General features: G+C 42.5%; 4 protein-coding genes across 7 annotated transcripts; 2 read left to right on the forward strand and 2 right to left on the reverse strand.

Annotated features, from left to right (window-relative positions):
• The first annotated feature begins 682 nt into the window (after window positions 1-682).
• On the forward strand, window positions 683-26,686 carry LOC139217164 (myosin-11-like). Of its 4 annotated transcripts, XM_070848461.1 has the most exons (43): window positions 739-997; window positions 1,272-1,442; window positions 4,375-4,531; window positions 5,435-5,462; window positions 6,245-6,344; window positions 7,716-7,742; window positions 8,187-8,213; window positions 8,332-8,424; window positions 8,516-8,579; window positions 8,687-8,785; window positions 9,822-9,965; window positions 10,292-10,387; window positions 10,487-10,605; window positions 10,800-10,952; window positions 11,042-11,215; window positions 11,309-11,482; window positions 11,973-12,087; window positions 12,193-12,386; window positions 12,476-12,597; window positions 13,509-13,578; window positions 13,860-14,020; window positions 14,145-14,253; window positions 14,729-14,860; window positions 14,992-15,198; window positions 15,654-15,791; window positions 15,876-15,999; window positions 16,562-16,733; window positions 17,578-17,790; window positions 18,452-18,596; window positions 19,193-19,399; window positions 19,635-19,739; window positions 20,268-20,420; window positions 20,543-20,791; window positions 21,668-21,880; window positions 21,977-22,189; window positions 23,055-23,216; window positions 23,395-23,523; window positions 23,881-23,969; window positions 24,427-24,550; window positions 24,678-24,886; window positions 25,400-25,508; window positions 25,595-25,767; window positions 26,453-26,686. In XM_070848461.1, the coding sequence occupies exons 1-43, from the start codon at window positions 839-841 to the stop codon at window positions 26,661-26,663; spliced, it is 6,033 nt and encodes a 2,010-aa protein (XP_070704562.1). In that variant the 5' UTR covers window positions 739-838; the 3' UTR covers window positions 26,664-26,686. The 4 variants fall into 4 exon arrangements, with proteins under 4 accessions (XP_070704561.1, XP_070704562.1, XP_070704559.1 ...); XM_070848458.1 differs by lacking the exon at window positions 7,716-7,742 and having other exon boundaries at window positions 8,184-8,213; XM_070848460.1 differs by lacking the exon at window positions 7,716-7,742 and having other exon boundaries at window positions 683-997; window positions 8,184-8,213; window positions 11,973-12,386.
• Window positions 26,687-32,905: 6,219 nt separating this feature from the next.
• nde1 (nudE neurodevelopment protein 1) lies at window positions 32,906-40,612 on the reverse strand. Its single transcript, XM_070848462.1, has 9 exons — window positions 40,452-40,612; window positions 39,569-39,687; window positions 38,592-38,745; window positions 36,469-36,617; window positions 35,377-35,513; window positions 34,880-35,146; window positions 33,915-34,000; window positions 33,343-33,488; window positions 32,906-32,992 (listed from the first exon to the last, which is right to left on the reverse strand). Exons 2-9 carry the CDS (start codon window positions 39,652-39,654, stop codon window positions 32,944-32,946), a joined length of 1,074 nt encoding a protein of 357 aa, XP_070704563.1. The 5' UTR covers window positions 39,655-39,687; window positions 40,452-40,612; the 3' UTR covers window positions 32,906-32,943.
• Window positions 40,613-46,068: 5,456 nt separating this feature from the next.
• Window positions 46,069-49,491, reverse strand: mpv17l (MPV17 mitochondrial membrane protein like). The gene is made up of 4 exons (XM_070848665.1): window positions 49,185-49,491; window positions 48,604-48,674; window positions 47,415-47,444; window positions 46,069-46,284 (listed from the first exon to the last, which is right to left on the reverse strand). Exons 1-4 carry the CDS (start codon window positions 49,489-49,491, stop codon window positions 46,069-46,071), a joined length of 624 nt encoding a protein of 207 aa, XP_070704766.1.
• Window positions 49,492-52,028: 2,537 nt separating this feature from the next.
• On the forward strand, window positions 52,029-66,141 carry crlf3 (cytokine receptor-like factor 3). The gene is made up of 9 exons (XM_070848181.1): window positions 52,029-52,109; window positions 57,658-57,778; window positions 62,231-62,438; window positions 62,717-62,804; window positions 63,245-63,422; window positions 63,512-63,740; window positions 64,390-64,528; window positions 64,684-64,796; window positions 65,162-66,141. Exons 2-9 carry the CDS (start codon window positions 57,662-57,664, stop codon window positions 65,425-65,427), a joined length of 1,338 nt encoding a protein of 445 aa, XP_070704282.1. The 5' UTR covers window positions 52,029-52,109; window positions 57,658-57,661; the 3' UTR covers window positions 65,428-66,141.
• Window positions 66,142-66,883: the final 742 nt, after the last annotated feature.

The raw sequence follows: 66,883 nt of genomic DNA on the forward strand, positions 1-66,883 counted from the left end.
AGGTGATTTTATTGGTAAAGCACTAAATTCTATGGTTGGTTCTGCATCGTAAACTCTGTAGTCTTCGTAAGATTAGCCTACTTAGCGTTATAATTCACGTTAAACTGGACGTTTGCAGCAGTGGGAAAATTGGACCAGGTTAATAGGACTTATTTTAGAATACGGATATTGACATCTCTGTCCTGATTTATCTCTGTGTTTCCTTCTTGCTGGGACTTTACCGGGTTTCTTTCTGTGGATTGATGTGATTGGACGTGCTGTAGATCTGCGTCCATAGCAACAGAAATAACAGACCGTGGACTGAAATGTTTGGATTGATAGACTGATATGTCTCATGTCTGGACAATAAATGTGCATAAAGACTGGAAACAGGGGGAACTGAAGGTAACTAAATTCAGCTGGACAGTGCCTCTAAAAGTCACTGATTAACATGTTGCATCCTGTTTGTTTAATGTGTTAAAAAATGACAAATTATGGTTCTAGGAGGGGTTTTGTGCTGCACTATTTCTTGGTGGGGGCGGTGCTTTGCTGGAGTCGTGTTTCCACTCTTACCTTGTTGCTGCCGCAGCCTGATTGATGGAGGACTCACTGTTTTGTCCATGAACGCAGGTTTTTGTAGTTCACACTTTAGTATTTGCTTTCTGTCGTCTGTTGTGCCAGCAGGCCAGAGCTCAAACCGAGGTCAGAGGTCAACCCGACAACCACCAACCCACCACAGGCTGACCCTGTCGCCAGCGACGATCCACACGTCAGCTCGACCTCCTGTGAACTACCAGCGATCAACGCCACCACCTGTGCGCATCAGATCGATTCAACCCCTAACGGTTATATTTCAAACATGGCTGACCCTGACGACAACAAGTTCCTCTTCCTGGAAAATGACTTTCGCAACAGCGGAGTGGCACAAGCCGATTGGGCGGCCAAGAAGATGGTGTGGGTGCCATCAGAGAGAGAGGGCTTTGAGCAGGCCAGCGTAAAGGAGGAGAAGGGGAATGAGGTAATATGCACGCTGATGATGTCATCATTATCAGACAACCTGCACTGATGTAGTCACATGATTTTTTTTACTACTACTTGTAACTCTTTGTACTTTAACTCCTTAATTTGCCTCTCAACTGACCACACAGTTTTTTTTAATCAATAGCCTCTACCACATCACTACATTTTTATTCAGTTTGTGGGCGAAGCTGTGGAAAGTTTATTGTCTTCAAAGACAATAAACACCACAGAGGGGCAATAAGCTTCATTTATAAGTGGGGTTTTGGCTGCAGGTGCTGGTGGAGCTCTCCAACGGTCAGAAGGTGAAGATGAACAAAGACGACATCCAGAAGATGAACCCGCCCAAGTTCAGCAAGGTGGAGGACATGGCCGCCCTCACCTTCCTCAACGAAGCCTCCGTCCTCCACAATCTGCGAGAGAGATACTTCTCCAGCCTGATCTATGTGAGGAACACACATGCACGCACATGTTTGAGAGGACCCTGGTACAACAGCATATTAGGGAGAAACATAATTATGGTCATATTCTCAGATAAAAGTTGGGAATTTAAGATGATTGAGATGAAATGAAAAAAGGCCAAATCCATAAAAACAAATTCTGGGCTGAAATCATGAGTGTTTCCTTATTACTAAGTCTGGCTGCAAAGTATAACTTGATGTGGTCCTGCAGTGCTGGTATAATCCCATGACGTTGATCCAACCTTGCAAAGTAAAGCTATGTGGTCCCTTGACCAAAGAAAACACTATTTTACCAAGTTTGTTTTTTAAATTTGCGACTTAAATCTCAGGAAACCTCTTTGTAAATATATGACTTTATGATCTCAGACAGTATTCAAGTTTGTTTTCATGTCAAATTGAGAGTTATTTCTTGTAAATGTACCCAGAGAATGTCCATGTTTTCTTCTCATAGACATTATGTACATCAGTGTTCAGTTTACAGCAAAATATTCATCTTAGGTTTTCTCAGAAATTGATGTAGGTGATGTAGTGAAGCCTATGAAAACAGGACGGAGTAAAACTGAGTACATGTATTAAAGATAACAAGATGAATATTAGAAAACATTAAGCTTCTGTCCTTTTATGATTGAAACAGAAAACATGATTCAGAGGAACAGAAAGATCAAATACAGTCCCTGGATTTAAAATGACCTATTGACCTTTGTGTTGCTCCCTCTAAGTTTTACATATTAAATATGATTCACATGTGAAATATTGAAGGTTAAATGGAAATCACACCACCGCTGTGTGATGAACTCATTGTTTTCCATCTAAAAATAGAAATTAAACCGTGACTTAGAGCATGAACAGCTTCTAAACCACAACATTTCAAGCTGGCTGTGGGAAAGAAAAGACCAGCAGCACTGATATTGCTAGATGGGAACCTAAATATAAAGAGAGCTATGTACTAAAAAGGGGCCACTTGAGCGGAGGTCAGCAGCTGACATTCAGAATTTTATTTCTCCTTATAAACTCCTTGAAGTTCAGGTGGAAGAGTCCTTGTTTAAGGACTGTGTGCATAAACTCTACATAGACTCAGGATGTACTGGAGGGATCAACAGCTTATGTTGTTATTTTTTTAGTCAGTCTCACAAAGTCTAATAAGGTCTGGGATGTAAAATTAAAACATCCAATACGGACCGCCATAAAGATCCCTGAAAGTGCAGCCCCTCCACTCCATATATGAGCAGATAGTATCTGAGCAGCTCATAGGCTGAGCTCTGAATATGAGTTCATGAGTCCCACAATGTAAATATGATTATGATTTAGCCGAGCGACATTCAAAGGTTTCCCCAAAACGGCATAGATGTCAGTGTTCCCCATGTTTTGGTCATGTCACTTCACTTTTTAAATCTCTTTTAGCAATAGGTGGAGAAACAGTAACCCCTAAGCCTCTATATGCTGTTTCAGTAACAGTGAGGGGCTTCCTCCCTCCTGCTTATATTCAGGAGGTGATGCAAGTGGATCATAGGAGGAATGTAAGAAAACCTGGTCATTACTCACCCCCCATGTTGAAAATGTATCTCTAGCATGAATGCTTTTGTTGTTCTCATCACTGCTGACAGATACATGCAACTCTGACAGGGGGGGGGGGTGCACTTTATGTTAAGGTCACTCAAACACACAGATATTCAGATTTCTGTATTCTTGTGATGGAAAATACAAAGAAAGTTGTTGAATATGAAGAATTATTGCAACCTGAATCTAAATTTGAAATACAAGTTGGAGGGCTCACGAAATTCAAATTTTAAGCATTAACAGGATATTTTTGTGTACGTTATTACATTTTGACTGGTTTTATGATGGTCAGTGTCAAGGCTTGTCTATATATGTGTATATATGGCGTTACATCTATGTTGTTTTTAAAGTATGATGCAGACTGAAGAGAGATGAACTCACAATTGATTTGGTCGCAACATGCAGCAGAAATCACTGGTTCTGGGATTAGTGTAGATTAGATTAGTTGCTGGGATCTAGGGCCAGTATCAATTAATCCAAGTGAACTACTTTATTACTGAACAGGATGATTAACCTGCAAAGACATTTTACACGTTCACAAATGGAGGAGCTCCTACTCCAAAAGGTCCACACAATAACAATTAACTAAACAAGTCACACTTCCTTTCACTAAATAATATAAAAGTCTGTAGATTATCTAATGAAACTACACAACCAACAGTTACACACCTGTTACCCACTAGTCCTGGGACTCCTGAAAAATCAAGGAATTTAAAGAACAGCATTCCAGGAGAAATCAATGCACCACTTTGTAGGAGTCCTCACATTGTTCACTTAAGTAAAAGTAGAAATACCACGGCCTTAAAATACTAATCATATACATTAGTAATTCAAAATGTTACTGTAGTACAGTATGGTAGTAATTATTATCAGCTAAATGTTCTCATTATGCAGAATGCCTCCTTTCACAGTGTTAGATTACTATGACACATTACAGGATTCTGTTTTTAGCACAAATGAGCATTTTAATGTTGTAGTTTGTCAATGTGGAGTTGGTTTTGGATCATTTGGATACTGTTAGTATCCAAAGGTTAGTAGCATAGTAATGCACCTTTTTAAGCTTATTTTCATGCCTTTGCCTGTCAGACAAAGGCAAAAAGGGGGGAGGGAGGAGGGGACGACATGCAGCAAACAGTTCAGTCAGGCAGGAATCGATCCAGGTGGTAGCTGCTCAGGGTACTCAGGTCGCTCACTGCCACACTGTCTCTCTGTATTACATAAAATGGAAATACTTCATTACATTGCATGACTGAAAATGTGTTCAACAACATTAACACACGGGACGGGGATGAACCCTGTGACGTTACCTGTAAAATGATTTTGATGGTTGCCCCTCTGTTTCCTCTCTTTCTCCCCGCAGACGTACTCGGGTCTGTTCTGCGTTGTGGTGAACCCCTACAAGATGCTGCCCATCTACTCTGAAAAGATCATTGAGATGTATAAGGGCAAGAAACGCCACGAGGTGCCGCCGCACATCTACTCCATCACAGACAACGCCTACAGGAACATGCTGCAAGGTAAGACGTGTGTTTATCAGTGATCAGTAGACTGGTGGACAAGCCTGGTGCCAATATACTGAATGATTTCATACTTAAAGGGTCAGTTCACCTAAAATAAAAACACACACATTTCCACACTTTGTAACAGTGGCATCTATAATACGGTCCATTTCCTTGTCACTAACACAAACCTTGAAAGGTCAGGTCACCAAACTTAGAAGTGTACTTCCCTTTACTGTACTACTAATCCCTTTAAACGTGTCCATTTTACTGCAATACTGAAATTATTTGGCTTTTAAATAGTTTTTCATTCATATTTGTTTCATTCTTTTAACCACACATTTTCTCTCATGATGTTTATCTTGTGCCTCTACAGTATTTTACTACTACTGCTACTGAAACTGTCACATTTAGAAATGCCTCGTTTAAGGCCAGTTGGTTTCGTTTGAAGAACAGAGGTACATTTAGCACTTTTTGATTCTGTCACAATAGTAAATGAAACAGCAAACTCACACACATAAACCTACCAAATGAAAGTTACTGAGTAAAAGTTGAATGGTGGCAGGGAGCAGCCCCGACTGAAGCCTCAGAGCGTGCCGTCTGCTCTCTGGATGGTCCACCGGTGACCTCAGACCAACTCCGTACTTTCCATTCAGCCCCAGAATGGCCATACATGGAGCAGGGAGACGAGATTACAGCGATGGAGCCCTGCATCCACCTGCTATTTTTAGATGATACAAGTGATGGAGGCTAATCTCCCTCTGAACGAGATTTCAGAGCCGCTTGCTCTCGTGTCCGAGTGAAGCGGCGCCTCCTCAGGGTTCATGTTTGGTCTGTTCAGCTTGGCTTCAACTAACGAGCTCAGCTCAGTCAACATCTCACATTGTTTCCCTTTTAACATCTCCCTCTGCCTCTCCACAGACCGAGAGGATCAGTCTATTCTCTGCACGTGAGTCAAAACATACAACTCATTTTCCATCACACTGTACCATGCATGTGTATGCACACACACACACACACACACACACACACACACACACACACACACACACACACACACACACACACACACACACACACACACACACACACACACACACTGACTCACATTCATTCCCAGTTTAACCCACTTAACCTTAACCCTTAACTTGAATGATGTGTTTTGGGTCCTTGATTTTGTTCCCACAATCTGAGTGGCTGTGTGTATATATATAGATTTATGTTCACATTTATTAAACGCTGCAACTAACAATTCAAATAATTATTAATTAATCAGTTAACTGATTAATCATTTGGTTTCAGAAAACTGATGCCATTTATATTTTCCTAAAGCTCAAGCTGACTAAAACTTATTGTTTTTATCTGTGGAAGAAAATGACTAACATGGGTTTGCTGAATAAACAAATGTTTATTTATGTTTATTTAAGCCAGAGAAGAAAAGAAACCCCATCATTCACAATAACAAGATGGACCTGGTGAAATGTTGGCTTAAATAGATGCCTTTAGCATTTAATCAGCTGTCAGAATTGTTGCCCATTATTCTGTTGTTTAATCACCTAGTTGTTTCAGCCCTTATGTGCTGTTCATGAACGGAATATTGTTGCAGAATATCAGCTTCCGACTTCCATCCTGTCTCCATTATTAACCCTGTCTTTTCTTTCTATTCCATATCTATTATAATCTCTCTCTCTCTTCCTCCTCTCATGTGTCACCTCTTTCCTCACCTCCCAGGGGTGAGTCTGGAGCGGGGAAGACAGAAAACACCAAGAAGGTGATTCAGTACCTGGCCGTCGCCGCATCCTCACACAAGGGCAAGAAGGACGTGAATCCTGTGAGTAGAAACGTGTTCATCAGGATCTTTTAAGCAATGTTTTAACATTGCTCTTGTAAACTGGATCTACAAAGCAGCCAAATAATGATTTGCTAAACAACTTTAACATTTAAGAGGGCAACTCCAGTGTTTTTAATCCTGGGACCAATTTGTACATATTTTTGGTTTGAGCTAAAATCCCTGTTTTAGTGAATGTAGTCTGGTGTGTGTGCTGTTTGTGGTTAAACCAAAAGGATCTTCCAGGTCTCTCTCTGTAGGGATCCTTTCCATGATGCTGTCACACACTTAGAATAACACTCTGAGCCTGTCAGTGGATCAAACAAGCTCTTTTAGTGGACCTACTGTGATCAGGTGCAGTTGCTCCAAAGGAGCTGGCTGAGGCAATCTACTGGACCAGTTCCATAACTCTTTTTACCCAGCAGTCATTTTGAACTTTATATAAAAATAGAGTTCAAGATTTAAAAATACAGCAGTTACTGAAAATAATGGATTTAAAAAAGGCCACGCTGAGTGGTATAATACCATATATATGATATATGATCATATGTATTTGATTTGATGATTTAACATGTAGGCATCATTTTAATGTCTGGCTGTTATGACTGTTATAATTTGTACAATAACTAGTAACTTAACAGCTGTTGAATAATAGGGATAAAAACAAATGAAAGAACCTCATCCTGAGGGAAATTGTAGGGCAACAGTTAAAGCACAAAATCTGTGGTAAAATATGTTAAATCAAAGAGTAAAATATTATCAATTAGGTGCAAAAACCAAGTGTCAGAAATGTAGCATGTAAAAGATATAAATATAAATCCAAATATGCAAAAAAATCTAAATATAATTGTATTTATACAGGTTATATTACAAGAAGCATCTATATTTTTGCAGTAATATCTGTCGTCCCTTGAGCAACTCGGGAGTATAAGGGGAAAAAACTGATGGGCCAAGAGAGCTTTTCAGATTTCTGTCACTGGTTTTTCAGCGATGAAAACGATGAAAATCATTTCATGATGCCATTACATCACTTGCTCTCAGTGAAAACACACCAGAAGACTGATTACAGACAGTATGAAAGAAGAGAAAACTAACTAAAATACCATACATGTGCTGTATAGTGTATCTGTGCAGTGGAATGTGTTGGTCTTTAGCTAACAAATATATTACATGTGTGTCAGGGTCAGTGTTAAAACACTATACGTCCTCTGGTCGGCTCCATAATGAATGAATTAGAAACTGTTGAAGATATTACTGTACAACTAATCCAAACGTGTGATGACAGCCAAACGTTTTTGATATGTAACTTCACTGTATGTGAATAGAGTGTTTAGTTCTGTCACCAAATGATAATTCACATATTCTACATGGCAGGATTCAGTTGCTGCAGCCGTGGTCAAGGTGAGGACAGCTTATTATTGTCTGTGCATCTGCTGCTTCTGGGGCTGATCTGATTTTTCTCACAACTCTAACTGAAGACTAAAAAAAAGAAAGTGAAATAGCAGCGACATTAGCAGCACTGTGCCGTTAATGGAGAGGTACTGTACTTAAAGGAGATCATCGTGCCAGGTCTTCTTATCTTTCCGTCAAATCCTCCATAATGCTGATTTAACGTTACAGCTGCTGTTCGCTCAGCTGCGCGTAATCCCGCAAAGAACTATCTGTGGTTTGTTTAACTAAGATTTAATCGACGCTTGACCTCTGGCCTGCTGCTTTGCTCATTTTAAGCTGTCATGCAGGTTGCCAATTTTGGTGAGATGCTAAATGTAGCACCTTTTCAAATGAAGACAAAAAAAGTTGAGGATTGATTTAATCCCTAACGGTTTGTGTTCCTGTTTCTTCCAGCAGCAGCAGGCAGGATCTCTGGCCTACGTGAGTATAAAACCTCCTACAGACACTGTTACACAATAAACAGCTGAAGTTGAAGTGTTTGATGAAACAGGATAACAGATTTTATTGCGCAGAATTATAATATTATTATGGGCTGTAGGGGGAGCTGGAGAAGCAGCTGCTGCAGGCCAATCCCATCCTGGAGGCATTTGGAAACGCCAAAACCATCAAGAACGACAACTCGTCACGATTTGTACGTTTTCAATCAGTTTGCAGGTCAACGCCTACAATCATTTTGCCTTTAGTCACCTCAGTGGTTAATGCAGCTGTTCCTCTATCCACAGGGCAAGTTCATCAAGCTCAACTTTGACGTGACCGGCTACATTGTTGGGGCCAACATTGATACCTGTATCCATTTTCAATTGGAATATATGACATGCCAAGTGCCGTGTTGTGTGAAATATTAACTGAAAACAAACACTGTTATGTGCTTAACCCTCTCCTGACCCGATCAGACCTGCTGGAGAAGTCTCGCTGTATCCGTCAGGCCAACACTGAAAGAGCCTTTCACATCTTCTATTACATGGTGGCAGGAGCCAAAGACAAGCTGAAGGGTGAGCGACATAAACACTCCTCTCACTGTAAGATGTAGTGGGCTTAAAGAGTCAATAGGACTAGAAGTCTTGTTGGCTGTCTAACCCACAGTCAGGTAAGATAAAACTTAAGTTCCCTCTGTGGTTCCCACTCTAAATGTAACAATCCCTGATTTTCCATGACTTTCAATGACTAAAAAGTTGAGTTTCCATGACCCTATAAATGAAACATAATGGATCTCAGGCTCTTGTCCTCGGGAGCCACAGTACTGCAGGTGTTTATTCCAACCCTGTACTCACACCACCTGATATCTCTAATGAGTCACCTCAGGTGAGTGTGTATGCTGGAACAAAGAGCTGCACCGTGGCCCCTGAGGATCTTCCCCCATATTCAGTATGATAGTTGCACATTTAGCTTTCTGTCATCTACTCGTGACACCCAGTCCTTGTGATTATCGTTTCTTAACCGAAGCTATGAAGTTTACACTTCTCTTGCGTGGCATGTTTGTGTCTTTGTTTTTCATCGTCCAGAAGACAGCTAATGTTAGAGCCCCCCCGCGCAGACCCTGAAGGATAAATGGTATAGATAATGGATGGATGGATTCATTCCCTGGCTTTCCCTGAACATCCAGTGCAACTCTTGAGTGCTTGGCAACAAAACTGAAGACAGAGGAAAACTGCCGTTCTATAAAATATAAGCCTTCAAAAAACTCTAAAGGTGCAGATATAGTCCAAAAAAGACCCGGAGGCAGTTCTGTGTATTCTACGTTGGATGTCTGCATCTTTGTCTCGTTACATCTCTTTTTCATAAAAGATGCATGGTGCAAAGACATCTTTGTAGTTTGAAGGTGTATTTTGTCACTTTTTATGAAGCTACACTAACAGTCTTCCCCTGCTATCAGTCTTTGTGCTAAGCGAGGCTGAACACATCAGGGATAACACATCAAGATAAAAGGTGGAGCTCATATTGATGCTGTCTGCTCGGGGTTTGATGGATAACAAATACATTTTACTTTAAGTGTAACCAAAACTTCACTGTGTGTGTGTGTGTGTGTAGAGGAGCTTCTGCTGGAGGACTTCAGCAACTATCGTTTCCTGCTGGCGGGTCACGTGGAGATCCCTGGGCAGGAGGATGACGAGATGTTTGTTGAGACTCTGGAGGCCATGGAGATCATGGGCTTCACCGAGGAGGAGCGAATAGGTCCAGAACCCATCAGAACCAACTCCACTGTCACATTCAGAGGCTTTATGTTAACCCACTTTTTTCCACCTCAAAGAAAAGTGTACTTATACTCAAAATAGTACCACGGAAGTTAAGGACTATGAAAGAACAACGTAGAATAATTATGATTTTATGATTAATTGTAAAAACCAAACTTAATTTATCTCAGGAAGAGACAAAGAGGGGAGAGAGGGGAAGGAAAACTGCTAGAGAAGCTTCAACTGTTTGTATCTTAGGATAGGATCTCTTAACATTGCTGGCAATGTGTGCCCCACCCTGTCTGACTCTCCTCTTCCTCGCTGCAGGGATGTTGAAGGTGGTGTCCACTGTGCTGCAGCTGGGCAACATCAAGTTTGAGAAGGAGAGGAACAACGAGCAGGCGACCATGCCCGACAACACCGGTGAGCATTTTCAAATGCCAACCCTGGCGCTGTACGTTACGCTGTAAATGTCATGTAATGTCTCTGACCTCTCCGTCCCCTGTTACCCATCAACCCCAGCTGCCCAGAAGGTGTGTCACCTGCAGGGCATCAATGTCACCGACTTTACCCGAGCCATCCTCACCCCCCGCATTAAAGTGGGCAGGGAGGTGGTGCAGAAGGCGCAGACCAAGCAGCAGGTGAGAGCAAACCAAACCTCGCTATCAGAAAATAAAGGCTCTTCTAGTAAAGAGAAATACTCAAGAAAAGTATCTCAGATTCAGAATTCAAGTGCAGCAGTTCAGTAAATGTACTGTTGTTACTTTCTTCTTCCCCAAATGAATCATAAACAGCACTTTCTCCTGCCGTTCTCCATCTCTCACCCCTTTTCCAGGCTGATTTTGCGGTGGAGGCCCTGGCTAAGGCCATGTACGAGCGCCTGTTTCGTTGGATCCTGGCCAGAGTCAACAAGACGCTGGACAAGAGTAAGAGGCAGTCGTCCTCCTTCCTGGGCATCCTGGACATCGCTGGCTTTGAGATTTTCGAGGTGAATTCTTACTGAAAACAATCATGTACGAGTTTGCTTTATCGTATTCATGTCGCCTCTCTAATCACCACAACGTCTCTCTGCCTCAGGACAACTCCTTCGAGCAGCTCTGCATCAACTACACCAACGAGCGTCTGCAGCAGCTCTTCAACCACACCATGTTCGTTCTGGAGCAGGAGGAGTACAAGAGAGAGGGCATCGAGTGGAACTTCATCGACTTCGGCCTCGACCTGCAGCCCTGCATAGAGCTCATCGAGAGGCCGGTCAGGACGCACATGTGCAGCCACACCGGACAGGACAGAAAATGCAAAGATATTCTCCTAAACTGAGCCTGTGTGTCTCTTGCTGTCCTGCAGAACAATCCTCCAGGCATCCTGGCCCTGCTGGACGAGGAGTGCTGGTTCCCCAAAGCCACCGATGTTTCCTTCGTGGACAAGCTGCTCAACACCCACACTGGTCATGTCAAGTTCTCCAAACCCAAACAACACAAGGATAAACTGATGTTCAGTGTTCTGCACTATGCCGGCAAGGTTAGGGCCACTGAAGGCTTCAGGAATAAGATTATTGTGTATTTGTCTATACAACAGTTATAATGCTGATGATATTCTATGTTTTCTTATTATCAACAAATCCAACAAAAAGACTCATAGCACCTTTTAAAGAGTACAGTGTGTGAATCAAAAGCCTGATATATCTACTTCCACGTGAGTGTGCCTCACTATTACACTGGGTGATATGTTCCCTCATCACCATGAACACACACGGTCTAGTTTATTTTGACTCAGTCCCTCACACACCATCCTTCCACCCCAAACACTTAGCAGAGCACCAAATGTGGCTTAATCCACAGCGGAAAATATTCTTATCTATCTATCTATCTATCTATCTATCTATCTATCTATCTATCTATCTATCTATCTATCTATCTATCTATCTATCTATCTATCTATCTATCTATCTATCTATCTATCTATCTATCTATCTATCTATCTATCTATCTATCTATCTATTCATCCCCAGGTCGACTATAATGCAGCTAATTGGCTGACCAAGAACATGGACCCTCTGAATGACAATGTGACCGCTCTGCTCAACAACTCCTCCAGCACCTTCATCCAGGATCTGTGGAAAGACGGTCAGTCCTCCATGATGTCCTCCTCCTGGAGGTTTCACCGCAGATCTCGGGTCATGGGGATCAAATGTGGTGTTAAAGTTTCTCGTGTTCTTTCCTCCGTGTCAGTGGATCGAGTGGTGGGTCTGGAGACCATGACCAAGATGTCAGAGAGCTCAGCACCCACCTCCACTAAATCCAAGAAGGGCATGTTCCGCACAGTGGGTCAGCTGTACAAGGAGTCTCTGGGCAAGCTGATGACCACGCTGCACAACACCCAGCCCAACTTTGTCCGCTGCATCATCCCCAACCACGAGAAGAGGGTAAGTCCTTGCCTTGCATTTATTCAAGGCCTAAAGAGGCTGAGCCTGTACATGCATTCAGTGGTTGTTGGTCTGCTGCTGTGCTGCAGGCTGGGAAGATGGACTCCAACCTGGTGCTGGAGCAGCTCAGGTGTAATGGCGTGCTGGAGGGCATCCGGATCTGCAGACAGGGATTCCCCAACCGCATCGTGTTCCAGGAGTTCAGGCAGAGGTCAGAAATTTCAGAAATTTATACTCATCATTATTGTTATTCTACAGAGGTGTCAATGACAATCAATAATGGTAACTGTATTAATACTAATACATCCTGCAGCAAGAAGTCAGTGGATAAACAGTGCATGTACATGTACATGCACTGTTTAGTATATTTACACATTACATTTGAGGTGCTTGTATTTCTGCACCTTCTACTTCTGCACTACATCTCACAGGGAAAGATTCTACTTTCTACAATTATCTGAAGACTTTAGTCAACTTGCAGATTCAGATAATTAAAGCAAAATATAATCAACTAATGAAATATGATGTATTATTATTAGAGGTTCAGATAAAACTTTATTGACAAAGTTGACAAGCCACACAGCAGTATGCATCAATGATTATGATCTGATAATATAATGGATATTATTCTAAAATGGCCATTCTGCATAATAATCACTTTTCCTTTTGGCACTTCAAGTAAGTTTTGGTGCGAATACTTTTGTACTTGTAAGCTGTAGCGGAGTGATTCCTCACTGAGATATTATTACTTTTATTTAGTAAGTTGTCTGAGTACTTATTGCTCCTTCTTCACCACTGTTGTCACTGGTGTGAATTTTAAAGTGCAATTCTAGTGATATGAACAGTGTTTTAGCCATTGATTTAAATGCAGTGTTGCAGTTCCTCACTGTGACCACTGGAGCACCCAAAGCATCAGCTAAAATCATCTCATGCTTTGTTTTATCCAAATGACAACAAAGTTCATTTAAATTGTTTAAGTTTGAAATTAAAGCATCTGAATTGCGTTTTTACCTTAAATTAATCACATTCACACCTCTTTGCAATGACACCAACAGAGTAAACGGAGTATACTTGTGTGACAGATCATTTGATGCTACAGTAGAGTGTTTTTCTTGTCTTTAGATATGAAATTCTGGCTGCTAACGCCATCCCAAAGGGCTTCATGGACGGGAAGCAGGCATGCTGTCTGATGGTGAGCTGGATGGAACTGAACATTTTCAACAGTTTATTTTATTTTCAGAAGGGTTTGTGATCCCAGAGATGGTCAGACATGACCTGCATCAGTGTCAAAGACCTGCATACATACAGTGTTTTAAACTGGGCCCCAGTTGTACATATTTTGGTGTGTAAGGTTCATAACTGAAGGTCCACAGTAAAAGCTTCCTAAACTTTGTTTTGTTTGTTTTCTGTATTAAAAAACTGAAGTTTCTATTTTACTCCACTCTGTCCCTCTTGTCTCCTCCTCTCCTCCAGGTAAAGCACCTGGATCTGGATACTAACCTGTATCGTATCGGTCAGAGTAAGATGTTCTTCAGGACGGGAGTTCTGGCACAGCTGGAGGAGGAGAGAGACCTCAAACTGACCGTCATCATCATCGCCTTCCAGGCACAAGCAAGAGGCTTCCTGGCCCGCAAGTAAGAGAATCAGTTGAACGCTGATGTCTGAACAAAGTAATAGTATCCTAATATCTATTACTGCTTTGTGGGGCTCCACTGCACAACATTCAGTCACCTCTTCTGTGTGTGTGTGTGTTTTCAGGGCTTTCAGTAAACGTCAGCAGCAGCTGAGCGCCATGAAGGTCATCCAGAGGAACTGTGCCTGTTACCTGAAACTCAAGAACTGGCAGTGGTGGAGGCTCTTCACCAAGGTTTTAGAATTATTGGTCACATATTGTACAGAAGGTTACATTCTGTACAAATGACATAATTACTGCACACTTGGCATCACTGTTTGGGCTCAAAACATTTTACTTTTTTAAATTTCATTCCAAATAAGTACAGGAGCAGATAACAGTGTTAGTTCTTTGGGACATGTGCTAATATTAGTGCTGTAACACTGCTGGATACTAAATGGAACATGCTAATAGTTGTTAACATGCATGTTAACTTGCTAACTGTTTAAGTGCATTAGTTAGTGTAACTTTAGCAGGCTTATATTTGTAAAGCTCTCCAGTGTAGACAAACTAAGGTTGAGCCAAATCTGACAAACTGATTCATGACATCCACAGAAAATGAAGCCTTTCAGGTTAAAACATGAACTTTTTAAAGGTTATTTCACAAACCTTGTACTATATATTCCAAAGACACGCAGACTGAGTTGTGGATGTGTCTGTTGGGGTCCAGGTGAAGCCACTGCTGCAGGTCACCAGACAGGAGGAAGAAATGGGTCAGAAAGAGGAGGAACTAAAGGCAGCGAAAGAGGTGGCAGCCAAGTCCGAGGCCGAGCTGAAGGACATCTCCCAGAAACACACCCAGGTGAAATAGATACTGAGAGTTTCTAAGCTGTTGAACTCCCTTCTCTTATTCTTTATTGTCATCTGTTTCTGACGTCTCTGCTCTTGAAAGGTGCCGTGTAAATAAAGTTACTTCCTTACGCTGTTTTGCAGCTGTTGGAGGAGCGACTCCAGCTGGAGACGAAGCTTCAGGCAGAAACAGATCTGTACATGGAGGCTGAGGAGATGCGGGTGCGACTGGAGGCCAAGAAGCAGGAGCTGGAGGAGGTGCTACACGAGATGGAGGCCCGGCTGGAGGAGGAGGAGGATCGCAGCAACACCCTGCAGCAGGAGAGGAAGGACATGGAGCAGCAGCTGCAGGTGGACTGCTCATCATTATTATTAGCAGTAGTATGAGTATTGGTTAAAGAAAACAGAGTTCAATATTTTTACAACGAAACAATCATTGTTTATGTTAGAAAACTGAGAGGGAAAAAAAGAATTCCTTAAAATGTCTAATTTTCTTCAGTACAACAAGAAAATTGGAAAAAAAACAATCACCTCCACATCATTTTCTTGACAACTGTTATCTTGTAAAATTAAGCAGCAATAGTAATAATGAATAATAGGAATACATTCATGCTTCTGTGGTTAAATGAGCCTTATGTTCACACTGTTACACTTCTTCTTCTACACTTTGTTACATGCTTCTCTTGTACCTGAGCTGTACTGTAAGTGTGCTTTTCGCTGCCGTTTCCTTCCTTTGAACATTCTCGGCTTCTTGAAATCTGCACTCTTTAATTCTGCATTTCACCACATGAGATGTTTTCCCGCAGCTTATGGAGGCTCATATAGTGGAGGAGGAAGACGCTCGGCAGAAGCTGCAGCTGGAGAAAGTGGCTGTGGAAGGAAAAGTCAAGAAACTGGAGGAGGACGTTCTGCTCATGGAGGACCAGAACAACAAGCTGCTGAAGGTAGACAGACGCAGTTCTGTGGTGTGGTCAGTTTATATCACACAGCATACGCTGCACTGACTCTGTGCTCTTGTGTCCTTGCAGGAGCGAAAGCTGATGGAGGAGCGGATGGCTGATCTGAGCTCTAACCTGGCAGAGGAGGAGGAGAAGTCCAAAAATCTGACCAAACTCAAGAACAAACACGAGTCCATGATCTCTGACCTGGAGGGTCAGTCAGCACAACCACCATGCTCCGTCTGCTTGTATCTGTACTATATGTTTTACTCACCTCCACTCACTTCTGTTTACATACACAGAGGAATGCAGCTAAAATTCACCAACCAGAAGCTCCTCAGACAGCACAAGAAATTCGCCTGTTAGACAGAATGGCTGAGAAGTAACATGCCTGCAACTATCTTGAGATTAGATAAGCTAATTATTTAGTTATCATGAGATGACAAAGCTCATTTCCTAATAACAGGTTCATTTATCTCATTAAGGAGATTCAGGCAGGTACTGCTGACACAAAGACAAAACGAAATGGACACATTATCGTGATCTCAAAATAACAGGATTACTGCAAGAACGGCCATTCTCATCTTCTGTAGTTTGTAAATTCAATTTATCTTTGAGGATACCAGTTAGTACATGTTTCCAAAACGTTCTTCCTAAGTGCTTTACTTTTGATTTATTTGGTTGTAAACCTTCCAGGTTCAATATTAAATGATCTTAATAAAAAATACCCTTTTATGGAGAGGACTCCTCGGTGTCTTCTGCCCCTGTGTGTGCAGTGCGTATGAAGAAGGAGGAGAAGGGTCGTCAGGACATGGAGAAGGCCAAGAGGAAGGTGGAGGCGGAGCTTGCTGACCTCCAGGAGCAGCACGCCGACCTGCTGGCCCAACTAGCCGAGCTCAGAGCCCAGCTAGCCGCCAAGGAAGAGGAGCTCCAGGCTACACAGGCCCAGTGAGAGGGAGAACACAAGCAGAGCATGTTCAAAAGCCGACAATACAATACGTTAATTAATCAGAATAAACACCAAAGTGGCGATTTAGTACAGGTAAAAGTAAAGGGGAGCATAAATGGGCTTGGTAAAGTTCATGGCTCTGAATGAATCTCTAACTTTGGTTTGAAGGGTTGCATTACTGAAAAGACCACCAAAACCAGTTAAGTGTAGCCTCTGGGGACCATGAATATCTACAGCAAATTTCATGGAAATCTGGTCTCTAGTTACTGTACCATGTGCACAAAGCTGATCATTTATCTTTATTTAACCTTTGTCCCTAGTTGGGCTTTTACATGAACAATGTCAGTGTCACAAAACCATAATACACAATACAGTAGAATACACATACTGTGTACACCTCACACCAGTAGTAATTTACAGCACAGTTAGCTGGGATGGGCAGAGCTCTGGTTTGCTTTTAGCCAGCACTTAAAGATTTTGTATCTGAAATTGATTTGATTTCAGTTGGAAAAGTGACATTTGACGGCCCTTTATGGAGAAGGAAGATTTAGACCTGATATCACATATATTGGCCCTTTAAAGTCAAGCTTGACGATCTTCTTCTCAAGACAAATGTGTAAATGCTAGTAGGAAGGTACAGGAAAACTTAAAAATGTGTAGAAAATCTCCCTTGAGGTCACTAAACCTCAACAGAAAAACTATTATTCTTTTATGAGAAAATTACCAAGCATTGTATCCTTGGTGGTCGCTAACCTGCGACTACTAACTAATTCTCAAAGACATTCCCATGTAAAGTATTATTGTACATCAGTGTATTAGAAGCGCTTGTGTTCATGTTCACAGGCTGGACGAGGAGAGTAATCAGCGTGTGGCGGCGGTGAAGCGGGTTCGGGAGTTGGAGGTTCTGCTGTCAGAGCTGCAGGAGGACTTGGAGGCAGAGAGGGCGGCCAGGGGGAAGGTGGAGGGCGCTCGACGGGACCTCGGAGAGGAGCTGAATGCTCTACGCACCGAGCTGGAGGACAGCCTGGATACCACTGCAGCGCAGCAAGAGCTACGGTCTGTGCCATCGTTTGTATTGCACCTATGTGATTGACTGATTCACACATTCTAATTGGTGTTTAATCAATTTTGCACATTAGTGATTACAGAAATGAGTCAAAGAAAGTTTTAACAAGTTTTTTTCTTTTCCTCAAAAGAAAAACAGGGCCTGCATGTATAAAACATTTAAGAAATGTTTCTGATTTACAAAGCCGTTCTTGGCAGAATTCCCTCGTACTTATCGTCTCTTTTAAACTTGAAATATGAGCATTAGCACGTCTGTTCTCAGGACATTTTAGAATTTGCTCAAGGGTCCAAACTGAACTGGAAAAGAAAGCGTTGAGGTTTACTGTACCTACCACATGGAACAATCTCCAGTCTGATCTAAAACTTCAAAACATTGTAGCCCTGATCCATTTTCAAGTTGTGTGTTAAACTCATGTCATCTGTGTGAAAATATCTTTTTATTAATGTTACTCAAGTCTATGTCTATCTAGGTCCTCCGTGTAAAACAGATTCAAAATTTCTCTTTCTCAATCAAGCTGTAAATGAAAATAGTCATCTGCATAAAAGTGGATGTTTGTAAGTCAGTCACAGGCTGACAGCCAAACCTCCAGGCCATGATACCTGTTGTGACGTGTTGTCGAGGTGTCACGTATGCCCTCTTTGTGAACGGCAGGGCCAAACGTGAGCAGGAGGTGGCCATGCTGAAGAAAGCCATCGAGGAGGAGGGACGGGGCCACGAGGCCCAAGTCCAGGACATGAGACAGAAATATAGCCAGGCTGTGGAGGAGCTGACGGAGCAGCTGGAGCAGGGCAAGAGGGTAGAGTTCACCCAAACTGAATTACATTACAACATCTTTCCTCAGTTATTCCCAGTGCAGGGTTATACATCTTCTATTAAAGGATAACTCCCATGGTAGGTACACACGTTTGGAAATGGTCCAATAGATTAATTGAGTAGTTTTTTTTAAATGTTTTTGAATGTGACATTTTTAAATGTCTGTCCATCATTAGAAAACTCTTAAGAATAATATTTGAAATAAACAGAAAAAACTAAAATCTTCAAATCTTCACACTGGACAGTCGGAACCAGCAAATGTTTGGCATTTTTAATGGAAAATATACTTGCTGGCAATTAATTGTTGATTAATTAATTGCTAATGGTTTCAGCACTAATGGGGACTATTTCTACAGCAGTAAGTTTAAGGCACCTGGTTTAGTTTTACTTTATGGAAAAGGTCAAAATAAAAGCAGTAACAAAAAAAGTAAATATTTAAATAATGATGAAAAAATAATGAATGTGGAAGTTAACAGGCTTCAAGCTTTAACCTCTTAGGTCTGCTCTGTTTCAACCAGCTCACTTCTACATCATTAAAAGACAGTAAGAGTCACTTAAGCAACACATCTGTCCGTCCAGGTGAGGGCTAACCTGGAGAAAGCCAAGCAGACCCTGGAGAAGGAGTCTGCGGATCTGAGCGCCGACCTGCGATCCCTCGCCAGCGCCAAACAGGATGTGGAGCATAAGAAGAAGAAGGTGGAGGGTCAGCTGAATGACCTGCACTCACGCTTCAATGAGAGCGAGCGGCAGAGAACCGAGCTGGGGGAGCGAGTCTCCAAGATGAATGTGAGTCATGAAAACGCTAATGAACTAACACTGAAGTACTAAATATATAGAATACTGCTTGTTTCCAGAAATATATTGTGTGGTTCCAACTGAAAACCTTCATAATTAATCTTCATATTTAACTACTGCTAGAATCATCTACACTTTGAGATGAGAGAGCGAAGGACTAAACTACATATTTGGGACCTCAACGTGTTCACCTTTCTTCCATCTCTCTCTGTTTTCTTTCTGCCAGGTGGAGCTGGACAGTGTGATGAGTGTGTTGAACGAGGCGGAGGGAAAGAACATCAAGCTGAGTAAAGACGTCTCCAGTCTGACCTCCCAGCTGCAGGATGCACAGGTGAGGGACGTCACACATGTCCACCAGTTTATAGATTTGTAGTCCTATTAATTATATACAAAGTGAGTCCAGATTGGTGTCGGCACAGAGATACATCTACTCTAGCACAATGCTAACATCAGCATGCTAACATGCTCACAGTGACAGTGTTTTGATGTTTACCATGTTCCTGATCTCAGCTTAGCATATAAGCACCAAACTCCAAGTACGGTGACTTACTTAAATTTTGACTGCTTGGTTAGAGGACAAGGGGTAAATTTCAATTTCAGTGATCCTCTGGGGATTATGAATATGCGTTCTAAATTCCACAGCAATCTATCAAATAGTTATGAAGAAACATCTCCTGGTACAAAACTTGCATCCAAAATATTGCCGACTTCATTGGTGTACCTCTGATTTTTACTCTAGCTCCACAAAGTCAGTGGGGTTCATCTTCAGGAGACCGTGAATGCTGTGCAAAATTTCACTTATTCTTGAGATATTTCAGTCTGGACAAAAGTCTCTTCTCTCCTCCTCCTCGTCCTCCAGGAGCTGCTGTCAGAGGAGACACGCCAGAAGCTAAATCTGTCCGGACGCCTGCGTCAGATGGAGGATGACAGGAACAGCCTGATGGAGCAGCTGGAGGAGGAGACTGAGGCCAAACGGGCCGTGGAGAGGCAGGTCTCCAGCCTCAACATGCAGGTCAGTAACTCAGAGTGAGAGGAGGTCAATTAATGAGACAAATCAGGTGGTTTTTATCTTGATTGAGACTATAGAACCATTGCAAGCTCCTCTAAGCTCTCACTCTTTCACTCTTCTGTCAGCTGTCCGACTACAAGAAGAAGCTGGATGAGACGGTGGGGACGGTGGAGCTGCTGGAGGAGGGGAAGAAGCGTCTGCAGCGTGAGCTGGAGGCGGCCAACAACGAGTACGAGGAGAAGGCCTCGGCCTACGACAAGCTGGAGAAGAGCCGGAGCCGGATGCAGCAGGAGCTGGAGGACGTCCTCATGGACCTGGACAGCCAGCGGCAGCTCGTCTCCAACCTGGAGAAGAAGCAGAAGAAGTTTGATCAGGTCTGACAAGGACTTTAGAAGAGTTTTTTCTTTTCATGCCACTCTTTACTTTTATTTGTCCAGTCTGACGGCTTTAGTTACTTTAAAATAGTTGCACACAAAACATACAAAGAGCTGATCAAATATTATTTGTTAGAAACTAAGCAAATAGTTTTTTCTATGCAAACACATTTAATGGTTCTAACATCACAAAAGTAGGTTTGGTTTTCCTTGTGACAGAACAAACACTGAATGAGTCACAGGCGACATTTAATTCTACTGCTTTCACTATGCACAACTGTTTTTACTGTGTGGTTTTAGTACTTTTACTTTAATTACAAGATCTAAGTACCTCTACGACTGTTTTTAACAGCCAGTGTGAAAAGGAGGAAAGATTACAGCAAGCAAAAAACTTTCACATGGTCACCTATCAATATTAAAATATTTCATATTATATTAAATCTATCAGACTTTATTCTTTATATAGCACCTTTCACACAAATCAACTGCAATTCAAATTGATTTAGAGACTAATAGATAGATAGAAATACTTTATTGATCCCCGGGGGGAAATTCTGGTGTTACAGCAGTAAAGGAGTAAAAGTGACCACTACCATGAATACAGACAAATAAATAAGCAGATAAAAAGATAAAAATGTGCAGATTAAAACCAAAGTGCGATTAAATAAAACTGTGGTGCAAGTTGAAGAACAGAAGTACATATTAGTATAATGCACACCAAAACAACTAAACAAGAAAAAAACTTGATTGAATAAGACAATAATAAAAGATGGGCAGGTAAGATAATAAAACATAAATGATGAAAGATAATACAAGCAATATGTTTTGTGTGTAACACGTGCATCCCTTGACCTCCTCTGTCCTCGTGCCGGTCAGATGCTGGCAGAGGAGCGCGCCGTGTCCTCTAAGTTTGCGGAGGAGCGGGATCGGGCGGAGGCGGAGGCGAGGGAGAAGGAGACGCGGGTGTTAGCTCTGGCCAGAGCGCTGGACGAGAACCAGGATGCTCTGGAGGAGGCGGAGAAGACCATGAAGGCCCTCCGAGTTGAGATGGAGGACCTCATCAGCTCCAAAGACGACGTGGGAAAGAGCGTAAGAGCAAACGTGTAAACATGAAGGACTCACTCTCCTTCAGTACAGAAGATGACAGCATGTCTGATCTCATCCTCTCCTGTCCATCCCCATCAGGTCCATGACCTGGAGAAGGCCAAGCGTAGCCTGGAGGCCATCGTGGAGGAGATGAGGACGCAGATGGAGGAGCTGGAGGATGAGCTGCAGGTCGCAGAGGACGCCAAGCTGCGTCTGGAGGTCAACAGTCAGGCCCTGAAAGCTCAGCATGAGAGGGAGCTGCACGCCCGAGATGAGATGGGCGAGGAGAAGAGGAAGCAGCTCCTCAAACAGGTGGAGTACAACTTCCTCTAGGATGTGGTTATGCTGCAGGAGCTGAAGTCTGGTGTCTCTTTCCCCATGACGACATCACCTCCTGTTCATTGTTTGGTCCTAAGTGCCTCCATCCTGCTCTCACCTCGGCTTTTTATTCTAGTGTCCCCTTTCAGCATTATTTTTACTTACCCATGTCCCCATATCCATGTAGTAATAATAAAAAGTATATTCATGATATCATAAAGACACTATATATACTTCTACTGTGCAGAAAATGGAGAGAGAAAAATGATATTTGATGATGATATTTACCCCAAACAATCACATGATTAACAGCATCAGTAAATGTTTGCATCTGTATGCTGTAGGTCTGTATGTTGTATGTTGTCTAGTCTTAAAGACCAACTATGGAAATCATACCATGACAAATTAGCGTGTGATGCTTTCAGCCTCTGAAGAGCAAAATATGACACTTGAAATCTAAACCTTTTGTGTAGAAAATCAATAACAGGGTTTATTTCTGATCCTTGGTTTCTTTGACTTGAAGAGCGATGGGACATGACAGACAAATCTATGTTATAAAGGTACATGTAAGCAAAGTGAATGAAGCGGTTAAGTAATATTGGAAATTGATATGGTAGATTTCTCTCTACTGTACTGTGATGATAAAATTACATTTATGAGAATGAGGTTTTGAATGAGTTTGAACTTTTCTGACTTAATTAGCATCCAAACTGGATCAAACTTTGTCCATTTTAGTATATTTGTGTTTTGGAGTGTTTATAAAATTGAACACAGGGCTAAATCAAGCTAAAGTAAAGTGTAACAAGACAGTATGTGTTTTCAAAATGGCTGACGGTCCTTCCTGCTGTCGCTCCATCAGGTGCGAGAGCTGGAGTCGGAGCTGGAAGAGGAAAAGAAGCAGCGAGGTCAAGCGTCGGGCAGCAAGAAGAAGCTGGAGGGGGAGCTGAAGGACATGGAGGACCACCTGGAGGCCACCAGCAGGGGGCGTGACGAAGCGGTCAAGCAGCTCCGCAAGATCCAGGTCATATTTTTATTTTATTGAATCCCAACATACAGCATCTTACAGATGATAAAAATCAAGACTGAGACTGTGGGATCCCAAGATTCAGCATCCTAGAACATGACAACATTTTGGTTGCTCAGCGTTACCGATGACAATGAGAGTGCTCCTCCTCTGACCTCCTCTGCTCTCCTCACAGGCCCAGGTGAAGGAGCTCCAGAGGGAGCTGGAAGACTCGCGTGCCGCCCAGAAGGAGGTCCTCGTCTCAGCCAGGGAGTCTGAGCGCAGGTCCAAGGCCATGGAGGCCGAGCTGCTCCAGCTGCATGAGGTGAGGCCTGTCAACACTTAACACTTATAAAAGCTTGTTGTTTCCCATCAAAGCTGATGGGAAACCACCAACAAATGTAGTTTTGAGCCATGAAAGATCACATTTTTGTTGGGGACTATTTTCAGCTACAGTGGTGTGTTCATGGTGATTAAATAACAACAACAGTGAGGCTCATTGGTGAGTCTGAACAGTTTTGGAGCTTGGAGAGGAACACAGTACTTGTTACTAGATAAAGTCACTGGGATTTATTAACTATCGGCAAAACACTTCTCCTGTAACGAGCCTTAAGTTGTCTCTCACACTCTGCTCTGATAACATCATGTTCATTTATGTCTCTCTGTCCGTCTGTCCGTCCAGATGTTGGCAGCAGCTGAGAGAGCTCGTAAGCAGGCAGAGACAGAAAGAGACGAGCTGTCTGAAGAACTGGCCAGTAACTCCTCTGGGAAGTGGGTGTCTTGTGTTATTAACATACATACATAAGGTGACGGGCATCAGGGGGACAAATAATACGTAAACAAGAGAAGTTCAGTCATTATAGATGAGACTTCCTGATGAATGTCCACAGGGTGTCCTTTCACTGTAATGACTCAAAAAATGTAAATAAATTCATTTTTATTAGTTTGTTATGTCGGCCTTGTTACAACAGTCAGGATTGTAGAAAGCATGAGGATTAACAGTTTTACAGTTTTAGAAGTTATCCAATGTATAGACTTTGAAGACCATTTAAATGAGCTTCTTTCCCATTTTAATGAAATAGAATAGAATAGAAATAGAAATACATATTCCTGTGAGTGGGAAAGCAGAATTTGAATGTCAACTCTTACTCCCCTTTTCTCATAATTAAGCTCCAACCATTGCTTCCCCTCCTTTACCTTGTCCCTTTATCCTCCTCCCTCCTTTCAGATCGCTGCTGTCTGATGAGAAGCGCCGCCTGGACGCTAAGATCAGCCAGCTGGAGGAGGAGCTGGAGGAGGAGCAGGCCAACGTGGAGAGCCTCAATGAGCGGCTGAGGAAGAGCCAGCAGCTGGTGGGTTCGAGGTGGACCGGAGGGGGCTAGGACTAGTCTGGACTCAGCTAGGCTCCAAGTGCCGTCTATAGCATGAGAAACGATCAAGCTTCATTGGTCCCCCTTAATGTTCCTTCCACCTGTGCAGGTGGACCAGCTGGGGGCGGAGCTGGCAGCAGAGAGATCTTCCTCTCAGAGCAGAGAGGGATCCAGGCAGCAGCTGGAGAGACAAAACCGCGATCTGAAGGCCAAACTGCAGGAGATCGAGGGGCAGGGCCGCTCCAAACTCAAGTCCTCCATCGCCGCCCTCGAGGTCAAACTGAGAGAGGTCGAAGAGCAGCTGGAGATTGAGAGCAGGTAATGGTGCATGGTGGGAAACGGAGTTCAGTTCCAAAAGTGAACATAAACCGTGCTAAAGCACAGTAAGATATGACAGCGGGCCGTTATGAGTAAAAACTAACGTGAGATTATGGAGCTGAGGGAGGGGGATAGTATTTTGGCAAAAAAAAACTATAGTTCTGAGATTTAAGTGGTAAATTTATGGAAAAATTAAAATTTACAGGAAAAAACCTTCTAATATATCCTGTGAGATGATGAAGTGGTAAGTCCTGCAGTGGATGCCCTCATTAATTATACTCTGTAATCTGATTTAGCAACAAGGACATGCTTGTGATTTTAGTCCAGAAACACTATTTTTCAATTATTTTCTTGTTGATTTATAACTTAGATCCTGGAAGGGTATTACCCCCCTGTCCCAGCTCCATACCTTTATGTCTTTGTTTTTACCCACAATGGCCTTAATACTCGGCCACAGTAAGAAATAAGGATGAAATGTTTTGAAGCTGGTTTTGTGTTAATTACATGGTGTAGAGAGCGTCAGGCCAACGGCAAGAACCTCCGTCAGAAAGAGAAGAAACTGAAGGACTTAACCGCCCAGATGGAGGATGAGAGGAAGCAGGCGCAGCAATACAAAGACCAGGTAGCTCTGATAATGATGTCAGCCAAACAAAGGTCATTTACCGTCATTTATACCTGGGAATAAAAGCGCTTCTGTGCTCTGTGCAGGCGGAGAAGGGCAACATTCGGGTGAAGCAGCTGAAGCATCAGCTGGAGGAGGCGGAGGAGGAGGCGCAGCGCATGGCGGCGGCTCGCAGGAAACTGCAGAGGGAGCTGGAGGAGGCGAGCGAGGCCAACGACACTCTGAACAGAGAGATGGCTTCACTCAGGAGCAAACTGAGGTACCCAAGGGCCCACTGCACTGTGGGACAGTGGTGGTGGTGCTGAGTCATACAGAGAATCACAACACTTCAGTGATTTGCAGGCAAAAACAGATCTTGATGTAAATGTTTATTTCTAAATATGAATATTTTTGATAAAGATAAATTGATTTTGTTTCCCAGATGTGCACTGAGCAGAAGATTTTAAAAGATTTTCTCTCCAATGATTTATCATTTAGTAGACACAACATTGATAATAGATAAGTTTGGGGCAAAAATGCCAAACACTCTCTGGTTCCAGCTCATCGTCGTCTCAATTGACCGTTTTGTTTGTTTTATACCGACTCATTCTGATTAAACCCTTCAATGTTTGTAGTGCCTGACAACAGAAGAGTGAAAGCATGAGATCATTTGTGATTTTATTTTACATTTCCTCTTCCTCCTTCCATGTTCTGCTTCACACCTGTCCTCAGACACTCCAACTGATCTGCAAACTGTCCTCAAAGCTTCCTGGGAATATTCTCCTCTTCCTCATCGCTCTCCTCATCCCTCCAAGTTTACACCTGCTGCAAGATTTCAGGGGCTTTTAATCCAAATCTCACCTGCAACAAGTTCTCCCTGCTCTCTCCTCTTCCTCTGTCCTTCATCTCCTTCTGACTCTCCTCTTCTTCCTCTTTCTTCCTCCTGATGTGTCGGGTGTTCCCAGGCGTGGCGGCGGGGAGGTGGCCTTCAGCAGCCCCAGCCCGCGGAGCAGCGGCGGCGGCGGCAGCATCAGGAGCTTTGGGCTGGGGGGGAGCGTCAGCCGGAGGAGCGCCATCAAAGAGAACTCAGTGGAGCTGCTTGAGGAAGAGCCTCGCTCCCCGTCCCCCCCTCTGGAGCCCCGCGGGGAGGTGGACACCTACTACCCCGACGAGTAGAAGCACCTGACGCAACATTAGGATTAAAGTGGGCAGAAACATTTCTACACTTTTAATTTAACAGTGACCTAAAACACAGGAGTCTCTGGGTATTGTAACAACACTAGAAGTTAAAACTGAAATTAAAGTAATTCACACAAACACGTTGGGGGTAAAAAAGAGGGGAAAGAAAAGAGAACGAGTCCCAACAGAAACAGTAAAGTAGAAACATTTGCTAGCAGCTGAAAAGGTGTGTGCTGTTCTTATCAGAGATTATAATTCTACTCTACGTCCACCGACCCGTCAGTCTGATTCTACATTTTTATATTTGTTCGTTAAATTATTTTTAAACATTATTTTAGAATTGATTGATCATTTCAATTTCACATTTCTCAACTAGTGAACTGAAGGTCTGAGTTTTGCACCGTTGGTCAGATAAAACATCACCTTTGCATATTTCACTAAATAAATGGATTAATGAAGAAAATACAACAATAATATATAGGAATAGATAAGGTTAATAACTAAAAAGATAAAACTAGTTTTAAAAAGCCTTGTGTGTATCAAATATGATCCTGTGTTTCTTTAGTCACTGCTCCGGACCCTTGTGCACGACTCACCGTTCTCACTATGTGATCATGTGATGGTTAGAAATGTTTCCGCTGTTTATGACAACACTGCTCCAAATACTACAGTACCCATGAGCCTCAGCTCTTGCTATGCAAAAAGACTACAGGCAGTTTTAGCTTATTCAGGACCCTTTGCAGCTGCACTCAGGAGCAGGACGTTTCAGTAAATCTGCTGAATTTATCCAGAATACAAAACCAAGATGATCCTGATTTATCGTAGTCCTACAAAGCTCAGTGCATTCTGGGATTTGAAGCTGCCTCATGTCCTCGCTTAGTTATGGACAAAGAGGAAAAAGGAGTTCCAAGTGTTGCTTTACTCCAATAGACAGACACCCCCTTTAATTATCCAGAGTTTAGCAGCTGATAGTTTTGGCGTCTACTGTGCTGAACTCTTGGCAAGAAAAAAGATCAGCAGCTTCAGTCCAGTTCTCCTGGAGACAAAAACACCAGTTAAAGCAGCTGCTAACAAACCAAACGTCCCTCTGTTCCATAACTTCCTGTTCTTTGACACCGTAACACATTGCTCACCTTTGTGTTTAAAACTAATTGTAAAGCAGCACAGGAGGCCCACGTGTTGTTTATCTGATCAGACAGCAGACAGAAGAGAGAAAAGTAAACTGAGATTCACTTTTGAAACGTTTACCAAGAGAAGTTCAAGCAGAAGCTCACATGCAGGTCTGTCATTCGCTCCACCGTCTTTTTCTGATCTTCTCACAGCCGTCATTAAATCATCTGACTTTATCCAACTGTGGGCCCATATATATATATACATAGATTTATGTACATATAAAGAATAGTCATGCAGAAAAAAGAGAGATATGAGTGCTATGGATTTCAAATTCATCAAACAAAGTTTGCAACATACAAAAAAAGGATCTCCAAAATAAAAGGCAGCATCTGGAGCCTGATTCCCCTTCGAGTTGAAGCCAAGAAAAAGACGTTTAATTATTTTCAGTGTTTGTGGATTTATATAAGATAATGTATGTGAAATTAATATATTTAGACTTGTTTATATCCCAGGTAGTCGAATAATTCCCAAACACTGTATATGCTCACTTTGTGCCCTTACATTTGAGTCACATACTTAAATGACCAGTTTTCCATAGAACTAATTACCCATTGATCTTAACATGAAGCTGTTCTGAAAGCATTTCTGTCATCCAGGTGGAAAAAAAACAGTCCTATTGCTCAAATAGATGTTTAACCCGTGGCTGTATTATGACGTCTGTCCTGTTGCAAGAATGAAAATGTAAAATACTGCGTTTCATTTCTGCTCCCATGTTAGTCAGAAGTGGTCGCAAACAAGTTAACAGTGTTTTCATCGTGCAGTGGACGGAGTGAAGTGTTAGAAAAGACGTTCAGGGGTTTGGAAACACTTTCAGAAGTGCAGGAAGTTTAGTTTGCAAAAATCAGCGGCTTTTTTTTTTTTCTTTCAGAAATTGAGGCACAAACCGGAGCTTTTACCCTTGATGCACTTCCTCAGAGATGTTTTAGGATGTTTTAGGGAGACTCTTTTCATTTGGAAACTGAACGTAAAACTATATTTCTAACCTGTTGCTGTTGTATCTTGATTCTTGAGACTAGGCAGTGTGATGTAAACCTCACAGGCACACAGATACTATTTAAACATAATGACAGTGAATTGTTCCATTTCTGCAGGACTTGATGCTTTGTGCTATTAAATAAACTGCTACTTAACCCTCAAAGTGTCTCCTCTCACTTCTTCCACTTTCTAAAATAAACAAGACAAGACTGATTTTTCATTTCAAGTTTTATTGCTTGTAGAGAAACATTAAAAGCAGCACTGAGGGTAAACAAAGAGCAGAACAGGTCTTTGTACGTCACACTTGTAGAGTCACATAAGGCAAAAGAAGACAAACACCAAACCTCGTTCTCCACCTCTGCTTCCACACGCTGACCTTTCTGCTGCTCTGTGTGAATAATACTAAGTCAGTCCTGCCTACAGACTCAAGAGACTGAACCACAAGCTACAGTTGAAGCTACATTAGTGACCCTACAGTAGAGGTACAGGATATAACGCTACAAGTCAACCTATCGCATACTTTTTCTTTTTAACATAAAACACAAGTAGCCTTCACTGAAGTATTCATATCGCCTCACGAACAGAAGACGTTTCCTATTTCACTCCTGGAAAGACAGAAGTAGAGCTCTGCAGAGGGAGTCGTTCGTTTTAAAGAGCGTCTCCACGGTCTAAAAAGTGCCCACTCTAAAAGCATATTGCTCAAGTTTTATCACATAATACAGAAGTATGAGACAGAAGGAACAATATGCTGATGGTTTTCTATTCCTGGAGCCGTAACAGTAGTGGAGCTACAAGTTTGTCCTGAGGGTGGCGCTAAAGGGAAAGTCATGGGGTCATTAAAATCGAAATAAAAAAATACAAAGGTTCATCTTCTGGGGTTCATGAATATGATGGGTAAATGTCATGGCATCTGTTTTTGATGTTCTCAGAGTAAAGGGGTGGAGTTGGGACAACTGCACCTGATCACAGTAGGTCCACTAAAAGAGCCTGTTTGATCCACTGACAGGCTCAGAGTGTTATTCTAAGTGTGTGACAGCATCATGGAAAGGATCCCTACAGAGAGAGACCTGGAAGATCCTTTTGGTTTAACCACAAACAGCACACACACCAGACTACATTCACTAAAACAGGGATTTTAGAGAACAGGACACAGGAGCTGCTGGTCTACCGCAACAACTGGTTAGTTTATGTTATTGTACGACTTTGATGTCTTAAATGGTTCATTCAGATTAAACACAATACTTGTCTAACACACAATAACACAAACTAACTAAACAATCGAGGGAGTGGTTGACAAGCAATTCCCATGTTAGATAAAAGAAGGTTTTTGTCAAAGGAGTCTGGCAGCTTTGGAGAGAAGAAGGCTGAAGTAATCCTCACTTGAACGGTTATGTGCTCTGTTTGTTGTTCACCTTTTACGTCTATCAGAAAAACAATCTAATACCTTGTGCAGTAAGATTCTGCCTGCTAACCTTCAAATATTAATCCAATATGAGTGGAAGGTTTGATTCAAACCAGGATTTCAAGTATGTGGGCCACAAGCCTGAGGGGAAAATAAGGTAAGCCATATTCAGTAAGCTAAAGCTGTTATTTCCATGTGTTAGATACATGTTTGATTAATACTGAATACCTTCTGCTGCTGAGAATTATTTTTACTATTTGTGCTGTGCAAATTTGGCACAAAAGTTTGTTTGGGGGCGATTATTCCTGTAATATTTCAATTTCCTGACTTTATTCACCTCGGCTCTGAAATATTAACTTCATAGAATATAGTAACTTTGTTTTGAAAAGAACTGTAACATTAAAGTTTACTATTACTGGATGAGAATATCCCTAATGACAAACTCAACGTAGACGATGTCTAATTCTGCTTCCAGAGCCTAAAAGGAGTTTAACATAATGCCTCCTCTGGCACTGATCTCAGTTTTATGGGAAGAGAGAGCATCGGTCCTCCTGAAATGTCCTTAGTGCATTAGATGAGGCTACACAATGACCCTAGAAAGAGCTGCAGGGATGGTGATGGAGAGAAACTTCTTCATTACTACAAGCGACTCCATTCACATCTGAAGCATGACTCAAGGCAGCTTGAAGACGCAGAACCACTGATGGCCACGAAATGTTGGCAGGATCTGCATTCAAAAAAGGCCTCTTCAGAACCGACTGTCTCCATACAGCATTCAGCTTTTAAGAAGTATTTCCACACTTTCAAAAGACTGTCGGCGTGCTAAAAGACACAGTTCATTAAAACCTTAAGGCTTTTGGAGGGGTGCTTTGAAAATGTGTTTTCCTGACCCCAGAAAGCAGTGAATCTAAATTCAACACCCCCTGTTTTTCTGAAGTCTGTGGTTAGACAACTAAAGCACCTTTAACATCTCAAACTACCAAAACTAGCAGGACTACGATGTGACTGGTGTAAATCTGCTACTATTTTCATTCTCTCAGGGATTTATTGCACGTGGTGGTGGAGTTTTTACAGCAACAGATTACTTTCTCGCTTCTCCGACTCCTCATTCGACAAATGCGACTGGCTGAGGCATCTTGTGTAAAGGCAGCCCATCGCCTGACAGTGTGGTTTTACGAGCACAAAGGACGAGAATGCCTTGCCCTTACAGTTAAAAAGTATTTGAAGACATTCTCAAGAACCCTCTTCCTCCTCTCTCGTTAGAGAAAAGTGCTCTTCCAGTGTTCAGCACTCAGACGCCCTTACAGGATGACTCCAGTATTTTTAAAGCTGGTGCCTGTTTTTAAATATTTGGGGTTTGAAATGCCTGGTGAGTAGACAGAGGTTTGTAGATCGGACTTCCATGGCTGTAATGAAAGTCGACTCCACTGTGAAGGTCCAGTAAAGGAGCTCGTTTTAGCCACAGACGGTTAGATTGTTATTCCAGGTGTCTGACAACATTAATGACAGGATCCCAACAGAGATCCACCTGGAAGATCCTTCTTCTTTAACCAGGGACAGTCGTTACATCACTTGTTTGAAAGCCACTAAACAAAATTGCTGTTTAACTGGCACAGCTAAGATTACTCAAACTACCACAAACTAACCGGTCGACCAGCAGCTCCTGGTGGCAGGTGTCCTTGAACCAAGCGGTATGATGGCAAAAACTTTAGCAGGGATACATTGACTGGCATGCTTGCCCAACAAGCAGCTAATATAAGCTGTTGGCAGCCTGTCCACAGCTGAGGTGATCCACTGGAGCAGTTGCAGAACATTCTGTGTGCACCAGACAGTTCAAACCCCAAATATGTCAAACTGGAGCCCAGGTTAAAAATAATGAAGTTCTCCTTTAAGGTGTGTTCAAACTAAACATAATGAATTTCTTTACTTTGGTTTCATTTGCAGGTTTGACCACTGAATAGTTTGAACAGACTGTTGCAGCTGTACAACACGTTCTAACTTCATGAATGTGAATGGGAGCTACAGCTCGACCCCATTTACTTTGTCACTTCAATGCTTTGTGGATGTGTTTTCTGTTTTCCTCTGCTCACTGTCAGAGCCATCCGAGACGCATCAAGATGGACTGAAATCCACCAAGTGAACCTGTGGAGACAATAACACTTTTGTCTCATTTGTACTTGTAGTTCATAAACAGAATTCATTCATGCGTCTGTGTTATTGTGATTTGACCAACAGTCTTGTCTTGAATCTCAAGCTATAGTGCTGCTGTGCATTGGAGAAATTCAGGTTCAGGGTAACAGCATCTTCATCTCCAAACCAACCTGCATCTGTTAGTTAGTGTATTTTAACTGACTACATGTGATCACGCTGCCTCTAAAATTCACTTCGTGTTCAGTCTTAACGCACCTTTTGAGCAAAAACAAAAAAAAAAGACAAAAGATCAAAACACTTAGCAAACAAAAACAAAGAGGTGGTGACATGCAGCACAAGTCCAGTAAGTAAGTTCAAGCTAAGTGCCAGTGCTGCAAAGAAGTCCTGCTAACACAAACTCTGACTGTGTAAAAGACATCCCACAGTATCCAACGTATCCATCCGCTTCGTCAGCGCAGCTCCCAGTGAGAGCAGCACACAGTACCGTTAAACGTTTGGGATCCAGGCTGGACGGACGGGGAGGAACGAGCAGCTCGGGGGAGGATTAAGGCTCGAGGGGGAGGAAGTTGAAAACTTTCACAGCAGCAGCTTGGGTCCCGCTCCGAAGTCTAACCTCTTCACCAGCCTTTAAAAACACAACACACACACTCAGGGTCCTGTTTTACTCACTCGTTGGCTTCAGACAAAAAATGTAAACATCAGGCATTTTCTGAAGCTCACAGCCTTCAAACCCACAAAGAACAAATACTGAAGAGTAAACTGGTGCTTTCAGAAGATACTGACTGGTGCAGAATATATGGAAATGAGCAGATAAAACTGATCAGAGCTATAAACGTAGATGTTTGATCAAAGCTCTACTGTCTGCTGTCTGTCTGGACTGTTTTTTCCCCAATAAATTTCTTCCTTTTACGAACCAAAAACATGGAGCACAGCACTGTTGGATTGGTTTGCAGCGTGCAGGACTGAGCATCTCACCCCTTGTTGTAAAGGCCATTAGTAGGATGGGCCTCTGAGGAGTTGTTCTGGCCCGGCACTGCTCCCTGTCCACCAGCATGGCCTCTGCGGTTTGCCGTCTGCTCGTGAACGTAGTCCCGACACGACGCCAGCTTGGACTCCAGGTTCTACGAGCATTGCAGAAAACAGCTCATCCATAAGCATTCAGCTCACTACGCCTCCTCCACACTTCCATCACTGTCATCCTCATAAACGATGTAGCAGTGGGCCGACCATCAGAACCACGATGCATGACACTGAAGAGCATTAAAAAGTCACAGAAGTGTCTGAAGTTCCACTCAAAAGATATTTATTAAATACTCCAGAGCCCACAAATACTAAAGTGCATAAGGTGCATGACCCTTCAGTCTGGTTCTGAGAGTCAGTACTTAGAGAAGAAATAGTTTGTGTGCATTTGAGGGTAAAATCAGAAGCACCCTGCAGCGTCACATGTTAATAAGTCAGCAGCTGAAAAAAGCACAGAGGCTTGATTCATGAAACATGGGGGTTCTCTTTGGGCCGTTGGTTTGAAAAATTACAAGTGCGGTTCTCACCCCGACTTTTCTCAGCAGCTCTCCAACAATGTTCAGAGCCGAGATTCTGGCCGACGTGGTGAGAGGAGTCCCTGAGAGGCTTTCACCTGCAGAGACAGAGTACAAATACAGAGGAAGCATCAGCACATGAACATTTAAGACAGGAGAATGTTCACAGTACAAATAATGCTTTGTATTATTAATGCACCATCGACATGAAATGAAGTTTAGCTTGCTTGCTGTATTTCCCTCTTTACTGCAAAAAGGAAATCCTTAATCTTTGATGATGACTGGAAATAAAAACATAGATTAAATGTTTTCAACCAAAAACAGGAAGCGGTAGGACTTTTTTCAAAGTAGGACAACCTCCAGCACTTAGGTAAGGTAGCCTGAGGCATGTTGACGAAGAGTTAAACTGGTTATAAAACACTCTCAGTTAAATACTGATGCCTCTATGTTATCTGTATAGGCAAATGACCATCTGTTTCTAGTTTGTTATTCTAAATGTCTGTCCCTTCGGCCGAACCACCCAAATATCAGATGCGCGCGCGCGCACGCGCACACACACACACACACACACACACACACACACACACACACACACACACACACACACACACACACACACACACACACACACACACACACACACACACACACACACACACACACACACACACACACACACACACACACACACACACACACACACACACACACACACACACACACACACACACACACACACACACACACCGCACGAGCCTTTGTTTACATTTTCCCAGGCAAAGTTTGGCAGTGGGTGGTAAAGGGACAGTGATGCTGCTGACCTTGGTTGGTCATTTAACAAATGGAGAGAAGCTAGCTAGCTCCCTGGCTAAGGTTAGTTGAATGTAGCTAACTTTAGCAGCATTCGAGTTCCTTGTAGTTGCTTTGCTGGTATTAACAAAAGCAAACAGACAACAATGCAACACAGGTGAGCTGACCTCTGCTGCTGGGGGGCGGAGGGGTGGAGAAGGACTCCACTGAGGCTGGAGGTCTGGATGGTGTGCTGGCAGAGGGGGCAGGCTGGTTAGAGGACGAAGACGTGCTTTTGTCCTCAGCTCTTTTGTCTGGGGGGGTGAGGGGCGGGGTGGGCAAGCCAGTTGAGGATGAGGTGGAGGAGGAGGAAGGCTCTTTGACTGCACTGCTGAGGGACGGCTTCCTGTCCTGCACCTGCTGCTTCTGCTGCACCGCGAGCTCCTGTCTCAGGTCTGACACACAGCAACATATAAGAAGGTTTAGTTACTGACACCATGGCTTCCAGGACATAAAGCTTCACAACTGTAACTCTGACTGCTTCTTTTTTAATAAATAACTGTATTTTACCAGTTAAGTCTGGCTTTATGCTGCTTCCCTTGACCCTGGCCAGCCACAAAACCCCTCACTTGTTAAAACATCTCACAAACTAGTTTTGCCTGGCAGCCCATCAGTGCAGCTCTACCTCTGGCCTCGTCCTTCAGCCTCTGGACCGACTCCAGGAGGTTCTCCTTCTCGTCCAGCTCACTCTCCAGGAAGGCGTTCCTCTCTATAACCTGGTTCATCCTCTGCTCAAAGTCCTCCAGCGACATGATGGTCGCCCTGAAACACACACAACAGAACTGTGTTAGCCTGCCAGTGTAAACAAGTACAGTTACTCAAGTACCACACAGTTTTGAGGTACATGTAGATTTGATGCTTCACAATAAATCAAACTATGATCCACAGCAGTTTTGACGGGGCGTCTGACTGGTTTTAACAGATGACATCACATCACCCCACTCCTGACTTCCCTCCATCGGCTCCCCACTGGCTTGGCTTGAGAACTGATTTTAAGATTGTACTGATCCCTTTTAAAGCACGTCTGGATCTGGCCCAGAGCTACACAGCGGAAATGTCGACCCTGTGCGAGCCAGTGTGCAGCCTTAGATCCTCAGGTGGGGCCCTGCTAAAGGTGACCGTGCTTTTGCCATCAGGACCCTTCTGCTTTGATTGACCTGCCTGAGGAGATCAGTGACTTCCTTTAAATCTCTTCTTAAAACCCATTTTTATAGATTGTGTTTAGTGTGATGTTGTCTTCTTAATTTGTTTTCATTTGTAATCATTTATATTTATTGTATGTTCTCTCTTTTACTGTCAGTACCTTTAACCATTCTTCTGTCTTCTCTACTGTGTTCTTCCATTGTTTGGGCCTCAATTATTCTAGTATCCTGTTTTTTATTTGTCCGTCAAAGCACTTTGTAAACTCTGTTTTCAAAATGTGCTATATCAAGTCATTTTACACATAAAAACATTTCATGGTTCCAGCTTCTCACTGCTTTTTCTTATTCATTTTAATTCATTTTTAATAATTTCAAGTTTTGGACTGTTGGTTTGGTAATACAAAATCACAGACGAGGGACAACGTGGTGTGTTCCTCTATTTAGGTGTGCAAACATGACTAAAACTGGTTTAATCTGATTGTAAAAGCCATCTGGATTTCAATCACAGAATCTCTCTTCAATGTCTTCACTACGTTAAGTGGCCTTCCACCAGCTCAGTGTGAGAGCTGACTGACCTCTTGGTCCTCTCCAGGTCGTCGTTGGCCTGCTCCAGCTCTCTGATGTATTTGTGAAGCTGGTCTCTGATGGCTGTGGTCTCAGCCAGGTCTCCCTCCAGGCTGGAGATCTGCCGATAGGCCTCTGAGTGCTGCGTCTCGTACTTCTCCTGGCAAGAGGCCAACAATAACACAAGTTAACTAACTGACTGAGACAGAAATAGACCAGCACATAGTCAGTGTGGAGTGATTCGTTTGATAAAATGAAAACAAATCTGTTCCGTGAGACTTGGGATTGACGGACATAAACACTACACAAAAATACTGCTAAAAACACGTTCTATGAGGATTGCCCAATAGAATAACAATCTGAGCCTGTGAGGGGCAAAAACGAGCACTTAAAGTGGATGTACTTTGATCGGGTGCAATTGCATTGAAGGATTATATTCCAGCCCGTTCGCTGCCCACTCTCAGCTGCAGGTAGAGGAAATCTATGGGCCAATTCAACAGGTCTTTCTATCTACCAGTCAAACCCAAAAGTGGAGTTTTCCTTTAAAACATAAAAGTCTAATAGCTAATGAAAGTGCACATTTCCTAGTCTAAAAGCCTGAAGGCTCATAGTTCCTTTCCTGGATGAACACACTTTGCTGGCTTTTTATACACATTATATGTCTAAAATGGTAAATATTTTTCTGTGCTGATTTTCCAGGAGACATGTGAGGTTCACAGCTAAATGTGACAGGAACAGCCAACAGGTAACACACAACATGACCCTGTTTCAAGCTTCAGCACGCTTTAGCTAAATTCCATAAGGTCTCTGCATACTGGTCATACATGCTGTCTAAGATAAAGAGCTTTTGTTGTTCCTGAGTGTGAGTGAAACCTTTTGAACTTCACAGAATGACCTTTCTTATTTTCTGTGTCTGCATATATAAACTTTAAGTTTAACTTTAAGTGTGAGTTTAAAGCAGCGGCCAACAGCTGAATCATTAGGGTCTGTTTATGCTTACATGTGACAGTGTGGTGAAAGGCCTCCACAGGCGGCAGGCAAACTCTCTGCCCCCTGAACAACAAACTATCACAAGGAAAATCTAGATTTTCTTGCAGCATGGCTAATTCTCCCCTGAATGTTGAATCAAAGCGTAACACACGCAAAAACTGCCTGGTTACAGAAATAGGGACGTGCACAACCACATTTATAACACCCTGTGAAGACCATGAACCCACCACACATGGTGCAATGACCTCGGTTTCAGCCTGCACAGCCTCGCACCAGGGACACTGCACGGAGCATAAACATGACTGAAATATGTAGCAACCAGTCTCCATAGCTCATGTTAAAGATGGAAGTAAGACTGGTTGTAAACAAGTATGTTTTTGTTTCTTTGCCTGTGCACATCCGTGCTGGTATCTCAGCAAAATGATGAACTAATAAATGATTCAAAAAGGGAGAAAAGGGGGATGAGCGAACAGTGACATGACTGGGATACGTCTTATGGAAAGAACTGCCATCCCCTCCAGACACAGACCAAGCAAGAGTCATCAGCTGCCTTTCTCTGCCCTGAATCAATCCTCTGTGTGTGTGTGTGTGTGTGTGTGTGTGTGTGTGTGTGTGTGTGTGTGTGTGCCTTCAGACAAGAGAACCAGCCTATTCAACACAGGCAACAGGAGCCATAAAACTCACTTACTATCAGCTGATGAATATGGAAATCCCCAGTCAAATCCACGATATCGGGTGTTCATCTGGTCGAATGTTATTGAAATAACTTTTAGGACACACCTGATATAGCAACTTTATGCTTTAGGGATGTCTATAAAACCATGTTAAGACGATGACTCTCCAACAGATCATTCTCAAAGCCTTCAGGGAGGGTTAGGAGAACATATTATAAAACTAGTTTATCTGTCCTGGTGCACTGGGACTAAATTATTCAACCGTTCACACTTTAACATCTCATGTATTTCACTCAGAGTGCTGTCTTTGAAGCTTGAGGGAAGATTTAAACTATCTATCTGAATCTTTTTCTTTTAAATCATTGATGAAAGAGCACCAGTGATAGTGTCTTGATGCTAGTTTAGAAAGTCTGGACATGACATATTGAACATTTTTGCAGCTATCTCATGACGCATAATGTCCTGTGTACCTTGTAGTTTTCCACTTCCATGCGAAGGCGGTTGTTTGCAGCAAGAAGCTCACGATTTCGCGCCTCACACTGTTTCAGCTCCGTCTCCAGCTCCACCTCATAGTCCCGACTCATCTGCTGAAATTCCTGCAGTTCCTCCTGGGCTTCCTCTGCACTGCATACACATACGCAGATTATTAGCCATACATGTGATACCTTTGGACATTATGACAGCAAATCATCAGAACTATTATTTAATCTGGTTTATTAGTTAGGATTTCTGGCTTCATACAGTAAAAACACAGTACTCACGCTCAGGTTTGGAGCAAAACAATCAGACCATGATGTTGTGTAAGAGAAACGTTTGCCAGAATGATTCCAACAACATTACCTGACCATTCCCACCCAGCCACAGGGAGCTCTGTGCATTCTGAATTAAACACGAAAGTCTAAACATCACAGAAATCTGTTTAATGGGAAAACACCTTGAGGTTCACAATTATTTATCTTGCAGGAGTGTCTACGGACTCACATTTCTATGAACTGAAATGGAGAGCAATGAGTAGGTGTTTTTCAGAGCTTATTAGGGAACCCCAAACATCCTGGCAGATGTTATTATCTTGTGGAAAAATATGTTAACTTATTCAGACAAAATGGTAACTTGTGCAACTAAAACAATATTTAAAAAAAAAAACATCTTACAGGACTACTGGGGCTCCTATATTTATTAACAGGGGGCATAAAGACATTTTATGAAACACTAAAACTACTACTAGGCCTTTAAGACGAGGAAAAGATAACACTGCAGATAAACTATCCAAGAAATGTAGTCTGATATCAAGGTATAACGTAAATATATGGTCCTGCTTTATTTGTTACACACCGTTAGACCACCGTTTTCTATCTTTTAAGTTGAGAAAGTCCAGCAATCACAGGTAAAAAAATATTATGGTCTGTCAAAAATAACATAAGGGGTGGGGTGGGGTGGGGTGACACACCTCTGTTGGTGCCTGGCAGCCTGTTCCTTCCAGTACTCCAACCCTTCCTCCAAGGACCCAAACTCTGCAGGCTCCGGATCCCCCATCTCGAGCCCAGCCCAGGCGGAGAGCTCACTCACCTGTCATACCCCAACACAGCTCTATGACTCATTCAGAACAAGGCATTTCGACTATTTCTAGACAGCAGAAATTCCGTTTAGAAAACGGGCCATTTATCGTCAACGTTATACCGGTTAATGGAAAATGATAAATTATAAGAGGACATGATTTCATTTGATTCATCTGGTATTTCCCTTAAATTCGGCAAATGAGTGAACCATAAAGTCAGACTATTCTTCAGATAAAACCTCATTTTTTAGAATTTGGTGGTCACCGCTATTCATGGTGTCAGCAGTGTGCTTACATAGGAAAAGGAAATGGGGAAGTAAATAATACGATTCAGACTACAGTAAATAATGTTTCTTTGAATACTGAATGTACGCCGAATCGAAAACTAGATTATATCGATTCATAAAACATATTTATCGTTTGTCAAATTCAACTGAATGTGACTCAAGCAACTCCTGAATTAAATTAGGTTCATGTTTCATATGGAGTCTGGTAACAAGAAGTCGAACTAAAAAAAACGGGAACCTAAAGCAAACACTACACAAAAAAGAACGAGTAATTTATATCCTTCATATCATGTTTATCATAAGTAACACCTGCTTTTAAAAACACTTCACAGGATTAGCTCAAAATATACAAAACTTAGACAACACAACATAAAAAGTTAGAAGAATGGTATTAGCTTAATGCAAATAAGTTAGCTAGTCCAGCTAACGGAGTTTAGCTTAACCATTTAAATCCCAGCTGAGATGAACGTATCACCGTTATAACTTACGCTCAACAGTTAGCTTCGTTCGACGCGAAGTTACCCAATTTATTCTTTCTTCTAAACCCACGTCATGTGCTGGTTTTACCGACAAACTGTGTCGGTTGAATTTGAGGCCAAAACGATGAAAGAAAACTGTTGGAGGACCGTCCCGGAGTTGGGAATCTCAAAGTTGCTACTGTCTTGAGAAGACGTCGAACAATGCAGGTTGCCATTGATATTGTCCGGAACAATTGTCCAATCACAAGTTAGATGACAGCCTCGACGACTGTTGCTATTAGTCAATCACTTGTCAATCAAATGGTTGGTGGGCGGGATCAGGGGTTTTGTCCAATCAGAGGAGTGATATGTGGGAAAAAAAAAAAAAAAACCCATCTGCACCAGTCTAGACGTTTTGATGGATTACCACATAGAGGGCCGTGCTGCCTTCCAGTGCTGTCGGAAACAGCACACGATGTGAGGACATCTTCACGAGTTTGAGGCGATGGCAGGGTCCACTTTTAGTGGTGGGGTTAGCTTTTTGGTTACAGTCGAATCACAGATTGTGTCTTTCAATTATATGAATTTAAACCAACCAACAAATGCCACAGATGTTTAAATGGAGGGTGTCCCGTTTGCAACTTTTAATCTTACATGTGTACAAGGAATACTTGAATGCAGCATTATATCGCTGAAATGCGTGGAAGCCAAAAAAATCATGAAAAGTAAACAATGATTAAATAAGACAGACAGAAAGAAACTGTCAAACAGAAAAAAAAACGTTTGAATCCACTTGTGTTTATCATCATTGTGGTGATCTTCAGCTTATTCATCTTACTTTTTAATAGATTTTTTTTTTTTTTACAACAGTGACACCCTTTTTAATGAGAAGCAGTTTTATTGTGTGGTTATATTATAACCACACAGTTCATTGAATCTACATTCTCTACCTCTAATGATGTAAAAAAGAAACAGACTTCACTTTTAGTTGAAAGTCCATAACAACCGACAGCACCTTCCAACAGTGCATCAATAATACAACGTTAAAACAACAGAGTAAAAGCTCAAAGAAGACATCAGTTTTATTCAGAGTAAGTGCTTAACAGGTTCAAGGACATCGTTACAATAACTTATATCTTATTTATTATTTATGTTATTAGACCTCAATATGTTATAAATCGATACAAAATACAAAAATATTTTCCTATGCTTCCTGCTTCCTGCTCTGCATCTGGTCACTTACATGTGTGTATAACATGATGTTCATGTCTCTGAGGGTTAATGAAGGGAGGTGTGTTAAACAGAAGTCTGAGCACTGCACCTGACAGCCTCCTTGACTCTGATTGGGGAATGTCACTTCCTGTTGGTGGGGTCAGAGGTCACACTGGGTCAATTTTGTCCTTTGCAGAGAGATTAACCAGGCCTATCTGATCCTGGTTAATCCACATGCACCATCACTAGAGCATAAAGCTGTACACACACACACACACACACACTCCAATCCTCTCTGTCCTTGCTTCATATCTGGGCTGCATGTTTTCAGGAAGTTTTTACTGCACTGAGAACAGATTACAAACAAATGTCTGTGACCTTCAGCGACATCAGTACTTAATAGGACTATCCAGAAACATAGTTATTTGCTTTCTTTGTGAGGGTGAGATGAGAAGATTGACATCAGTCTTGTGCCTGTGTGCTAAGTGCAGGGTGTGAGCCACGACATGGTTAGCCTAGCTTAGCATAAAGACTGGAAGCAGGGGGAAACAGCTAGCTTGGCTCTGTCCAGAGTTTAAAAAATGCAGCTGCCAACTTCTGTAAATCTCACCAGTCGACATGATGTATCTTGTTTGCTTCAGCGCGTTTTGAGGCAGAAACTTAAAACAACTATTTGCAGTTTTTTGGGTTATTTGCTGAAACTACAGTTTATCCATCCGTTCTGTTCCTCCATACAGTGTCTCCAGCTTTAGTGCACATTGCCAGATACAGTCAGTAAGCACAGGTTTTGGTATAGTTCTTTGTACAGCAGTAGTGGAAGAAGGATTCACATCCTTTATTTAAATGAGCAATAATAATATAAAACTTCCAGCACGTCCTCCTGCTGAAAGGACACAATAGGTTGATTTCCACTGGCCACATAAACAACCTAAACGTTATGAGCACTTCAGCGCCCTCCAAGGAAGGATGGGGACTGGACACAAGCAAGCAAATAATTGGAACGTTTGCAGTTTGGTTTAGGCAACAAAACTAGCTGGTTGGTTTTAAGCCTTGACTTTTGGATTCACACGTGGCACACAAACAACGATCTCCTGGGTGAAGCTCTCCTGTGTTTACCCCCTCGAATAAACGAGCCCTGTTGTAGTTTTCAGTATGAAGACAGGAGGAACAATTCTCCATGATGTGTACATTTACAAATGTACTTACTGAAACATATGTAAGTATCATCAACAAAATCTTGTATGAAATAATGTTCTCATGTTGTTGCTGGCTGAGTTGGACCTTATTCCAACATTTTATATACTGGATGATTTACTTTACTGTATGATACTGCAACATACTTTATATGCTTATGACAGGTTTCTAGCCACCATTACTCTATGGACAGCGCCGTCTGTCAGTCTGTCAGTCCATCACTTTGGTCTAGACTGAAATATCTCAACAACTGCTGGATGGATTTCCATGAAATGAAACATTCAATCCCTCAGGATGGATTGTAATAACTTTGGCTATCCTTTCAATGAAAAAAGTTCATCTAGCACCGTTATCAGGTCAACATTTAAGCTGTCCAATAGTTTGGATTATGACCAAATACCTGTAAATCTATTGACATTCCCATCAGCCCGTGTACTTTATGTTTAGCGCTAATTAGCAAATGCTAGCATGCTAACTAAGACGGTGAACATGGTAAACATTATTCCTGCTGAACATCATCATGTAGAGTTTTTTTGTACTCAATTTCCTGATTTCACTTGTCTCATTGTTTCCATCAGTCTTAATCCAGTCCAGGAGCTGGTTCAACACCTTAACCGTGCTTTAGTCTCATTGTTCATAGCTTAACTCTGACACAATTTCCCCATCAAATCCCATTAAAACCTGTGACTATGACATCATCTCACTCAACAGAACAGAGGAAATCTATAAAGACAGAATCTGACTCTGGTTTATTCAGATTTTCTGTCTGATCCCCTGTGAAAATGATATAAATGTGTTTATACACCAAAGAAGTGTCCTGTTTCTGAATACATTAAAGTGCTAATGCAACAAAATAGTGGATATTTTCTCACTTTGCTGTAGAGCAGTCATCACAATATCATAATATAGACTTTCACACAAATATCTAGACAATATTGAGCATACTTTGAGGTTTTATTTTTGTTTTGTACATGGAAAAACAGAATGACTATGTTGTTACTAACTATCTACGAAGGGCTCTATCCAAACCTCTAAACGTGTGTCGTGGTCCTCCCTAATGTCATTGACCGGTAAACTTAGTCCGTGATAGTACAATGTGATGTACATGAGTTTTTCAGCTCTGGTATAATAAGTGTACTGTATATTCTGCAATGAAATCTTCAGTTCTCTTTGTGGTCTTTTTGATCAATAACACTTGGCTAAAAGATCTTTCGGCCTCACTAAAAGATAATTGAAATCTGAATAGGAATGAGTAATGGGTCTAGTTCAGGTAGGTGATCAGTTACATTATAAGGTATCTGGGCTGATGGCAACCTATGTGATGTTTCAAGTAAGAGGACAGGTTCAAGATACTGTAGCGTCACAGGTCAAACTAGGACACACAACACAAGTGGGATGCACTGATATATACATATCTATATATATATATATAGATATGTAACACATTATGAGCCATTTTAACAGGAATTGTGCAGTTTAGCATCATTGGTATTAAAACTAAAAAACAGTGATTCAGTCTATGGAGGATTTGCAGCCGTATCATGATTCTCTTAAGGGATATTTTAGGTTTTCTCATTATCAACAAACTCCACAAAAAGACCCGTTAACAAGTATTGTGTGTGTATCCGTAGCCCGGTATATCTTCCTCATAGAGCTCCACTGTGTATTAAAACACATCAGTGAGCCATGCCGATGCACTGGGTGACATGTTCCTTCATCACCATGTACACACTGTAGTTCCTACATACACCATCCTGCTGCCCCAAATACTCACTAGAACAGTGCATATGGATTCATCCGCAGCTGAAAATAGTCCCTAACAAATACAATATTTCTTCATTTTAGAGTTTCATTAGCTAAAAAACTACAGTGCCCAGCAAATTTAAGAATATTGCTAAGCCCTTTTTCTTTTTTTGTCTTTGTCTATTTTTGTATGTATTCGTTAGTTTTTACAGATTTGCGGCACCAGTGGCTGAGAGCCACAGACAGGACTGGAGAAAGTTCTTGGGAGATGGATGAACACATTGCTGGTTTTGGTCTGTTCACGGGATGTGTTCACAATAAGAAAAATACTGACAATGAAACTGTCGGCCCCCTGACTTTTGGTCCAGCAGCACCACCGTCATGTTCAATTTTCTCCTTGGAACAACACTTTGGTTGATGAAAAACTAGTGGCCATGTTTCCATAACACTTACTGAGTACACTCTTCCTCCCCATGATGATGAACCCTTTCAGACATTAGACTCTTTATGCCTTATGTATGAATCAGCCTGATACATCAGTGCATCCCAAAATAAACATGGAAGCTCCAATGAAAATTTTACACACACAAACATAGAGTATATACATGTCTGACTGTCTTGATTATTACTAAGGACTGTCACCAGTCAGCCAAACACTGCACGCTCACAGACCTGTGGTCAGGACAGTCTTGTCACAGACAGAGAAGGCACAGCTAGTGTAAAGCAGAAATACAGAGCTCCTAAATGGGATTTGAGGAGCTTCACTGCACTGTGGGCTCACATCAAACCAGTGCCACCAGCACAACGAGCCACAGACCTCCATCATGACAGAACTGCCCTTTAAAGTAAGAAGTCCATGGGTGCAATCTCATTTCAACTGAGACCTCTGCAGTTTGGAGGCAAGATCATCACTGAAACTGTAAACAAATGTGCCAGACTAAAGCACTCAGACCTCACATCCTTTAAATGCCTCCACTTCAATACTTTTAGTGGTGTTTGATAGTTTCATCCATCCGGAGCCCAATACCCATGATCCCCTGAGAACGAGCCTCAATAATCTTGGTGTCCTCCTGTCTTTAACTCTAGACCCTCCATCAGGACACAAGACATATTCAGATATTTAACGTATGTATTCTGCAATGATATTTATTGAGCACCTTCATGCTCCCCTGAGGGTGAACCTGTTTGATTTTAATATTTGACAAACGTGATATTTTATGCTCTGGTACTGATGATGTTAAGTGTTTTTGTTTCACCCAGTGCCAGTATTGTGGGCCATAATGAAAACTGCAGCCCCTTTTAGGCTTTAGGCTGCGTTATGTGCGTATGTCCCAGATAATTGTACTCAGTGGCAATGACTTTCTGTTTCCAACCAGTAACTTGCTCCCCAGCTCTTCAGCTCTTTGTGCTGCTTTCAGTTTGTGGGTGCTGGTTGAACAAAAGTGGAAACCCGTCTGTCCTGTGATGAGACAGAGTGTGTGTCCTCCTCCACCTGCCTTTAGTTTTCCCTCTGGGTCTTTTGCCTTTTTCGAGCCAGTCGGGCCTCACGCATCTCCTCCAGGGTCTTACGGGGGTCCATGACGAAGGCCAGGGCCACGCCAGCGGTGCCATCCCCATTCTGCCGGGAGAAGCACAAGAAGGTGGCCCAGAGGAAGGCGCAGCATCCCATGAAGGCTGTTCGCATGTACAACGGCATCAGGACAAAATTCAGAAACTGTGAAAGGGATGTGAGAGGATATAATTATATAAGATAGAATTATGAAATATACAAATGTCATAACATCCATCCTTCCATTGTCTATACTGCTTATCCCTCACGGTCGCGGGGAGGCTGGAGCCCTGCTAACCTGGGGGCGAGAGGCGGGTTACATCCTGGTACCCCAGTACTGGTCGCCAGTTAATCACTGGGTCCACACACAGAGACATAGAGTCTCTTATTCATGCTAATATATCTAAGACATTTAATTTCACTTGTGTCAGATTAAAGGTTATTTTAACAGTTCTTGTTTGTATGAGTTTATATTGAATTGTAGTCCTATAGGTATGAAGGAAAACCTCCCAGCACGCATCCAAGCAAGAGACTCATGAATATAATTATTTTACATCGTCACTGCTGTTTGTGTTTTGTATTGTGTTTTTCATTTTTTCTTCATTTTTCCACAATTCCACTGTAGTTGTATGATTAGTTATTTAGAGAGAAGGTGATCAGGCCATAGGTGACTCACAATCACAGCAGAATAAATATGCCAACAAGAGTTGTTGTTATAAAAGATGGCTAATACTGAATGGATAATACTGAAAGACACTGAAAATTATCTATTACAGTATAAATACAAAGTAAATGTGGTTTTACTCAACTTAAAAATAATCACCTGGATAAATGCATGAATATGAATTGAGCCTGAAAATATTTTGTGTGAATCATTATTTTTTAAATTCTATCAAGATAATTTTTCTGTTAATCCCACAATACTGAGATAACAACAAAATAAAATCAAAGAAAATAGTCAGAACTGTAAATGTATCACAGTTATTGACGGTAGGACTAATTAAACATTCATTCTGTATTCCTCCTCTGTATCAGTATATCGTCAGTGCTTCAGTCAGAATCATCCACTTCTGATAAGATGCACTTTGACTGTATTGCTTGTCAACACGACACCAACAGTGACATTTTAATCAGATTCTATAAAGATACAAATTAAATCCGCAAATATCAAAACAATGACAGTCTTTGATTTCAGTCAAGCTCCTCTAACTAATGTCTTCCAGTTTAAATCTATAAACAAGAAAGACAAGTCACATAAAAATGTCAGCAAAACAATGTATTGCTTTTGAATTTACCTGCATGAACGGCCAGTACATGAGTCCAGTCTGAAAGGGAGAAACAGGATGTGATGAGTACAAGGACCGACACTATCCCTGTAGACCTAAATCTGCCTTTGAAGGATTACTATAGGAGATGAAGGTTGGGTTTATTGTGCAGTGAAGATACTTTTACTTTCCATTGGCATCTTTCTAACCCATCTAAAAATACCACTCTTAAAGTTGTGGAAATTGACTTTTCCCTGCATCCCACTGGAGTTTAATGGATTTAATGGATTTTTCACGTCTATAAATGCACTGCAGAGCCATCTGTCTGTATGAGACTCCTCCTCACGTAGAAATAAGCCCAGAGTATCGCAAAACAAGATGGAAATGGACCAACTGCTGTACTGGTATAAAAAATGGCACTTGATTACATAACTTTAATGGAACAAGATGCACTATAATCTGTGATCTACGGCAGCGGGAGAAGTACTCAGATCCTACGCTCAAAGTCATGATGAGTAAAGTAATGATGCCACAATGTCATATGAATGTAGTTAGGATATCAAAACTAACTTATATATATAAAAATAAGTATTACTACGTATTACTGTGCAGCAGGAAAAGCCATTTAAGATGCAATTATTACAGTGGAATATTATTACTAATGCATTAATGTGTCAGCACTAATCAGTAAGTCAATGTAATAGCTGGATGGAGGTAATAGTGCAGGGCAGTTTAATCTCTAACTCCAGCTCAACTCATCATTAAATCTTAATCTAGTAAGTAACTGGTGAAAATAACCAGTAAAAGTATGATGGAGCAGGATACTGAGATTCAAACATTCTGTCCACCACTGTGAGCAATGACACTCATCCTAACTATAAACAATACTTCTTGACACATGATGTGTTAGAGGCACTGATTTGGACATTTTTATGTTATGTTAGTGCAGCATGTCTGTACATGTACTGTGACCATAAAGGGTTATTCCGTAATTACAACCGCAGCATGACACTGGTATTTATATTTGTCAGATTTCAGCTCCTAAACGTCCCGAAACTCGCTGACACGATTTAATTACCCAGCTTGCTCCTGGGCGTCGTGCCCACTGCGCAACAGCAGCAGCGGCACAATCTAGGTTAATCTGGTGGTGAGCTCGCAGCACTGTGTGAAGGAGGGAAGGTGACTTTCCCTCGCTTGCTACTACCGAGGCCTTCCTTACCTTCCAGGTGTTGAAGAACTTCTCTCTCCAGTCCTCAAAGATATCCTCCTTCCCCTCCAAGAAGCTCACCCCTGCGTGACATAGGACACCTTTACGCAGAGTTCGGTATAACCATTTATGCGCCTTTACGCACGATCTAGAAACGTGCGTAATGACTCCTCACCTTGGCCCACATGATGTTTGATTTAGAGCAAACCTGAATAGGGAGTCTCATTACCTCATTACTGTGTTTGTTAACATGTTTCAGTGATTGCAGAGTGTGACAACAGCAACCTGTGGAATAATTAGTCCACCTGAGTCCTGAGGTGATGTTGTTACAGTTGAAAAAGCGCAAAGATTCAGAAATTTAACAGATTTCTACCAATAATACATATTTGGGTCTGTGCTCTTGCTCTAATGACATTGGGGGAAAAGAGTTATTGATTTAAATGTTTGGATATTTTGGGCACCAGCTGATAATGGCACCTAAACCCACCCAGACCAGGAGTGTGTCTGCATGTTGCCTTGCATTAACCAAACGCTGGTTTGTTTGTGCTCTTTTATTAAAAGTGTACTTGTTGAACTGAAGCAGGTGTTCTTACCCGTGTAGAAGACACTGGTGGCCAAAGGCGACGCGAAGCTTTGGTCCAGCAGGAGTTTGCGGAAAACCATCCCGGCGGACTTTCCAGGGAAACGCCTCTCCAGGGCTCGTAGCCAGAAGTAGTTAAAGTTTCCATGGAAACTGATTGCCACAATGGCCACGTTCCGAGTGTGTTTCCAGTCCATGCGCTCCTTCTGAGCCATGAGCTGATGGACAAGGTCACCGCCGGCGAATAAGCACCCGTACAAAGTCACATTGGCCAGCCAGGGGAATCGTTTGGCGGCTTCTTTCAGTACAGCTCTCCTCATTTTGGCACCAGGAGGAGAAGCTGGGGTCCCGTTGGCGCTTACAGGGATGCTGGACGGCCGTAAATGGCTTCAATTCACAAATCAAGACGCAATCATAGCGGCCAAATGAATTTGACTAGGCCCTGATGTCAGTCGGCTGGCCGATACGAAGCAATCCATCTGTGCGCGGTAATCAGGGAGGGATTAGACGTTTCCACCGGCAGCAGGACTATCACACATTCTCAGATCTCAGATGACTAATGACAAATGTAGACTCCGACAAAAGGTTTCTGAGTTTCAAACACTCCTATCGGCATATTCGCGCTCTGCGTAAAACCTGCCATGGCTCCACTCTGGTCACTTGGAGAGGGCTCCTCTAAAGTGTCGCGTCCAGCAGGTATGCATGCGTAAAATGCATCCGATCATCATAAAGAAGACACGGAGACGCTTATGGAAAAGGCTTCAGTGGAACATGAATATAAATCTAGATCATTCTGTCTGCTCTGACTCGACGTGTCGCTCCCGGTGAATCAGGTGCCTCTCAAACAAATCCTGCGGGTCAAGCGCTAATCTGGAGGTGGGATTGTTCCAGGCTGCTCGGACGGAGAGGTAACTGCGTCTAACTGCGTCACTGATATCCACCGCAGTGGTTTGCTGTGCGGCGCTCTGTGCCAAGGCGCGTTCAGCCGGTCCACGCACTGTCAGATCAGCGGTGCGCAAACCCGCAAGGAGCTCAGCCAGTGCGCTCTCTCTCTCTCTCTCTCTCTCTCTCTCTCTCTCTCTCTCTCTCTCTCTCTCTCTCTCTCTGTCTGTCTGTCTCTCCTCCTGCGTTCACAATTTCACATCAATAAAAGTATCCTAAAATTATTAGCACCAATATATACTTGAAGTACGGTATGGTATGGTCCATTTTAGAATCATTGACTATAAACATAGCTACTGCATAAAATCGCTGTGTTATAATAAACTGACATGACAGTTTAGAAACAAATGATTATCAACGAGCATGCAATCATATGCAAATATCAACAGTTATATCAAATAATCAGCAAAAACAACACTATAATGTGAACATGAACATTACATTCAAACGATATGTGTTAATTATTGATCCAGTAGTATGTTCAGCAGCTTCATGTTACAGTTTTTGAAAATGGAGCCAATTTTATTTACTTTATATACTGCTAGTTAGCTGAATCTATCCAGTCTGCGTTATAATTGATCAGTTAATTTATAATTGTATTCCAAACCTGAATCTGCAAAGTAAACCAGGCCATCAGATGCAGTAAAAAAGTAAACTACTGGTTTCCAAACGTAAAAGAAGTGTAAAGGAGCATGACACTGAAATACTCAAGTAAGGCAGAAGTACCTAAAACTATAAATGTTATCATGTTTGTTATTTTTCCTCAGGCATTCATGTAAAAGCAGGATCATAGTGTTGGAGGTGGCTGAAGTGGAGCTCATTTTGTACTATCTTGTATCATTCTGGATTCATCTGCTGATTATTTTCTACATCAATCCATTGATTGTTGTTGTGAGAACTGTTGTCACAAAGATCCAAAGTGACTCCTTCACAATGCCTGTTGTGTCCAACCAACATTAAAAGACATCAAAACCATTAAAATAATTCATAGGAAAAGCAGAGAAAGGCTGGCACCATGAAATGTTTTTTACATGAACAAACGACCTAAATGATTATCAATAAACTCAATCAATCGACCTATTGATTGATTGACAGCTCATGTCAGATGTGCTTGTATAAATAGGTAGTTTATTATATTTAATCAACTTGTGAGGAAAAACTTTACTTGGTAAAGTAACTGTTGAGTAAAGCTGTTAGATGATTGAAGTGAAGTTAAAAGCCAGCAGTAATTTCCCCCTGAGATGTAGTGTAGAGGTAAAAACTGACAAAGAAAAGTCAAGTAAGCTAAACTACAACTTAATTTACAAAATGTTAGCCCTTGAATGCCAGTTAATTGACATGGTGGTCATTAAAGCAGAGTTTGTTGTGATCTCTCTGAGTGAAGCTGCTGCACAGTGAGTCTGCAGACATGCTGTGTCCCCGACAGCCAACAGAGAGCGTCGTCCCCCCACATGTTACTACTGGCCTTGTTAAACTTTTCCTTTTATTTTGTCATCAAGTGACTTTCTAGAATATCTAATTAAATGTTATTTGATTTGTTTTCCTATTTAAGTTGCTGCAGGATTAGTAATGCTGAAATACATTCGTTTTGGTGCTTTGGGGTCTCTTTAAAGTGCAGTTCATGCAGATAACCTCATTTCTGCACAATATAACACCACAGTATTGTCATCACATGCACAAACACAGCTTTATCGTGCACTTGTGCCACAGTGCGCTCCAGATTCGGCCCACATGAACTCATTTCATCAGCTCCACTTCGATCTGAAGGGGTCGTCTAATTAGGGCGGGGAGAACGCAGCATGTCTCAATCCCATTGGCTGACTCGCTTGTCGATCGACACGCTCTTGTCTGTAATTGGCTGCTGCCCCCAAAGCCTCGGAAGTGTCATTTTTGGACTTGAGCAAAACTTGGGCACATCGGAGCGGCGGTGTGGCGGCGGCTGCGAGCTGATTCACTACTTTCGGGAAGAAATGGCCTCCAGAAAACAATAAAACAGGTACGGGTGAACACATTTCTTCACGCGGGAAGGAAGATTTTTGATTTCACCGATTAGCTGTTGTTTTCTTTAGGGGTGGGGGGGTTATATGTTTGCTCTCCTTAGCCTAATCTGAGTGTCATTGTCTCTGTGGCCACCAGCTAGCCCCCAACTTTGCCCCTGTCTTACGTGACTGGGAGAGGATAACGTTAAACAGCCTGAAAATATCTGCTAGCTAGCTGGCATGAACTGGCTTTCATCACCCCCCCACCCCCCAGCGGCACTCTTTCAGTCTTCACAGCTGAAACTAACAACTTTTTAGCTAGTCCGCCTGCTATTGTCATCATCTTCCACCAAAATCACGCGCATGAAGCATCTAATAAGTTGACGTTTCATTTGTAAATGTGTTGCTTAATTTCTACGCCGAATTGATTTAAATGCGTTGTTTATTCAGGAAACATCTTATTTATGTTATTGTGATGGATCTAGGTATCTAGGTTAGTAGCGCCAACTTAAAAATACAAGATTTTTGAACGGAGTTTGGGAGTAGTTCTCCCCAGTTGCATCCACTTGACATTTCGACACGAAAATATGAGAATTCAAGCAGTCTGGATTATGTAATTGTGCATTTTACATTCTTGAACTTGTGGAGAAGACTGCAGGGCAGCCCCAGAGCTGGTGGGCGGAGGTTTAACTTGATGAATATAACTTCAAAATACGGAAGTGTGAGCGAGTTCAGACATGTCTGATGCCTCCTGTTGTCTCCTCTTGTCAGTGGTCTAATAATAATAATAACGTGGGTTTGCACTTGAGTGCCTTTCATAACTTTCCTGTTAGTCAGAGCATGTGCAGCAGGCTTCAGGGAGTTGCATGCAGCCTCTTTAAACTCCTCTTTAATGACATTTATTAAAAGATGACACTTAGGTTAGGTAGGTTTGTCAAGTTAGTAGCATGAGAACATGTCATATCCTTGAGAAACAACATCTCATAAACTTAAAAGCTATGAAAATTGTTATGAAGAACAATAAAAAGTTGCATAATTGTGAACATACTTAACAAGTCTGTGTGATCAGTCCATGTCTGATTCTGTTTCTTTAAGTCTGTGTTTTTTCCCAGGCAGGACTTGGTTGTGTCACACATTTCTGACACTGTAAACAGTGTGACGGACCTGTGAAAGCAGGACAGTGGGACATCATTTGCATGCAGGTTGACCTAAATACTCTGAAAAGCACGTTGCTGGTAACTCCCTGGCTGTGTGTTTACATCAAAAGCACACGAGAAATAAAGACGAGGAGATTTCAGTTGCTTCTAGCCACACCCGTATCATATAGACGAGAGATTGTCTGTGCTACAGGAGAACCGGCTTGACGTTTGCTTGGCCAAGTGCCCGGCGTTCACTCTGAGTCCTTAGTAGGTTTTGGGAGAGAATGAGGGATTATGAACCACAGGATTAAAGAGATGGAGAGAGAGGGCCAGCGCCCTCTTTAGAGGATGAAAAAGAAAATCCACGTTGGTGGCGGTGAGAGGCAGGACTAACCGCTGCTGTTGTGGGCCGTTTGTGAGCAGAAAGAAAGCAGGTCTGAGGGAGGGGACGACTAATATCTGTGTGCAGGCTGTTTATGTCGGCGTGAGCGTGAGAGCGAGCGCATGCCTGCATAATTCTGCAGCTTTGACATTTGCATTCATGCGTGTATAAGTGTGTAAACTGGAGTTTTGTTTGTTGTGTAACCAGTTTATTGGCTGTGTGTCTGTGGGTTCAAACTACAAATCAATGATTTCTTTAATGTGTGTTTATTGTGAAAACTCGCTGGATGTTTTTAAGTCCAAAAAGAAAGAATTAGAGGCAGATTCCTCAGGATGTCAGTGTTTTTAATTCACTCGGCTCTGCAGCTCACTCCTTTTGCTTTGCTTTTAGAAATGTGCGTTCCTCATGCTTGTTTATTGTATTTAGTCTCCTTTGGTGTTTTCTACATGTTAACTAACAGTAGGGCTGCATCTAATGGTTATTTTCTCGATTAACTGATTGTTTGTTTGGTCTATAAAGCACTAGAAAACAGTAGGAAATGTCTATCACAATATCCTAGACAAAAACCATTTAATTTATTATAGTGGAGAATAAGGAAAGAGAAACACTACTTGTTTGTTGTTGACCACTGCTGCTTTAATCTGTTTATGAATTCTTTAATTGATCATTCAGCATCTCTATAGAATGTTTTTACATAGATTCCAGTTACAGTAATATAATTCAGAGAAATCCTCACGTTAGAAAGTGGGACCATCAAGTGTTTGACAGCTTTCGCTTGATAACTTACTTGTATGATTAATCGATTATCAACCCTTTAGTAACTAGTTCCGATGATGTTATTGTCCTTAGACTACCACAAAGACCTGAAGCACAGAGAAATGACTACAGCAGCAGAGTCCCATCAAAGCAAGAGGGGGAAAGGGTCAACAACTTCCTGTCTGATTTCCATGTTGTATCTTGTTTGTTGAACAGATGTAGAGATAAAACTGTTACAACAACATTTTGATTAAATCTGAACTCTACTGCCAGCTAAACCCATCTGACAGCAGTTTCCCTCTGCCTCCAGTCTTTATGCTAAGCTACACTTCAAACTGCTTTGTTTTCTGTGTGTGACCCACAGAGAGGAAAACTCTCATCTCACCGGAGCTGAAACAGTCCGTTGATTTATTGATTCGCTGACTGAGAGAAAAGTATGCAGCAGCTGTGTTGATGAGCAGAAATGCTGTTTTATCTCGCTGTTAAGAGAAAATCTTGGATCTTGGAGGAACTCATGGATTTAATGATTTAGGATTTAAGATGCCCCCCCCCCCCCCCCCCGGTCCACATGATGATACTGTGTGTACTGTACGTGGCACAAGTAGTTAGTGACTTCCTCTTTAGATGCTGTAAAGGAAGCGTGGCCGACCACAGCAGGGGGCCAGGTTGTGTCACTAGTTTCAGCTCAGAAGTAAAGTCAGATGTGGTTGGATGTCACTGGATGTAGGTTACTCCCATATTGAGTCTGCAGTCAGGAGAAGCGTATGCTCGGTGAGGTGAAGTTTGACATGACCCCGTGATGATTTTATTGTACATAGATGACATGTCTTCTCAGTATCACCCAACGTTGTGATTTCTTTTCATGTCGCTCCGCTCCAGCAAAGACCAATCTGGTGATTGGTCAGAGGAAGTCGAATCACAGAAATGGGTTAGCGTGGAAGCTATGTCACACTGAAGATGGAAAAGGAGTGTGATGAGATGACAGTGGTGTCCGGCTACATGCTGCTCACTTTATGAGCATTTTTCAAAATGATGAAGTGGGTAGAGTAAAGCTCAGGCCTGGGGGGGGTGACGGTCTTTTCCCACTAGTTGCCTCTCATGTATCACAGTAGAAAATATGTTAAGAGAAATCAAGGATATTCAGAAAGTGCCATAAAGGACAAAATCTCACCCACTGAAATAAAAATTCTTCTGCTTGTGGAAACTGACAATTAGGAAAACACTGATTGGATGTATAATTATCTGGTGATCCAACAGATAATGCAATTATTTCAGCAGATTATTGGTAATGAATGAAATCTCTTTGAGTTTAACATCTCGTTCACCAAAAACAGACCTTGCACAGGAAGACGTTTAGGGTACTGTGAAAGCCTCATCTTCACTTTCATTCTGTCTGCAGCGTGAGCACACATTTCCACGTTGCTTTTTTTGCCTCCATTTTTATAAATCGACTTAAAATCAGTGTTTCGGTCCTAGTTTATGTGTACGATGCTGTTATCTTCAGTTCTGAACTCACACTGATGCTTTACAGTAACGTTCAGAGATATGAGCCAGGACATGCTAGAGATTTATCAGTTCACACTGTCATGCTGCTGTAGATGTTCAGCTGCAGACTCTCCCGGGCTTTTAGAAGCAGCCTGATGTGTTTGTGTCGTTAACGCTGGCGTCACCGCTGACTGAGCCGTTGTTTTAAAACCAGATGAAGTGTACATGTTGATGTTACTTTGTTCTGTGCTATCAGTCCTCCAATACACTCAGTGGCTTTAACCTTAACACGTAGCCAAAATAACCAAATGCAGCAGAGCAGCAGCATTTTTGTAGTGATCTTTGATAACAGAAGCTAAGGTCACAGGAAGAAGCTATAAACCTGACTTGAGTGTATTATTATCAATAAGTACTTTATTTTTTGTGTAAGGAAGGTTTCTATTGTATGAGAGGTGGGCCACACTGAGCACTCCTTATCCAAACTGTATTTAAATGTCAGTATCGGTGTAATCCAGGCTGTCAGCCATGAAGCAGTATTGTTAACACACTGGCTGGTTGCAGGCTAGTAGCCATAGGAAGTGGTTTTCTTGTTGCCACACATCCTCTGCCAGTCTAAATGCTCTGCATGCAGCGGTGTACCTTGTAGTTTCTGTAGTGGAGGTGGCAGGTTAACATGTTTTTCACTCTTATCATCCTCGTGGTGCATTATTGTCACAGGAGACATTGACACCACCCACAGTTTGATTCAGGTCAGTTTTATTAATTTAGATATTTCCAAAAAGTATCTTAGATTACACTGGACTGATGACGTGTAAGTCCTGCACTGAAACACCATGTGGTCAAAGCACGGCCCTCCTCCACAAGTCATGATTATAGACCACTTACTTGTCTTGCTGGATCTATTTTGATGCTAATGAAACGGCTGCCTGGATGGTGTTCACAGGCTTTGGAGGGAACACAGACCAAACACCTGTTGTAGCGACGTGGTCAGGGTGGATGGTGGAGGTAAGGCCCACACCGAAGGTTACAGGGAGATTGTGTTTAAGTGTTTAAGTGTTAGTACAGCAAACTGTCTGTATGTTTTTTTATGTAACCACAAAATATTAAAATACAGCAAATATTGTTGACAATAGAGTTGTTTTATTTTGTTGAAATATGAAATATATTCACGTGGCGTTGCGTCTCTTCCCCAGATGTATTTCCTGTTGCAGAGTAATATATATATGTAGTAATATATGAAGGTACTTCCTTTAAGCATTATCAATTAATCCGCTGATTTTCTCGATTACTAAATTAATCTTGGTCCATAAAATGTCTGTCTTAGTTTCTAGAGCTCAAGGTGACATCTCCAAATGTTGTTTTGTTTGATCAACTGTCTGAAACCCAAAGATGATCAATTTACAACGATAGAAAAACAGCAAATCCTCACATTTAAGAAGCTGTAACTGGAATTTCTTTGGTATTTCTGCTTCGACAATAATTATTATTTGGTTATCAAAATAGTTTTGAATTGATTTTCTCTTGATTAATCTACTAATCGTTTCAGCTCTAATTGGTATTGCTTTGAAGAGATTTTAGATCTAAAATGATGCAGAGGTCAAACACAAATGAATGTGTGCCAACAATCAGTGCCAACAGCATCACTTACTGTGACGGTGTGTGTTTGAAAAAATATGATCACTACAGATAGACAAAGAAACGGAACGGAGAAAATGACAGCGATTCTTCAGGATCCATTTTCCGGCAGTCATTTTACACCATGCGACCTCTCAACATAAGTGTGTGTGTGTGTGTGTGTGTCAGGAGGATGTCTATGGAGGTGGACTTGTTGCTGCAGGAGGCGAAGGAAAGCATCGAGGCGGCCCAGAACTACCGCAGTGAACTCCAGCAGCGCCTGCATGGCCTCAACCAGGCCCGCAAGCAGGTACCTCAGTCTGTTCACACCACACACACCCCCATTTGGTGTTCAAGGATAACGCTGCTGTTTTTAAACCTCTTTTACCCCCTTTTAAATCCTTTGGGACAACTGCACCTGATCACAGTAGGTCCACTAAAAGAGCTTGTTTGATCCACTGACAGGCTCAGAGTGTTATTCTAAGTGTGTGACAGCATCATGGAAAGGATCCCTACAGAGAGAGACCTGGAAGATCCTTTTGGTTTAACAGCTGTTATATCGCTCTCTGCACACACACCAGACTACATTCACTAAAACAGGGATTTTACAGCGCAGGACACAGGAGCTGCTGCTCTGCTGCTGCCTGGATCGGTCAGTTTTTGTGATACACAATAACACAAACAAATATTGTGTTGAATCCAAACTAACCAAAGTCACATAACAACAGTCTGAGTCTGCCGGTGGCAAAAACAGGCACTTTTAGTGGACGCGCTTTGATTTGGTGCAGCTGTCTCAAAGGGTTACGTTGCAGCCACTGAAGCCCAGTTTGATCTACTTGGCCAATTTCAAAACATTTTGTACCTAATAGTCATTTTGAACCCAAAGTATGTAAGCAATGGGGCCCAGGTTTAAAAATACAAGAGTTCTACTTTAATGGAGTGATCCTGAATTAAAGCAGTTAGTGTTTTGGCTCTTGACTCTCTGGGTTCAGTTCTTTTGTGAAGAAAAAATGTCTCATGTTACTGCTGCCAGTGTTGCCTCCTGGGGTATGATGGACTTTCCTCCGTGACCACCGTCTTTGTCTGATTTACACACTCTCTATTTCAACTAAACCCCAGCAGGTCAGGGCGATGTGAAGTGTGCTAGCCCCTGACCCAACAGAGTCCCAGGAGAGTATATTCTCTCTCTATCTCTCTGTCTGCTATCTCTTCCTTCCTCCTGCTGTCTAGATTTACCCCTCCAGCTGCTCGCAGTAAACAATGCTGCTATTTCCTGTCGCTATGGACGGATAGTGAGTCTTAGAGGAGAGATGAAGGAAGGGAACCAAGTCAGACTCTTGTCCAAAAACAGAAGGCTATGACTCATTTTGATTATTTACACAATGTGAAAAGTAAAATCATTCACATGGTGGTTTCAGATGCTTAAATATTCTCACTGCAGTCACTGTAGCTTTCAAACAACCTGCTCATTGATACAGTACCTAACTTTATTTGAATTTAATTTAAGAAATAAAGCCAAATTATATGCTGAAAATTTTAAACATATCATAAAGAGCCTAAATAAGATGCTTACCTATTAAAACCTATAAATATCTGATTAAAGAATGAGTCTGTTTTATTTTATTGTGTTTGCTTTAAACACATGTATTGATTCCTAAAATATACGTGGGGCCCCAGCAACAATTAAAAGCATCCTCCCTCTCGGCTTGTTAAAAAGGTATTGATTTTGATCGCTAATCCAAATAAAATCCAGTGATAGAACCCAGGCATGAGCTCTAAAACCTCAGTGTGTTGTAAGAGGTTTCAGGCCTATGAAGGAGTGTATGTATGCTAAAAATAATGCTCCACAATATAATGCTACAGCATAAAGACTAGAAACAGGGGAACAAGCTTGTCTGGCTCTGCCTGAAAGTACTAAAATCTACTAGCAAACCTACCAGCGTGTCTAAAGCTCTCTGATAATAAACCAAAATGTAAACATAACAATTTGCTTTTGTTTTGGGGTTTTTGCGTGGGACTATTTATTATCTGGGTGCAGTGACTTCCTAGAGTGTGGTCATCACTGTTGACTATAGCCCCCTGTTAAACCACAGATTGTAGTGTTCACACTTTGGTGTACTGATTTAACATCTATGTTGGCTTTAAAGGTCCTCAGTGATGCAAACATTTCTACAAATAAGTTACATTTAATAACTTTTTAATAACTGTATGATGTAACAGCTGAGACTTAAAGTCTCAGCTGTTACATCATACACTATCTTCTTTCCCACAGTTGGGATGGCTCAGCACCAGATTAAAGGAATCCAGGAAACATTACACCCACACACACACACACACACACACACCCACACACACACACACACACACAGTGTGGATAAGAAAGGAGATACCAGAATGTGTGTGTTTGAAAATTCAGACAATACTATCACTGCAGCATCTTGTTCTCGTAAGAGGAGTCGTCCAAACATTTGCCTGATGTCAGATCAGCTCCTCCCATGTTTGTCTGGCCATATTTTTAGTTTGACTTTGTTTGACTTAGACCCAAAATATTGATCGTTGACTGTCTGTGTCTCACTGATAGTCGCCAGCATGTGATTCATGGCCTCCAGTGGAAAATCTCCTCTGCCTGTTCAACACACACACGCTTACATGCAGAGAAAGTTCAGTGTGTATTCTGGCAAAATCCCCAGTGTGCAGAGAGTTTCCATCCTCAGTCATAATGTCCCTGCTTTATCAGTGCAGCAGTTGTCAATCAGACTTCCGTTTCCTGCTGTCTCTCTATCGCTTGCTCCGTATACTCATTGTGAAACGCTCGGGCCTGTTGTGTGTTCATGTATGTGTGAGTCTGTGTGTTAAAGTGTGTTCTGCAAAGAGGAACTGAAATGTGACCTCTGTGGCTGATGACAAACCAGCAAGCTTCCTGACAGGCTACTTAGCAGTGAGAGTAGTCTGTGCTTACACGGTGTGTGGTAGTGACAGTAGCAGTACTAGTACCAGTACCAGTACTTGTACTAGCAGTAGTATTTGTATCACTTGTTAATCCAAAATCTGATATACTGCATTGTGTCTTTTTTACTCTGTGCCATTGTTCAAACACACATCAGTGAGCAGCACTGCTGCACTGGCTGTCATGTTCCTTCATCACCACAAACACACACACTGTAGTTTATTTTGACTCAATCCCACATACACTGTCCTGCTGCTACATAACTTAAGATATTCACTTGAAAATGATTTCATCCCATTCACTCCAGATCTGCGTCCACAGCAGTGGTTTGTTTTACAGACGGTAGAAAGCTGTAACTGACCAGTTTCAACAATGAAATGAGACAAAGAATATCACTTTATCGTTAAAGCGGCCGTCAGTAGCACTGACAAGAGAGTGGACTTAGCTTCACAATTTGAAAAGAAAGATCCCCCCTACTGAAGATGTGGAGCTTCAGGCAGCAGCCGCTGGATGGAGCGTCCAAAAGCAGGCACATGATGACATTTAAAAATCCACTCTGTTTATTAGAAACAGGCCAGTATCACTGTCTTTTTAATTCCAAACTTATTCTACATATGTGTCAGTGGTGTCTAAACAAAGACACACACACACACATACACACACACACACAAGCAGTGATTGACAGTGAGTTAGAGACTCTACCTGATGCTGGTTGGTTGTTTTTGTTCAGGCACAGTTGATTCCTACAAATGCCATTAGGCATCTTTTCACTGACTACCTGTCTGGTGTGCTGCTGTCAGGATATAGTGACATAGTGATCTTTCCCTGATTGAGGTGTCATAAAGATCTTTATCTGGCTTGCTTTGCTCAATCAGTGCAGTTAGTTGGCCAAAGTGTTAGCTAGCTTTAGTTTTAGCCTCCAACGTATGTTCACATCATGATGTAAAGCCATGTGCCTCAGTGTGTTTAATAGATAGAATCTACACCTTCCACACCTGTCTAGAAGGAAGAGGGCCCAGTCAGGATCAGTTTTGAATCCTTTCAAATCCTGCTGTTCTTTCTCTCTGTTGACCGAGGTCCACCCATGCTCCGTCGCTTTTTGTTATCCAGTCAATTCTTTTCTTTTTGTCTTTGCTGACTGTGCCACGGTAACAGCCATAACCACCAGATATAACGTCAGAAATAAAATCTCCTGCTCAACAGGTGAATGTACGACTCACTGCCAAACTTTACCTGGGAAAATGAAAAGACACGCTCTTCCAGTCTGCTTGTCGTCAAACATTTCATCCAGGGAATCAGAGCTGGGGACGGCATTTAGCTTAGCAAAACAGAAATAGCCTTGCTCAGTCTGCTTTGCTCCTGTAGGTCATATAGAGGCATCGGTATTAAACCCAGACTGTTTCATAATCAGATGGAAAGTGCCACCAGCATAACTTCCTCTTTTCACAGGAATGTTTGCAGCCATTAGTCATCCATCAACGTGAAGCGTGCACAAACAAACTTTGTGAAACTTTGTGAACGTGTCACATACTAACAAAAGTAACTTTAAGTAAGTTAGATTGTTTGGAAAGGCTGTAAATGTCATAAGCTGTCATCACACCGGGACAGGAAATGTGTCTGTACCAACCTTCATTGTAAACTGTCCAGCAGTCATCAAGGTTTCTTACCAACCTGACTGAGTGACTGGTATCACTGTTGTGCCATATAATACACCTATAACACATACAAGTCTGTTAGTACTGAAGTAATGACTACTGCTGTAACAATCTGTGCACACCTGCGCTAGAAATGTAAAGCAGAATGATGATGTTTCAGGTGCGGGGCAGCTCGGGTCAGGCCCGCGAGGCCCTCCGGCGCCACTTCACAGAGCTGCAGACGGCGGCAAGTCGTTTGCTGACAGAGCGACTGACCGTCCTGCTGGCCGAGGTGGACGCCATCGAGGCAGAGAGCGTCAAACCGCTAGATGACTGCCAGAGCCTCATTGAGCACGGCGTGAGCCAGGCCGACGAGCTGCTGAGAGAGGGTGGGTCCCTGAAATACATCTGCGAAAACACTTCTTTTTTCAGGAGGGAGCAGAGGAATGATTTTTGCTCTTGTGCAATAATAAGATATGGTGTTTGGGTTCTGCACTGTTGTTCAACCAATACAAAACATCGACAAGTGACACCTTCACAGTTCTCTGACTTTTTTTAGGGGGTGTGGGTAGGATGGGGGGCTCAATGATTAATCCATTAATTGAGAAAGTAATCAGATAAGAAAGTTCTATATGTGTTGAATATAGTCTGGTTTCTGGCTCACCAGGGGAAGCAGCTCTGCGTTGTGGTCTTGGGGAGAAGGAGGACCAATTGGGCAGTTTCACCAAGAAGGCCCTGCACATCCAACTGGATAGGTAGGACAGAAACACTCCACCTGCTGTGTGCAATGGTATTCTATGCTCATTAAAGCACTGGTACTAGATGGTACTATTTTATGTGCAGTTTCTGGTTTATCGCTGCCTCAGTCAGTTAGTTTGTATGTCACAGTGTTAAATTACTGTTTTTACCAATGGAGTCTGGTGGCATTGAAGTGAGCGATATAAAGTCTGTCTCTAGTGAAACCAAAAGGATCTTCCAGGTCTATCTCTGTAGGGATCCTTTCCATCCAGGTCTATCTCTGTAGGGATCCTTTCCATAATGATGTCAAACACTCTGAGCCTGTTGGTGACCGGACCACCTCCAAAACCTTTTGTACCGAGACAATGAAATATGTGAAAGTAGGGCCCAGGTTTAAAAGTGTGAGTGCTGTCATCTCTGTTTAAATCTTCTCTGACTGGTTCTGTGTGTTCTCCAGCCTACCAGAGGTACCAGCGTTGGTGGACGTGCCGTGTGTTTCAGCCCAGCTGGACGACTCCCTGCTGGGTCTGCTGAGGGACCGGGTGTCCCGCCTGGGCTCCGTCTCTTCCCACCCACCCGTCCAGATAGAGGAGCTGCAGGAGAGACCAGGCAGCATCCTGGTCCGCTGGTGTAAGGTCAGCAAGGGGACGGAGGTGGCACAAACACCGAGCGCCTACACTGAACATGTTGACGTAAACGTCATTTTATTACTTGTGTGCATCAGGTGGATGAGGACTTTGCAGCAGCAGATTATCGGCTGCAGTACCGGCGGTCGGGCAGCGGGGGGAGCCAGTATGAGGACGCCTACATCGGTCGGGACTGTGAGTTCCTGGTTCTCCACCTCGACCCTCACACTGATTACCTGTTCAGGGTTTGTGCCCGCGGGGAGGGTCGCACCGAGTGGAGCCCCTGGAGCATCCCACAGACGGGATACACCACACTAGCACCACATGGTAGGTGAAGGTGCATCATCAAAAACAGGGACTAGATGAGAGGGTGGAGCTACTAAGCTTGGTTAATTAGTTGCATCCATAATTCACTTTAACTATTATATTAACACACACTGTGTCTGTGTGTGTCTGTGTGTGTCTGTGTGTGTGTGTGTGTGTGTGTGTGTGTGTGTGTCTGTGTGTGTCTGTGTGTGTCTGTGTGTGTGTGTGTGTGTGTGTCTGTGTGTGTGTGTCTGTGTGTGTGTGTCTGTGTGTGTCTGTGTGTGTGTGTGTGTGTGTGTGTCTGTGTGTGTCTGTGTGTGTGTGTGTGTGTGTGTGTCTGTGTGTGTCTGTGTGTGTGTGTGTCTGTGTGTGTGTGTGTGTGTCTGTGTGTGTGTGTGTGTGTGTGTCTGTGTCTGTGTCTGTGTGTGTGTGTCTGTGTGTGTGTGTGTGTCTGTGTGTGTGTGTGTGTGTGTGTGTGTGTGTCTGTGTGTGTGTGTGTGTGTGTGTGTGTGTGTGTGTGTGTGTGTGTGTGTGTGTGTGTGTGTGTGTGTCTGTGTGTGTGTGTGTGTGTGTGTGTGTCTGTGTGTGTGTGTCTGTGTGTGTGTGTGTGTGTGTCTGTGTGTGTGTGTGTGTGTGTGTGTGTGTGTGTGTGTGCTCTCTCCTCCTCCAGAGTGGTGTCCAGGCACTGACGGCTACATCCTGAGCAGCAGAAAAAACATCGCTCTGCGCAACGACTCCTCCCAGTCACGCTGCCCCGTCCTCTACTCCAAAGCACCCACCTACTTCTGCGGCCAGACACTGACCTTCAAGTACGCACAAAGAACCCCCCCCCCCCAGACATATTTAAATTAGAGCCCAATGTAGTGACTTCTAGCAGCTTTATGAATGAAACTGAAATCTTTTGGCCTGAATTCTTTATGTGAAGGAGCTTTTGTCTCATGTTCTTGTGTTTCTATGAGTGTAGGATCTCTGCAGCAGGCCAGATGGACCGGAGGGACAGTCTGGGTGTGTCCGTGGACAACCAGCAGGTGGCGCAGTCGCTTCAGAGAGACCAGGCCGTCTGCATTTCCACCAATGGTAAGCCGACACTTTAGTCTTTAGTCTTGTCACAGTCAGCGAATCTCATGAAAATCCGGCTGAGCACAAGTTAAATATTAAGATTGAGTGTAAGTCCACTGAAATCAGAACATCCCCATAAATAATGACCTGTTACACCTGCTCAGAGGAGGAGTCACCGTCCACTTCTATTTTAAAAGGTCCCTCGTGACCCCTGGTAGTGCTTTACCCCCCCCAGGGTCACTTTGTGTTCAGATCGGCTGCAGCTACATGCAGCACAGGAAGCCCTTCAGCTTGTGATGACCGGAGGGGTTTACTCACTGCTGCTGTTAAACAGGTCAGTGGCAGTGTTGAGTGGAATGATGTCACAGAGTGTCCATGTTCAGGTGCTGTATTCGTCAACGGGAAGGAGATGACCAACCAGCTGCCCGCCATCACCCTGGGCTCCGCCGTGACCTTCGACATGGAAGTGGTGAACCTTTTCCCCGTCAGCAACAACAACCTGAGCGAGGGCGGCAGCTTCAAGCTGAGGGTGACCATCGGCTCTGGGAACAGGGAGGTGGTGTTTGATTGGCTGGTGGACCAGGCGGTGGACTGCCTCTTCTTCGGCTGCTCTTTCGCCCACTCCGGCTGGAAAGTGCTCGTGTTCTAACGGCTCAAACGCAAAGCGAAGGTGGATCCTTTTTAATCTGCTGGGTTCAGGAGCCCGTCGCTCAGGCTCTGTTATCGGGAGTTTAAACTTCTCTCCTCTGCTGTGTGTCCACTGACAGGGTGGGAAACAGGGAACAGTCAGCCATTTCTCCCCACAATTTCTTCAGCAGCCGTAAACTTCTAGATGAGTTTGTCCCCATTAGCCACACACAGTATTCAGCATTCATTCAGGACCGCAAATTAGCCGAGGCCACGTTCCATCTGTTCCATTTTTATTGAAGTTCAACAATGGCCATTTGTTTGGCCCGTGTCACTTAATGAATAAAACAAGTCAGTCAGTCAGTCCGTCAGTCCGTCAGTCAGTCAGTAGACATTTTCAGAGCAGCTTCAGAGCCTTTGAGCCAAAGTTGGCGACACCAGTGGTTTCATTTCTGAGTGGAAAAGAGATTAAAGCAGTTAAAAGTGTCCCCAGACTGGAGCACAGACAAATACTTCAAAATGTTCTCAGATTTGATTCCTGACCTGCTGCGTTTGTCAGTTTCACTCCTGCTTATTTTATCAAGCAGCAGCTTGTTTCTGTGGCTGCAGAGGAACCTGCTGTCTGACTGATTATTGAGGCCAAGCATCAAGAAAAAGCAGCATTTTTTCACGTTTATTTTGCGTTTCAGGATCAAAGTTGAAATTTCAAGAATAAAGTTGAAGATCAGAAAAAATAAGTCAGTGGGAAGATTATTTTTTTTTCTTCTTTTTTTCGCATTTCAGGAGCAAAACCTAAATATCAAGATTAAAGTTGAACTTTAGAGCGTAAAACAAACTACAAGCATCTAAGTTCAACTTTAATCTTCGAAGGTCAAGTTTGTTCTCGACATTTTGACTTTATTCTCAAAATGCACAAAGAAATCTTCCTCAACATTTACTCTGTCGACTGCAACTGGACATTTTGTCTGTATTCTTCTCGCCCTGATTCCACCCGTGCATGTAAACGCTGTGGGGGGGGGGGAAATGTGACTGGTCCTGATGTTTCCACACTCTTTGGGAAACCCTGTCAGTGGGCCAGCGGTCTGACAGCAGTAGTGCAGGATGTGGCTGCAGTGATCCGGCTCCTCTTCAGTCTTCAGGGAGCCTCGCTGGGAACCTTCCATTTGTGATCGTCAGTTTCTGGGCTTTCAGAGTCACTTTGGGTTTTGGGGCCTTTTTTACACGGTCGGCCGTTGTTTACACTTTGTTTCGTACGTCTTGTCGCCGTGGGAAGAGGTTTAGACGCTGTTGACCTTTGCATCACCTTCATTTAGTGGTAGTAGCCTGTCAGGGAGCAGTGTTCCTACGAGACAGTAGGTTTTTATAAGTTTTTATCTTTTGTTTTGTTTTGTAGGAGCAGCAAAGACAGACGCGTTACAATGTGCTGCCTCTGTGAAGGTTTGAACCGCTGGTCTTTCTCATGTTTTTGTGTCTAAACT

This window comes from Pempheris klunzingeri, chromosome 17 (genome assembly GCF_042242105.1).
Source record: "Pempheris klunzingeri isolate RE-2024b chromosome 17, fPemKlu1.hap1, whole genome shotgun sequence".
Classification (NCBI taxonomy): Eukaryota; Metazoa; Chordata; class Actinopteri; order Acropomatiformes; family Pempheridae; genus Pempheris; species Pempheris klunzingeri.

Excerpts from the sequence above, each read along its gene's own strand:
- mpv17l (XM_070848665.1), bottom strand. The coding sequence starts at position 49,491 with ATGAGGAGAGCTGTACTGAAAGAAGCCGCCAAACGATTCCCCTGGCTG. Across the intron at positions 48,675-49,184 it reads CACCAGTGTCTTCTACACGG|GGGTGAGCTTCTTGGAGGGG; the intron begins GTAAGAACACCT and ends TATGTCACGCAG. Across the intron at positions 47,445-48,603 it reads AGTTCTTCAACACCTGGAAG|ACTGGACTCATGTACTGGCC; the intron begins GTAAGGAAGGCC and ends TCTCCCTTTCAG.
- LOC139217164 (XM_070848460.1), top strand. The coding sequence starts at position 839 with ATGGCTGACCCTGACGACAACAAGTTCCTCTTCCTGGAAAATGACTTT. Across the intron at positions 8,786-9,821 it reads AGCCAAAGACAAGCTGAAGG|AGGAGCTTCTGCTGGAGGAC; the intron begins GTGAGCGACATA and ends GTGTGTGTGTAG. Across the intron at positions 20,792-21,667 it reads AGCAGAAGAAGTTTGATCAG|ATGCTGGCAGAGGAGCGCGC; the intron begins GTCTGACAAGGA and ends CGTGCCGGTCAG.
- crlf3 (XM_070848181.1), top strand. The coding sequence starts at position 57,662 with ATGTCTATGGAGGTGGACTTGTTGCTGCAGGAGGCGAAGGAAAGCATC. Across the intron at positions 62,805-63,244 it reads CTGCACATCCAACTGGATAG|CCTACCAGAGGTACCAGCGT; the intron begins GTAGGACAGAAA and ends TGTGTTCTCCAG. Across the intron at positions 63,423-63,511 it reads TCCTGGTCCGCTGGTGTAAG|GTGGATGAGGACTTTGCAGC; the intron begins GTCAGCAAGGGG and ends TGTGTGCATCAG.
- nde1 (XM_070848462.1), bottom strand. The coding sequence starts at position 39,654 with ATGGGGGATCCGGAGCCTGCAGAGTTTGGGTCCTTGGAGGAAGGGTTG. Across the intron at positions 36,618-38,591 it reads TGGAAGTGGAAAACTACAAG|GAGAAGTACGAGACGCAGCA; the intron begins GTACACAGGACA and ends GCCTCTTGCCAG. Across the intron at positions 35,514-36,468 it reads GACCTGGAGAGGACCAAGAG|GGCGACCATCATGTCGCTGG; the intron begins GTCAGTCAGCTC and ends TGTGTGTTTCAG.